This window comes from Leopardus geoffroyi, chromosome C1 (assembly GCF_018350155.1).
Source record: "Leopardus geoffroyi isolate Oge1 chromosome C1, O.geoffroyi_Oge1_pat1.0, whole genome shotgun sequence".
Taxonomy (NCBI): domain Eukaryota; kingdom Metazoa; phylum Chordata; class Mammalia; order Carnivora; family Felidae; genus Leopardus; species Leopardus geoffroyi.
The window spans coordinates 84,022,922-84,079,989 of NC_059328.1; the positions used below are offsets into that span (position 1 = coordinate 84,022,922).

A 57,068-nucleotide genomic window follows, 5' to 3' on the forward strand; every position below is an offset into this window, starting at 1 on the left:
ATAAGTAAAGATTTAAAAACAATTTTTTTTAAAGGAAGGAAATTGATTATGGATTTGCTAACTTGGTTAGAACTGGCCTGGTTAAGATTGAATCTAAAGAGTAAATATATCAGCTAAATACCAAGAAAAACTTCAAAAATAAAGGATGAGAATTTTTGTGGTACAGAGTTTTATACACATTATTTAATTTAATCCTTGTGACAGTACCATAGGAATTATTATGTCTGTTTTGCAAGTGTGAAAATTTAAGCTCAGAGAAAATAAGTAGTTGAATGTAGGTTGTAAAACTGCTAAGTTGTGAAGCTGGCTATAAAATCCAGGGTTTCAATTATAAGATGACTAAGTTCTGGAGATCTGATGTACAACACGGTGGTTACAGTTAATAATTGTATACAAGAAAGCAGCTAAGAATATAGATATTAAGGGGCACCTGGGTGGCGCAGTCGGTTAAGCGTCCGACTTCAGCCAGGTCACGATCTTGTGGTCCGTGAGTTTGAGCCCCGCGTCAGGCTCTGGGCTGGTGGCTCAGAGTCTGGAGCCTGTTTCCGATTCTGTGTCTCCCTCTCTCTCTGCCCCTCCCCTGTTCATGCTCTGTCTCTCTCTGTCCCAAAAATAAATAAACGTTGAAAAAAAATTTTTTTAAAGAATATAGATATTAAGTGCTTTCAGCACACACAAAAGATAACCATTATGGATGTGTTAATTAACTTGATTATGGTAATCATTTAACAGCATATACATGTATCAAATCATTACATTATGAATCAAATATATATACATTTTCTGTCAATTATAATTTAATAAAGCCCGAAAAAAAATCATATAGAAAGGAAATAGTGTTCTCCTGTTGAGTCCTGTTCTATAGTATACCTAAGAGGAAACAAGGAGAAGAGGAATAAAATCTATGGTTATTGAGTTCAATAAAGTTTAGTTATTTAGATGAGGGAGTTGAGGATGTATAATATCAAGATGATTGAGAGCAGTCATTACCATCAAAGTGACCAGTTTGGTGTCTGGGGCACCTGGGTGGCTCAGTTGGTCAAGCGTCCGACTCTCGGTTTCAGCTCAAGTCATGATCTCATGGTTCATGAGATTGAGCCCTGCATCAGTCTCTGTGCTGACAGTGCAGGCCTGCTTAGGATTCTCTGTCTCTCTCTCTCTCTCTCTCTCTCTCTCTCTCTGCCCCTCCTTATGGTCCCCTCCCTAAGGAAAGAGAAAAAAAGGGAAAGAAAACTCTGCCCCTCCTCACCTTGTGTGCATGTGCACCACCTCTCTCTTTCTCAAAAATAAAGAAATAAAATAAAGAAACAAAAAAAGTGGGGTTCTGAATATATCAGTTTAGGGTAGGGGATTCAAATTGTCATATGTCTGATTTGACCAATGGATGGCTTTTGTTTGGCCCACAGTGACTTATTTGATTTTTATTAAAATGTCTTTAGGCAGAGTATACATTCGACAGCTCACCACAGTTTCTGTAATTTTCTATTGCCTTGCTCTGACTACTTAGTTCATTATTTATTACCCATGGACCTGTTCATAAAAGCATTTAAGATTGCACTTCTGGAATGGAGACTCAGTAGGAAAATGATTATAGGAACGATAAAGAGATGGAGAGGATATTCACTTGTACCTCTAGTCCCATTTAATCCCTTTAAGTAAATTTATAAGGGTGTGTGTGACTACCATTTTACAGAGGAGAAAACTGAGGATCGAAGAAATAAAATCATTCTTTTTGAGCACACAGGCCAGAAAGAATTGGACAGAAGTCCAACTCAAGTCTAATACATCTGAAATCAATATTTTCGGTGATACTGTGCTGCCTGCCTGCCTGCCTCCCTTTCATACCTGATCACCTGGGCATAGCTCTTTAAAATCAAAACATATGGTCTCTGAGAGATACAGTAGTTGGCCTTTTATTTTTTCTTTTACAACATTTGCTCAGCAATTTCAAACCTTAGCAGTGGTTCTCAACTTATATGCTACATAAATATTACCTGGATAATTTATGAAAAATACAGATTCATCATCTGACCACACTTGGAGAAACCACAATATAGAAGTTGAAGCATATAGTAGAGTGAAGCATTGTCATAGACATAACAAAGCAATGAGACCATCTACTCTGAATATTAATGGCAGCCCCTTTTCTATGTGGGTAGTTAATGTTTCCAAACATCTAATGATATATACAGGCTGTGTTGAGTTCAGTGAACCCAGAATTCTTTCTTTAGCAGTACATTATCGAATTCTAGGACTTTCTCTATTCAGCTAAATTCTTTTGTTAGTATACATAATTGCAAATTAAGTCAGTGAGAGTCATGCCCAAATGCTTCAGAATTGATATAAATACATTTGCTGGAAGAATTAAATATTTGAGCTAAGTATTTCCTTTAACTGATTTTAGTGAGAGAATATGTGGTCATACCAAGTTAGTATATACTGTTATAAAATCAAGTTTATTATCAATTTATCAGAACATGTCTGTTGAGCCCCAGATTACTCTCTAGGTTAATGCCTGACATACAGCAAAATTTCTATACACTTTTGTAAAATGAATACATACAAGTATTGGATCAAAAGGTCATGCACTTATTACAGTATTTTTTAATCAACAAACATTTGGGTACTCCCTTTTTGGAATTTATTTTCATTTCAGTTAATAAGTGTACTTAAGAAAACACTGTTTTATACCAAAGGATTATCTATCATCTTGCCTTTTTCATCATATGGCACAAAATAATTTTTCTCAGTTTCTAAACATCATAACCTATATTTACAAGAAAACTTAAATGTGTGTGTGCATTTGTGTGTGGTAAATCCACCTGTCTCTGAGGATGAACTCAAGAGAGGGACATTCCTAAGACATTTGAAGCAACTAAGCCAAATCGTAATGATTTTATAACTATCTGATGAGACAACTTTGAAAAAGGCAATACTTAACTTTATGTACAAGTTCTGATTTCTTTCTTTCTTCTGATGTCAGAGGCTCGTGTGATCCTAGTCAAAGCTAGTCACTCTTTATGTGTTTTTATCTATGCTACAATACGATGCTCCTTCTTCAGCACTTCTTTCTCAATTTTTAGCTGGCTACTTGCATATTATCTCCCTCTCTATCCCCCTTTTTTCTTGTCTTAGCCAAGATTCTTGATAAAAGTGTCTATAGACACTGTGTCCACTTGCTTACTTCCCATTCACACTTCAAGCAGCTGCAGTCTGGGTTTATTTACAGAGTCTATTGACAAAGTCGGTGGACTTTGGCAGTCCTCATCCTGCTTGATTGCCCCATTGCATTTGACCCTTCTGACAGTTCCTGTTTTCTTTAACATTTCACTCCTTTGGCTTCAGTGACGCTGCTTGTAACTGGCTCTCCTCCCACTTTTTTGATCCCTCTTTTCTGTTTCCTTCTTGCTCCTTTTACTCTCATCTCCACTAAACCATGGTGTTTCCCAAAATGATATCCTTCACTTTTTCTCTTTTCACTCTACACACTTCCCCTAGGTTACTTCATCTTAGTGAGTCCCAAGTTTATATCTTAAGACTCAGCTCCTCACTTGAGCTCTCTATACACACTGGATATATCCACAAGTGTTCATGACGGGCATCTCAGAACAGCTTCTTCGAAATGGGCTCTTCTTTTCCTTAACAATCTGCTTTGGCTCACATAATTTTTATCTTGGGGAACAGTATTACCAGGGAAGGATAGATAATGCCCACCAAGAAACCCCTTTGATACTTTCTTGCTCATATATTAATATGAACATTATATAAGCATATATTAATGTGTGGAATATAATCATAATCTGAACCGTATTAGCTTTCTGTCCTTGTTATATCCCATACTGAAACCCTCTTCTGTACCTCCCCTAACACTTCTAGGAGGTAAAAGATAATGAGAATTTAAAGTCAAGTACTGGCAGGCCTTTTCTTCCTCTCTACGCTCAACACTCTGCAGTCCTATTCTCTCTGCCATGAAATCTCAGACTCCCAGTTCCCTATAATTCCTGTGGTAGAATTTATTATTTTCTGAATTCTGTTTCCTCAAATTCTTTACAAACTACTATGTTTGTAGCTCTTACACATCTGTTTCTTTGGTTTTAGTTAAGGGATTATGTTTTATTCTTCTCTTTACACCAACCACAGAGCACTTTGTAGAGTCTCTATAAAGACATTTAATACATGTCTTAATTTTGTTGAGGATTAAACACTAGAATTTGAATGAAGTACAGGTGTATAATCAATGATAATATTATAAAATTAAGACCATATAAAATATGATCCCTGGCCACAATGGAATTGAACTAGATATCAAAAAAACAAAACAAAATACTAAGACAATTTCTATATATTTGGAAAATAGACAACACACTTCAAAATAATCCATGGGTCGGGGCGCCTGGGTGGCTCAGTCGGTTAATTATCCAAATCTTGATTTCGGCTCAGGCTGTGATCTCATGTTTGTGAGTTGAGCCCCGTGCTTGGGATTCTCTCTCTCCCTCTCTCTCTGCCCATCCCCTGATCTCTCTGTCTCTCAAAATAAATAAACAAACATTTTAAAAAAATAATCCATGGCTCAAAAAGGAAGTTTCAAGTGAAATTTCAAACTATGTTGAAATAAGCATATGACAAGATAGATGCCCAGCATCATATGTCATTAGGGAATTATAAGTTAAAACAATAATGAAATACCACTACACACCTATTACAATGGCCAAAATACAAAACATGAAACTAAATGCCCGTGAGGATGTAGAACAACAGGAACTCTAATCATTGGTTGTGGGAATACAAGTGAATACAAATTCATTTCCACTTTGAAAGTAAGTTGACAGTTTCTTACAAAACTTAAGATATTCCTGCCATACAATCCAGCAATCACACTATTTGATATTTACCCAAAGGAACTGAAAACTTATGTCCACATCTACACACAGATACTTATAGCAGTTTTATTCATAATTGCCACAGCTCGGAAGTAACCAAGATGTCCTTCAACAGGTGAATGGATAAACTGTGGAGGGAGGGAGGGATGAATCAGCTGAGCACAGAGGATCTTTAGATCTCTGAAACTACTCTGTATATATGTATGTATGTATGTATGTATGTATGATACTATACCAATGGTTATGTATCATTATACCTTTTTTCAAATCCCATAGAATGAACCCTAGTGTAAACTGTAGACTTTGGGTAATAATGATTTGTCAATGTAGGCTCATTGATTGTAACAAATATACCACTCTGACACAGGATGTTGATAGTGGAGGAGAGTACACATATTTGGGGGAATATGGGAAATCTCTGTATTTCTGCTCAATTTTGCTGTGATCCTAAAACTACTCTAAAAAACATGTTTTAAATAAATAAAATAACTTGATTTCTAAAGGTAATTTTCTAAGAAATTAGAAAAAGAATCAAAATAACCCCAAAGTGGAAGATACAAGAAATTAAAATAAAAGCTAAACTTAATAAAAGAAAAAAATCACTAGACGGAATAAGTAAATCCAAAATTTGGTCCCCTAATAAAAACTAAGATTTTAAATGGAGTTTTCTCAAAAAATTAAACATAGAACTATAATATAATCCAGCAATTTCACTTCTAGGTATTTATCAGAAAACAAAAACACTTATTTTTAAAAGGTAAGTGCACCCTCATGTTCACTGAAGAATTATTTAAATAGCCAAGACATGGAAATAATCTAAATGTCCATCAATGAATAAATGGATAAAAAAAATGTGGCGCACACACACACAAGAGTATTATTTATTAGGAAAAAACAACTGATATCTTACCATTTGCAACAACATGGATGGACCTTGAAGGTATTATGCTAAGTGAAATATATGAGAGAGAGAAAGACAAATACTCCATGATTTCACTCATATATAGAATCTAAAACAAAACAGAAAAAAAAAAACAAGAAAACAGAAAACAAAAAAAGCAAGTTCATAGACATAGAGGAAAGATTGACGGAGGTGGGGCTGGGGCATGGGAGAAATGGGTAAAGGGGGTCAAAAGGTACAAACTTCTTGTTGTAAAATGAATTAGTCATGGAGATATAATGTATAGCATGGAGACTATAGTTAATAATGCTCTACTACATATTTGAAAGTTGCTAAGAGACTAGATCTTGAAAGTTCTCATCAAAAGAAAAATAATCTGTTACTATGTAAGGTGGATGTTGGCTTATTTTGTGATCATCTTGCAGTATACACAGATATAAAATCATTATGTTGTCCACCTGAAACCAATATAATTGTATATGAATTACACCTCAATTAAAAAATATTTTAAGTAACGTCCTTATGCATTTGGTGTTTTCTAAAGTGATAATATGCACAATCAAGGAGAAAGGAAATGTAATTACGGATTACAAGAAGTAAAAGAATTACAAAAAGTATTATGTTCCTTTATAACAATAAATTTTAAAATCCAGATGAAATAGATGTTTCCTTAGTAACATGTAAATTCCTAAAATTTAATGAAGGAAAAACATAAAAAACTGAATCAGTTATTTACTATTAACTATTGAAGAGATTGGAAAGGTAATTAAAAGTCAGTCATTATATAAGATAGTAGGATCAGATAGGCTCACAGCTAAATTCTACATCACCTTTAAAGAATAAAGAATTCTTTTTTTTTTTTTAACGTTTATTTATTTTTGGGACAGAGAGAGACAGAGCATGAACAGGGGAGGGGCAGAGAGAGAGGGAGACACAGAATCGGAAGTAGGCTCCAGGCTCTGAGCCATCAGCCCAGAGCCTGACGCGGGGCTCGAACTCACGGACCGCGAGATCGTGACCTGAGCCGAAGTCGGACGCCTAACCGACTGAGCCACCCAGGCGCTCCAAAAGAATTCTAATATTACTCAAAACACCTGCACAAAAGAAGGAAAGTTCCTAATTTCATTTTTTAAAATGGTTATTTGTTTATTTTGGAAGAGTGAGAGCAGGGGAGAGGCAGAGAGAGCTTGAGAGAGAGAATCCTGAACAGGCTCCATGCTGTCAGCAAAGAGCCCAAAATGGGGCTCGACCTTATGATAGCAAGATTATGACGCAAGCCCCTATCAAGAGAACCATGCTTAACCGACTGAGCCACCCAGGTGCCCCACTCCTAATTTCATTTTATGAAGCTACCATAACCTTAATAAAAACTGAATAAAAAAGAAAATTATATTTAAAAAAAAAATCAGTGGTTTCCAGAAGTTAAGAGAAGAGGAAGGATGAGTAGGTAGAGCACAGAGGATTCTTAGGACAGTAAACTATTCTGAATGACATGATCATGGTGGGTACATGTCATTAAAAAAAAAAAAAAAAAAACAAAAACAGTCCAAAAGGATTGATGTAAAGAAAAATGAAAACACAACATATCAAAATCTGTAGGAGATAGTTAAAGCAGTGCTTGGAAAGAAATTTTTGTACCAAATGCTTCTATTAAAGAAGAAAGGTTTAAATCAGTCATCTAAGCTTCCACCTCAATAAAACTAAACAAACCTACAGCAAACAAAAGAAAGACAAAATTAAAATAAGATCAGAAATCAATAAAATTTAAAACAAAAACAATAGAGAAAAATCAATGAAAACACTTATTTGTTTAAAAGATCAGTGAAACAATAAACTTGTAGAGTTTATACTTCAAAAACAATGAGAGAAGATCTAAATCATCAATATCAAGAATGAAAGAGGAGGTGTCATTATAGATCCCACAGATATTGAAAGAATAATCAGAGGGTACAACGAACAACTCTGCACACATTAGTTCAACAACTTAGATGAAATGGACCAGTTCACGGAAAGACACAAACTACCAGCTCAGTTTCACAGAATTTTAGTCCAGATGGCAAATATATTCAGGAAAAGCATGGCTTGTAATGCTTGTTTATCTATCTAGGTTCAACTTTTTCTCAGATCTAGAATTTTTAATAATAATTTCTCATTCTTAAATATATGTATTATAAAAATATATGCTACATATATATATATTTAAAGTACCATGTGCAAGTATGTAGCAATAAATTTTAAAATCTATCTTCTTTATATGTGTATATATAATTTGTTATATTTATATAATATTATGTCATATTTATATTATTATCTGTGTTTATATTATTTTATTATATATATTTAAATTGTATGTCATCTAGAATTTATAGTTGGGTCTTTGTAGGAGAATTACTCCAATTCTGCCAGCAACAGCTGCCACATCTGCTTGAGCACTTAACTCTGTTCTACTGTGGAATCCTAAACTCAATAAAGGCAGACACTATGTCATGTTTATTTGTAAGCCTTAGAGCTAACACAGTTTCCTGAACACACTGAATGAAGAAGTTTAACAGGATTGAATTCTTTAATACTCTTGTTACAAATTATCTAATTGTGTTCCAGAAATACTACAGAAATTTGCATTTCAACTGGAAGTCTATAAACGTTAACCTGTAATTTGCTTTAGAACTGTGCATTATTATTATTTGGATATCATTTCTGCTCTTTAATATTTCATTTAAAAATTTTCTTTCCTTAGCAATCATGTTGAACCTTTTTCCCTTGTGTTATTTATACATTTACATTTCTTCTTTGATAGAGGACCTATTTATATTTTTTATCAGAATATTTTTTAAAATAATGCCACAATATTAACAAAATTAAAGGAAGAATGGAGAAATGGTATTTACAATATACTTGACAAAAGGTTAATGTCACTAATACAAAATATTCTTATCAATTAATAAGAATATGATGCACAAATTAATGGAGAAAAATCTTCAAGGATAAAAACAGCCTATTTTTGGAAGAATAAATACAATTTACAAATGAACATACTTAAAGTGTTTAACAGAGAAATACGATTGAGACAAAATTTTTTCCTTCATTCTTTCTCACGTTATCTATGCATCCTTAATTCTTTTCTGTTTTCTTCTTTTACTTTCAGGCTTCACCATCCTGAAGTTATATAGTATATCTACATTTCATCCTAATATTTTATGCTTTAATTTTTGTCACTAACCCTTTAATCTAAATGGAATTAAGTTTTTCTAGCATATAAATTATGGGGTGGGATTTTATAAATATATGGTGGAAGCTTTTCTTTTTCTTAATTACAGTGACCTTATTATCAATGTGCTTTGCTATCAAATACACAGTATTTAAATTTAGAGCAGGTGCATGAAAGTCAATGCTCTTTGAATTTATTTTAGTATCTGCATTATAATCCTAGACCTTAAGCATTCCATTTAAATCTTATTGTAAAAATTGGATAAGGCAGCACTCACATAGTAATAAATTAAATCACTTAGATCCCTTAAATAATCAGTACATTGTTGAGAGTCAGTAGACTGCAATAGTAACATTAAGATCTAGGTGTGGGAATATCCCAGCTATCCCAATATATCGCTTAATGTTGGATAACTTACTTTCCCTGGGCCTCTATTTGTTCATGTGCTATATGTGATTTGTATAGGTTTTTCTTTTTAATCACAGGAACGTTGATCTGCTGTGATCTAATACATCCTCCACAGACAGAAACATTTTATTTTCCCTCTTTTTAATTTTTGCCTAAATAATAAGTAAATATAAGTATTTTCTTACTCTTTTATTTGTATTTTATGACTAACAGTAAGATGAAGAATGCTTTCTTAAATTTATTGTCCTTTTAACTTCCTTTCATGTCAATTATCGCTTGCTCGATTTTCTATTGGGTTGTGTCCTCTATTTTTTTTTTCCTTTGAAAATTAGATTTAGAAGGTATGAAGAAAACAAATAGTTCTCACCTCACTCTTGGGTCATATGGATATGAAATCCTTTCTCTAATCCAAGGTTTAAATGTATTCCTTTTAAATGACATCATTCCAAACAATTTCTGTGAATAAAAATATGACAGTTGTCCTCAAATTTTTGTTTGAAATTAGTTAGGTTATTTATGTAGTTACATGAACTGGGCAAAGTCTAGATCAGTGCTACTCAAAGTGTGATGTGTAAACCAGCAGCATCAGCATCATATGGTGCTTCTTTGAAATGCAAAATCTTGGGACCAAACCCTGCTGAAATACAATCTTCATTTTAACAAGATCCCAACTGACCTCTACGTAAGTTGAGAAATGATAATATAGATAATGCATTAAGATAAAATCCCAATGTAATAAGTAACTTATATCTGCTAATATATATTAGCCCTTTCTGTGACATATGGGTGGCAAATGTTTTTCCAGTCCATAATCTGGGTGTATTTTTTTTTAATTTTTATTGACTTCTTGAGAGAGAGAGAGAGAGAGAGAGAGAGAGAGAATGAGTGGAGGAGGGGCAGAGAGAGTGGGAGACACAGAATCCGAAGCAGGCTCCAGGCTCTGAGCTGTCAGCACAGAGCCCGACGCCGGGCTCGAACTCACTGACGGTGAGATCATGACCTGAGCTGAAGTCGGACTCTCAACCCACTGAGCCATGCAGGTGCCCTTGGGTGTATTTTTAATCATAGTATCTTTGTCATACATTTAAAACCTGCTAGGTATTCAAGAATACTTATCCTGTTCTTTATGAATTCTGAGTTTTGGCTCCCTTAGAAGAAGCTTACCCAACTCAAAATCATACAAATATTTTGCTGTATTTTCTTTCGATGTTTTCATTTTTAAAAACCCCACTACTTCTGCATGTAATTAACTCTTTTACAAGAAGCAAAACATAAGAAATTTTAAGATATCTGAATGTGGATTTAATTTATTATACTTGAGGGGCACGTGGGTGGCTCAGTTGGTTAAACATCCTACTTTGGCTCGGGTCACGATCCAGCAGTCCGTGAGTTCAAGCCCTGCCTGGGGCTCTGCACTGACAGCTCAGAACCCAGAGCCTGCTTCAGATTGTGTGTCTCTCTCTCTCTTTGCCCCTCCCCCACTTGCACTCTGCCTCTCTGTCAAAAATAATAAACATCAAAAAATTTTAATTTATTATACATGGTAGGCTATTTATAATGAGGCAACTTTTTTATACCTCGTGTTCACTGGATTATTTGGGGGTATTTTTCCAGATGCTTTCCAGCCAAGAATCTGAAGAAGAGCTATTAGAATGAAGCAAAGTATTTTAAATTAATAGATCCACAAACTAAATCTCGTAGTATGATATTAGCAGGATGAGCTCTGTCTTTTTTTGTTGACTAGGTCTAAGGTAAATGTGACAATTTTATATGCTTACCAATAGTAACCACCATGATATTGTAGAATCATGATTTGCATGTTCCAAATATGGATGCATGATTCATTGCTATTGAATCATTCTTGAGCAAACTGAGACCTGATACTTTATGTACCATAATGCTGTGCAATATGTGTATCCTCAAAGGCAATATATTTTAATATGTAAGAGCTCAGATTCTGGACTCCAACTGCCTGGGTTCAAATCTCAGCTTACCGTTTAATAAAGCTGTGGCACTGGCCAGTTATGTAAGTCTTCTGGTTTGTTTTCTTCATCTGCAAAATGGAGATAATAGTACCTACACCACAGTGTTGTTAGGAAGATTAAATCAGTTAATATTCACAAAGTCCTTACTTCAGGAACTGGCATGAGTATATGCTAAGGACTATTATTTTGTCTAAACAGAAATGCAAAACCATATGGAGACAAAGATAGTTATTTAATATGAAGAAGAGGGGTGTTTTCTAGAAATTTCCTGTGTTAGAAATTAATAGGTAACAGTTTATTTTCTTTTGGGGTAAATTCATATAGAAATAAAAAGATGTGAGGAATTTCTTTAAGTATCAGTTACTAGTGTCTTTATCCATCTCCCCAGTCCAGATGCAATTTGTATTAGGTATTTTCTCCCTCTGTTCAGTGTCCCTCCTTAAGAAAAACAGGGACATTCAAAAACATAACCTCCAATTAAATCTCCTGAACTTTGTTTGTTACATAACAAATAGGTTTGGGTATTCAGAACATATTCACTTATTATATTGTACAGTCACCAATATAGCTCCGATAATAAAAACAAATGAGGGTTTTACTGTTAAAGTGAACATTACTTTTTATAATGAGGAGACATAGTCTTCCTTTGACTTTAACATTTTGTCTTGTTAACATCTCTGTTTCCCCTCCTTCCACTCTATCATAATAAAGCTTTTACTGGAAAGGGGGAAAAAACTAACAACAACAAAGAATCACTGCTCTTAAGGGAAATAGGAGACAATGACTGTTAAGGATATCAAACTGGATAGCATGTTTTATGTCCAGCTTCTTCCTGCTGCATTTTATTGTTGCCGAAATAAATATTGGCTACTGAAGCCTTATGAAAGTGTATAAGTAGCCACATAAATCTGGCTATGACTATGTAATCCATCTCTTTATAGAGAAAAAGAATAGTTCTCCAAGAGTTGTACAAATATTCTGCTTTAATATCTTCAGATTTTTGTAGAATACTTTAGCAACAAATTTGAAAATAGTTTTGTGGCTATATTTAAAGTTTGAAATTGCACCCACTTTTGTTTCATTTCACAGTAGTTACTGTGCAGATTGTTCCATTATTTCTCAAGTTATAAAGTAATTTTACTGAAAATTCTCAAAAACACTTCATTGGCGCAAGCTAAAACTGCATTTTGCTTACAACCAAACGAAGCAACATTTTTGCCATCAAAACCCATTATTACTCTCTTTCCTAAAACTGTGAGAAAGAAATCAGAATATATATTTTCCTTTTTGAATAGGAAACTTTTCCCTTAGGTATATATCTAATGTTTGTGTCTGATTTTTCAAGCAGAACACTCCAATTGCAATCCCCAAACCAAGTGGAGAGATAGATTATGTAATTTCTTATCTCTGTGGCATAGGCACTATACACCCAAACCAAGCATAAAATAACAAGATGAAAATATTATCTGGGTGGCTCATTTAGTGAATAGAAAACCCATCTTCTAGCACCATATATGTTTTCATGGAAATAAAATTGAAAAGGAAGACTAGATTTCTCACAATGTGACTAATATGGAAATACAACATTGATAAAGCTAGAGAGAAGAATGTCATTGTTTCCAATACCTCATATTGGCTAGCTGTTTGTTATGTGCTTTTTAACACCATGAGTGTAGAAGACATGGGAAAATGTATTTTTTAAAATAACATGGTTAGATTTAGATAGTTTTGCAGTGTGAACTCTGGAGATCCTTCTAGGTACAGACAGCTTCTCTAAGAACAATGATTTTATAGAGCCTCTTGTGCTTTCCATTTTTTTTCTTTGTCCGGATTATTTATTTTTTTTAACTATTTCCTTTTTTTTTATGATTAGCTTATAGCTCTGTAGTTCCAGCTGTTTCATTCTGTAACTCTAAAACCCTATCGCTGGGGAGTTCTGTGTAATTGCCCATAATATGTACCACATTATCCATTTCAGGAACTGTGCTGAAAGACAGCAGCAATAAGGGGGTTTCTAAAGGCAGTCTGGTTTACACTAATGGACCTAACAGGAAGGAAATGCAATTTGAAAGAAGCTGATGCATATGTTCTATTGCTGAATATAATGTTTGATTTAATTATTAACTGTCAGTGATGGAGAGGCAGATCCTGTTCAGGCTTACTTAGAGGGCAATGCTTTGCATTCAAAGAAAATAAATGACAAAAGTTTTGTCTTTCAGTCCGTGACTTAACAAAAGAATATGATATTTCTCTCCACTGATAATCATAGTTTTCAAAATTACCTTTACTTTAAGGTATAAATTGGACAATGAAAATTTCTCGTTAGCATTTGTTTTTAGTTTCTTTTTCCTTGTTTACTTGTTTCTTTCCTTCTTTTTCTTTCTTTCTTCTTGACTAATATTGTACATGAAAACTTCCTCTGTTAAGTGGTTTTGAATTAAATACTGAGTGCTGGACTGAGTAACTTTCTAAATCTCCTTCTAGTTGAGGGTTCTATCATGTGTTGACTGGCAGAAGACATTTCAGTGAAGAGGGCTAAAATGCATAGCTCTCTTTGTCTTCCTCTTTTTCCCAGAATGAGTGATTTGGCACTCAGCTTCTGTCCATTTCTTTTAATTGGCATTTTGTGACTTCCACTAAGGCTCTCCCTTGCTTTAAAAGCCCATAATTGTGTGTGAAAGGCAGAGAGCAAGATGTAAAGAACAGATTCATTAGAGAGCAAACATATTCATGCCTCTTCTTAGTTACTTTATTCCTACATTGGTACAAAATGACCTAATATAGACAAAGAAATGGGCATCAGCCCACCAAATTTGCAAGGGAACTCAATGGACAAATGCTCTGTTGGGTCAGTCAGCTGGAAAAGAGTGGTTTAGTACTATGTGTAAACAGAATAATGGAGCCATGTAATTTTAGTTGTGCATTTTATATCTATCTGGTGAGATTATTATCTTTGACACTAGCCTAGGCAGATGCATAACTGGAGCTGAAATTAAACAATAGTGATGATATTTGGAACTCTTCCAAAATGCTCTCTATTGTTTGTGTAAGTGGCTCCAACATCATTATTTGATCCATAATTTCTCATTTTTTATTACACATATGTTCTTGCATATAACAGCACACAGCATCAACTCAGTGGGAGGCATTTTTTCTCTATGATTTCAAAAGGAATTGTTTATTTTTGTCATGAGGATAATAGAAAGCAATGACGCTTCCTGGAAATACAATACCACAATTCAAATGTCTAATTGATTTAGACAGATTAAGAAAAAAATAATATAGGGCCAATCTATATTTTTGTTCTTTGTAGCAGCCCAAATGTCTTATTTGAGTGTTTCCATTCTTATTCTGGGCTGATAGAGTCACTACTTTAGTTATGAATGACTGGGATCTGGCTTGTGTAGAGTTATTACTCAACTGATAGAGTTCAATTCCACTGTTCTGAATTCTAAGGAATTTAGAAGACTATAATTTATCTATGCATTGCCTATGAGCACAGTGTTTGATGAACTTGAAAAGGTTCAAAAGCTCAGTTCCTAGAAGCTTATCAATCACAAATACTAAATTATGCTACCCAATTCTATCATTTAAATCAAACTGCAGGATAGTCAGGGTTTCGTTTCCCCCATAACTGTATTGTTAAATAGATTTGATGCATTCCCAAAGATGATTTTAATAGGACCTCAAATCGTCCACACTTTACTCTTGTGGAAAATAATTTTCCGGTAGGCACTGTTGTGCTTAAAGAGCTACCTAATCCATGTACATAAAACACATCCTATGTGCACTTATAAATTTATATATAACGCTTTAAAATAAAGTCATTGTGAATAATGGTTTTAAAAAGTATAGTTGTCATTGTATTTTGAATAGTCACTTGTAATTTTAAGCAATTACCCTCTTTTTTTTACTTTTCTCTTAGAGATGATTATTTCATATTCATAGTTATAAGTTTAAGCTTAATTTTCAGAGATCTGTATTTAAAATATTTTTAAATGCTCAAAGAAAAGTGTATATTTTGACAATGGCCTGCCTGTCCTTTTCAACATTCAAAACTATCATGTGTGGAATCTGTCTTATCCTATTGCCAAAGTGGGGTATTTGCCCCTCGATTTGGATAGTCACCCCTTCTACACACACACACACACACACACACACACACACACACACACAGTAATCTCCATGGAAAGCGCCAACACTTCAAATCTGCTTACAAATGCAGTTTTTAAAAAATGGCCCATCAACAAAATGGGACTGAGGTCATTTCAGAGGGCAGAGTCCCACACCTTTGGACTGATGGGAGCATATTCACCCCAATACTAAGAGCTCTGTTTATAAACGCAATGAAAATATTTGAGTGTGCAGGTGTATCTTCATTTTGAATATGATTCCTCCAGGCAGCAAAACAGGTGTTCTGGCTGCATGCTAATCAGGAAAAGGAACGTTTGAAATATGCATCTGCACGCTGGCATCTGGGCAGAGATTGTCCGAACACATTCTCAAGTGCAGAGTCTTAGAAAACAGGCCTCTTTTGCTTTACTCAGTACAATGAGGCATATTTTGCAGGAAGAAAAACTCACATTCTCCAGCCATTAGGGACTGCTTCTGTGTATGGCAGATGAGGCAGCCAGAACGCAGACACGGACTAACAAGCTGGCTGAGTTTAAGACAAGTTGGTAAAAGTTTCTAGGTTTTCTGGAAGAGTAAAGTGTTCCTTGACAATGGGATTGGATCTCCAGGAGGGTAGAGGTCAAGGGTTGTTGGAAGGAAAGCAGGGAGATGAATGATGTTTATGCAAAAATCTCCTGTTCAGGTTCCTTCATTTAGTTCTATTCACTTTTTTTTAATTTTAATTCCTCCTTTTTTCCTCCTCAGGGACACCTCTGCTCTTTTCCTCCTTCTTAAGACGAGAACTGAATTTTAGTTGATGGGATTTTCAGAATACAAAAATATGGTGAGTCGGATTAATTATAATATTTCACAGAAACCTCACTGCCTTCAGTTATCCTCTTGACAAAGATAAATGCAAATTCTTACAGGATTTATAAACTCAAGCCACATTTTCTAGATACATTCCTATAGGTGTTAGACAACTAAAGTAGCATAATAAAGAGGGAAACAGCTGAAAAAATGAACAAATAGAAGACATGCTATAAAATGTATTCACAGCTCCTGTAATTTGTTCAGTTCTGAATTTATATTTGGTCCATCTGCCCTACCATATATTAACACCATAACTTGTCTCAAAGATAGGCATTCCTATATCTAAATATTGAACATCAAAGTGGATTACCTTGGATTATTATGTTTTGAGTGGGTGTTTGTACTTGTTTAAGTTTCAAATTAAAATTATCCTGAGAAAGAAATAGCCGAACCCTTTAATTTATAAAAATAAACTACAAATTTTACCATATATTAAATTCTTTGACTTTCACTCATTAACGAAGTAAGAAGGTGTGTAGGAAACAGCCACAACCGAAACAGTCTCTCCCTACCAGAGGCCACCTTCATCCCAAAGTCAACTCCAACTGGGCCTCTGTTAGATTTGTGTTCTGTCACATCAGTGGCTGAGAAAAAAGATCCAGTGGGCAGTAAAGTCCACATTTTAGCAACATTTGTTGGATTTATCCAAATTCAGTGCTGTTTTTTTAAGAATTCTAAGCACTGTGTGCTCTAGCTAAAGTCAGTGTTTCCTCTATAATAAGCTGCCCATTTTTAATTATCAGAGAAGATGAGATCTTAAAGAAACATCTCCTAAGATTCTACAGTTTTCCAGAAGTCCACCTAACAGCATCAGCAGTAGTAAATTGTAGATGTTGTAATGATGTGAGGTTTGACAGAAGATAAAAAGAAGCCTTTCATCACTACCTTTCCCAACACCCCCCTGCCTGCACCTCTTGCCATCTGCTTCTACTTCAAGGCCACTTCAAATGACACCAGCTCCATAATTCTTCTCATCATAACTCTATCTAGGAATCAAATCAGTTCCTTCTTATTTGAAAACTATGGTATTCAATTTATATTCTGAGAGAGAGACAGAGACAGAGACAGAGACAGGGGAGAGATTAAGAGATTGAGCGAGAATAAGAATCATTGCTTAAATGACCCTAGAGCATCCAAGAGACAGACTTTAAATGTACAGATTAAAAAGAAGAAGAAGAAGAAATTCACGTTACAGTAAATTAGAATTACAGTTAAGCTTATTCAAGCTTCAAATCTTCTTCTTAGAACAAGGTGAACAAAAAATAATGAAAAGTTTTATTTTACTAATTTCATCCTGAAAATGTCCTATCTCATTATTGATTACAATTTGTAAAGAGACTTGAAATGAATGGGCTTTAATGGGGTGTAAACAAATCCTCCCCATAGATGGTTTCCTGTGACCTGTCTTGACTCTCCTTTGCATACAACTTCTAGATTCCTTTACAGAGAACCAAATATCCTGGGTATGACCCATGTAAATATCTTGAGATAGGTTTGTAGAAAGGAAATCCTTTTCTGGGTCATTTCTTATAAGGACTATAGTCACTTGTATTATTTGGCAGCAGATGGAATTGGCATATAGTAAGAAAAGTTATTATCTGCAAGTAGAATAATATTGATTGGGGCTGTTTTATTGGTAAAAGACACAACTGACATGATTGGAGCTCAGATTTAACAAAATACAATTTTTAGCTTTTGTATGAGGAGCCGAAGTTATAGTGGTAAAGAAATATTAAGCTTCTTTGGGGTTTGTCATAGGGTTTCTGAAATACATTTCGTAAATGAACAAATTGTGTAAAAGCAGACATCACAAGTATATCTATGCCTACTTATTTTAGCCATGTCTATTCATATAAATTAATTTGAGTAGAGAGAAATTGAAACCAAATAATAATTTCGTTTAAAATAGCCAATTCGTTTTTGGCTGAATAACTTAGCCTCCTCCCCCCCACCTACCCCCAAACTGCTTTGCCTACTTTCTATCAGCCAATTTAAGTTAAAAAAAAAAAAAGAGTGAAGTGCAAGAAAAAGAGGAAAACGGTAATCATTCCAGAAATTCTGTAAGTCTACGTGGTACAAGAAAATTTGTGTTGTTTGGAGCTTCAAAGAAGGAAAAAAGAATAAATTAAGAGTCTCAGAGAAAGGGGAAAATATCCGAGTAGTCCTGAACACTTCTTGCCGTGAGCACTGCTTATTGAGCAAGTGACCTTTATGAAATTATTGTTTATGATCACTTGGTGTGTGCCAAGAGTATCCGGAAAGAATATTCCAATTTATTTCAAAGGTTACATATCAAAATTGAATATGCAGTACAACTGCATTATCATATGGTATAAGTTTACATAAGAAGTTGGAGTCGAATCGTATCATTGTTTCCCTTCAACCCAGTGTGTTTTGATTTATGTCTGCAAGACATATTCCCCCTAATTCCTAAAAGAGAATATAGTACAGTGATGCAAATAAAGGACAAAATGTTGTTTTGTTGTTGTTGTTTCTCCAACTGAGAAACTTAGTTCAAGTGTGAAAGATCTATAGGATTATTTCCTCAAGTGTATTCCATCCAAAAGTAATAAAATTTAATACCAATTTCATTTTTTAACCCAGTGATCACTGTCTTCTAGCAAAGTGCATATGATGATTGAAATAACAACATGAAAAAGTCACATGGGGTGCAACAGGAGGGAATTCTGCATCTAGGAGGGAAGGGAAACTGACCAACAGGGACATTTTTTTTTTCCTGCCCATAAAAGGCTTTTAGAGAGAGGCAACTGCACATTTCGCTTTCTTCAATTTTCCTGTGCATACAACTTAACGTTTTAGTTCAATAAGCCTCAGCCTCAACTTTATCACTTTGCACAGAGTGAAACATAAACCAGGAGATTCACCTCTCCTCTTCCTTTTCTTTCTCAGTTGTCAAACTCAGTTGTCAGAGAAACTCTCGTACAGCTTTGCCCATAGCTAACCTTATTTCTTTCTTTAAATTTGTAATGTGGAAAAAAGAATATCACTGCCTCACAGGGTAAGGAAGCATTTCTTTAAATCAGCAGATCAATCTGCAAATATTTACTTAATGTCTGCCAGACCTTCAGCACATGTTGGTGTCAAAGTTCAACAATGAGACAATGACTTTATCTTGGGAGCAAGAAAAATACATAGAGCAAACGTCTTCTCCTTTTCCTTTTATCTCCTGCCTCCTAAATCCTCCCCAGGAATTGCAGACCTGGTGGAACAGTATGGCATATGGCCCCTCAGGAAGGGCTGCTATCTAAGAGCCCTAACACAGAAAACATTTGCCCCTCCCCACCCCAAAACTGGGAATTTTAAATCAGGATTCTCTATGATTAAACTACAAATACATTTCAAACCAGTAGCACAGAAGAGTCCCTCAACCATCTTCTGGCATCAGAGCCCCTTTAAAGAAGAGAATCTGAATAGCTCCTGCAGCTTTTGAAATGCCCTCTGATCTCCACCACCTCTAATGCCTGCTTTCACGTGTACTTCCGTGGGTTCTGGCGGTAACTGACAACGTGGCTTCCTGCGACTTCAAAGCCAAACTTTTCTCTTTGTCTGGTGAGAGGGAATTTAAAGAAGGACAACAATGAAGCAGACATAATGCTGGAAACTGGATCTTGAGGTAAACAAACCTGAAAGACTTTATACAGAAATAGAAAGTTGCATCATCACAGGAGAGAGAGGACAGGGACACTCAAACCATGTGGCTCCTCCTATGTGCAACTTCTAAGTTTCACAGGCCTGTCATTCAACTTGCAGACTGGCACTGATCTTGTAAGAGACACCTTGTTAGAATGTTTTCTCCTTCTGTCTCTGAAAAGCAAGAATGAAGGATTCCATTTTTCCCAGAAAACAGTCAGAATGCTGTATCATTACAGAATCCATCAATTTACTTTCTTTCTTCATTCATTCACCTACTCAGTAAGTGCTCGTCGAGTATCTCCTCTGTGCCAGGGACAGTACTGAGGGCTTTTACATACTTTATTTCATTTAAAAGTATTTTATTTCCATATACAGTTTAAGAAATTGAGACTCAAAGAAATTAACTTACTTGTCCCAAGTCACAATAGATGAGGGCTAATCATGAACTCAGGACTTTGGACCCCAAAGTGAGTGTCCCAAATGAAAATATAGTGACAGACTGCTATGGAAGCAGTATGGTGGGGGAGGTTAAAGGAGAAGAGGGTCAGGAAGTCTGAGAAGAATCTCTAGAAAGCCAGCTGTATTAGGGTTTGAAAGATAATCACTGGTTCCTTATACATCCAAAATGAAAGGGCAATTTACATTGGTAGGTGAGAAGGCATTGAAATAGAAGAATGTGGATTGAATTCTGAAAGTACCGAGAAACAGGTGTTCAGAGTGAGGAGCGATGTGGTAAATTCGGGGCTGGATGCAAGTTGGGTTCAGATAATGAAGGGCCTTGAAAACCACACAAAAAGGCTGACATGCATGTTGAAGCATGATGAAATGCTTCTGAGCATAGGTAGGTGGGGTCAGATTTGCTTTAGGATGATTTTCCAGCACCAGTTTGAAGCTGAAGAAAGGAAGACATGGGAGGCAAAGGCTGCAGTGCTTAGAACACCACCGAAATATTTCAGGCTGGAAGTAAAGGAAACCCAACCTCGAGGCTGGGATGTGGAACGAAGAGGGTGCATCATCAGGGACTGCCACAATGGTGTTGTCCTCTTCTGAAAACAATCTTGTCTGTGCATACTGATGAAGGTCAGTGTAGGTGAGATAGCTAAAGCTCAGGATACGCAAGCACCTGGGTCAGAGAGCCTCCCTGGCTAGTTTCAACGTCTGTGAAATGGGATCAGGATGCCTTCCTTCCCTCACAGCACCCTGGGTGGGACCACTGCCATTCTTCCAGAGCCTGTTGGTATATTGTGACCAGCTCCTTCTTGGTATACACATACGTCAATGGCTCTGCTTCCCAGCAGTGCTCAGATAGCTCCTGCTAGTGTTTTTTTTTTTTTTTTCCTCTGCCCTCCCCACTTCACCTCTTCCACCTCATCTCACTAGTTCCCAGATGCCTAGACATGCCTCCTAACTTCATTGCTCTCATCTCTGCAGCTTCTTTTAGCACATCCAGGCACAGGGAAGCAGTAGTATATATCCCTGGTTGGTGTTAATAGCACCACCTCAGTCCAAGCAAAGAAGTAAATTGGAACTGACACTATCCACTTAGAGTTTTAGGTATTTGTTTCTGGACTCTCTCAGAGCATTTACTGGATAAGATCGAATAAAATATATTGTGGGTTTTTTTTTGTCTTATCTACAGCCTTTCTTCAAAGGATCTTTTAAAGACTTTAGTAACAACCACCTCATTAATCTTCACAGCATCTCTGTGATGAAGGAGGGACGTGGTCACCATTAACAACCCCATTTTACAGAAAAGAATTCTAAAGCAGGAAGAGGTTTAGTGACTTGCCCAGAGTCACCTTGTGAATCAGTCCTCTGGGGGCTAGGGGGGCAGGGAAGTCAATACAAACATTTCTGTTGCCCTCAAGAAGTGTCCCTGCTTTCCCAGAGGGAAATTTAACTCAAAACTGAGATTTGAACCCTGGATGTCATATCACTTCTTGTAATTACATATTCTTTGTATTCCTTTGAAAAATTTTGTTGTTGAACTCTAGTTGATGCACAATGTTACATTAGATTTGGGTGTACAGCATGGTGAGTCAACAACTCTCTGTGTTGTGCTATGTTCACAACTATAGCTACCATCTGCTACCTTACAATGCTCTCACATTACCATTGACTATATTCCATATGCTTTAACTTTCATCTCCTTGGTTTATTCAGTCCATAATTGGAAGCTTGTACCCTCCACTCCCCTGAATCCATTTTGCCCATCCCCCCATCCCCACCCCTCTGGCAACCATCCGTTCGTCCTCTGTATATAATTTTCTAAACTTGAGGTCAGTGATTCTAAAATATTGCTCTAGGAAACTCAAGGGTCCACGATAGTGCTACAGGATTTGGGACAAGTAATAAAATATTTTCTGCTGAACAATGAAGATTTAAACTGCTAGGGAACTCTAACTCTTACCTCATTTATATATTGAAGTTCTGTGTAAGAATTCATTTTTTTAAAGTTTGAAAATCACTGTGTTGCCCAAAGTAAGCTAGGGTACGATATTCACAAATCCACTCTTTATGGTAATGCTACATGCATAAGAATCAGAACTAAAAGAACCAAGCTAATTGTATAATGAAGAAACAGTTTCTCAGTCAAGAGAGGTACAATCCACCATATTCTGAAATAATTTGAGATGGAAGCCTTTTGTGTGTTTGTTTTTTTGACCATCTATTGTTGACTTCTGTTGACCATCCAGGTACTGAGAGAGTTTCAATCTATAGCACGTGTCTAAGTGTCCATCCATCACTTCATGATTTCATATCATACAATAAAAATAACATTATTTCCAGCTATCAGCCCCACCCTAGATCTGACTAAAGGTATTCAACTAGTCTCCTAAAATCTCAAGATCAGAGAAGTGCTTCTGCTGGTATTTAGTTTTAGTTAGAGGTTTTAGTTCCAAAATTTTGAAGACCCTCTTTGACTCTGTTAAGTTTCTTTGCTATAGCTCATGGCAGTAAAAAGTATATTCAAGGAATATCCTCCCCAAATAACACAAAGTTTGCATTTTCCAATCTTCATAGACCCCCGCCCCCACACCACCACCAGTAAGACACTCTTCAAATATCATTCCTTCTCCAGAGTGACCCAGTTAATCTAGCTAATGAACTCCTCGTCAGCCTTCAAGCCCCAGCTCAAGTGTGTCCTATGATCCAAACCTTCTCCACTGGCTATTTTTTGTTCACCCTACATTGACTCATGGTTCTTCTCCTTTTTGATCTCTGGCTCAGAAAACTAACCTGTATCGACATCATCAATGGACTCATTTGCTCTTTGCCTTCTGCTTGGGATCAGCCAGTATGAGTACCAGCAGAAGATCAGAGGAAAGGAGGAGAGTGAGGTGAGGGTTTAATCTCCTCAGCTTCCTTGCTGGGGTTGGCGAGGGCTGGCTTCATCCCTGAACTGAAGACCACAACTCCTGTTAAGCAGATTTTTTCCAATCAACTCTTTCAATTCCAGGACACAGGAATTTCTATCTCCCCCTACCCCATGAAGGCTGGGAGTATAATGACCTCTTGCATATTGCCCTATCTTGTTTCCCTACCGTTACTCACCTTTCAGTAAATAGTTACTTTAAAAGCCTTTTCTATAATTATTCAATCTGAGGGTGCCTGTGGTTTCTTGTTAGGATGCTGACTGGGATGCTGTCCCTGACCCCACTCTCTGAATCAGAGTGGACCTCTGTTTCCATTCCACTTCCAGTGCAACTTGTGGATAGGTGCCCGTACACTGTTACAATGATCTGTTTACAAGTCTGCATCCTTTCCCAGAGTTTGAAGATACCCTTAAATCTTTGCAGTGTTTGGCATATTATAGGTACTCAGTTAAAGTCTGTGAAGATATTTCAGCCACCGCTTATTTCATCAGCCTACCAACATGCTAGCAAGCCTTTTGAAGGAGCAGAGCTTTGTAACACAACTACATCTAAATGCACATGTCATTTCCATTCTGAGCTCTGAGAAAAGAACATATAAAGAGGCTTAATAGCATCTGTATCTCTCATGTATAACTGAATTCTTCCAGGACAGATTTTCCTCCCAGTGCTTACCAAGTGCCTGACAGAGAGTGAGTGCTCAGTAAATGTTTGTGGAGTAGACAAAAGGGTCTCCATTTTCTTTTTACGCAAAATCCGAATAGTCAGGAAAGAAACAAAGTAAATGCTCTTTTGTTTTCTTTTCTTTTCTTCTTTTTTTTTTTTTTTTTTTTTTTTTTTTAGCAATTGATATTTTTCTTTATACCTTAAATCTGGGAACTAGAGTGCAATGGCACTGTTGATGCCCAAATGCTCAAAAGTTAAATCAAAGAAGTCCAGCAAGAATAGTTAAAGATTCCTTTTCTGTGTAAGATTTGCATGTTATTTAATAAAATCAGTAACCTTTTTATTAATGTATAGGATTACTACATTTTTTTATAGTTCTGAGAACTTGGAAATAGAAAACAATCTTAGCATCTCATCCAGTCTTTCGTATTAAAAATATTTATCGTACACCTACTATGTACCTGGCACATTTTTACAGGAAATAACACTGATGAACAACATAAACTAAAATCTCTGTACCCATGGAGGTTACATGTTAATGAGAGAGACAAACAATAAATCAGAAAAATAAGTAAAATATATAATGGATTAATTAGAAATAATTATTAAGGGAAGGACTAGGAAATATCAAGGGGTTACTTCTTTTGGACCAGGGGGTCTACCACCAGGATTGCCTGTGTGGCTCAGTTGGTTGAGCATCTGACTCTTGCTCTCAACTTGTGTCTTGGTCTCTGGGTTGTGAGTTCAAGCTGCCAACACTTGACCTTGTCTTGCTAGTTTAATAAGAGCAATTTATAGTCATATACATCTTCTGATAATTGATAAAAAGCTCCTTAATCATTTCCTGCGTGTTCAAATTAGACACATTACCAAGAAATTAGCAATATGTGTATGAAAGAGCAAGATAAAGCTTTAGTTTCTAAAATGTTTTAACTTTTTAAAAAAGCATGTCACCATGTGTTTTGGAGACAAAGACCGGTCCATGCTCATCTCTCTGAATTTTTTTTTTCCAACGTTTATTTTTTTGTGGGGGGACAGAGAGAGAGAGACAGAGCATGAACGGGGTAGGGTCAGAGAGAGAGGGAGACACAGAATCGGAAACAGGCTCCAGGGTCTGAGCCATCAGCCCAGAGCCTGACGCGGGGCTCGAACTCACGGACCGCGAGATCGTGACCTGGCTGAAGTCGGACGCTTAACCGACTGCGCCACCCAGGCGCCCCTTATCTCTGTGTATTTAAGTAGGATTACTTACTCATTTGGACACTTGTGCTGCTTTAAAATCATTAGCATTTTGCTGAAAATAATTTCTCTTTCACGTAAAATCTGAATTCTCTGACTGCAAAGATCATGGAATAATGTCATTCTGAACAAAGAGATGGAAGAACCTATTTAATGTCCTAGGATATAATTGGCCCTAGAAAAGTCTCTCTGTAAACACAGAGCATTGTTTCTTAACCAAAGGCAAAAGCATGGAATCCAGTCCTAGGAAGTGCCTTGTTCAATACAGAAGGTAGCTAAAAGCCGACATTTACAATGGAGCAACTGTAGTTAAACCCTTTCTATGTCCTGGACAACATCTCACCTCTAGGTTCAGCAGCCCAGAGATCCTGTCACATATACTAAATTATAATTTGTAAGTCTTTAGGTAACCTGGTCAGAAAATAATAGGCAAGTGAGAACAGAGCCACATCTTTTAGGATTACGTAGCTATCCTTATTATTTTAAATTCCCAACATTTTGTTGGGCCTTGTGGCATTCTAGATAGGGAGAGAAGTGAAAATTTTAATCAGAAAAATAAATGATCATAGACTATAGGTAATGTCAAAAGGAAGGATACAGCAGAATGAATGGAAAATGTTAGTGGAGGCTGGAAACTGGAGGAACGAGATGCATTACCAAAGATATTTGGCTGGAGATAGAAAAAAATTTAAGTAGCAAATATCAGTTAGCTTTCCTCTCATGTTCAATGATAGTGAACAGTGGAGTGAGAATAAATGATGAACCCAAACCACTGGTGCAGTCATCACCATTGCACAGGTCTATCATAAGAGGAAGAGTATGGCAGGGCATCGCTGTAAGAGCCACAGAATGGAGTAAGTCTTAATGAAAATACCTGTCCTGTCTCCCAGCCTGTACACTAAGCTGGTGGACACATTTAAGATCTAAAATTTGGCACCAAGGTATATGTGTGGGGAAGAAGAGGACAATATGTTCAGTTTTATAAACAACTACTGAATTCATGTTGCCTTTTGCTAAATGTGTTACAGTAATTCAATGGTAAGAAATCCAGAGTTCGTATTTCAGACATGTTCATGCAGGCTAGGAAAGAGGGAAAGGCCAAGCCGGGACATCTCAGATCTCAGAAGGGACATTGCATTATTATGGGAACTAAATTTATTGTATCTGTGTATTTAATTGAATTTCTGAGTCTCATGGAATATATGTCTGCCAAAACATGCCTTCATTTTCCATCACAAGGTCACCCACCTAACAAATGGCTTGCAATTAGCCGTGTGTGGTGATGGGTACTGCAGCATCCCCTACATATTTTGAGAAGTCCATCCCTCACCTTCACTTTCACATATCTTAAATCTATCCATGGGGTGAGGATTAGAGACATAGATTCTCTCCATTGTGGTTAAAGTGGTAGAAAGTAGTAAAAGTGTTAAAGAGTGGTATACTTTTAAATTTCTCATTTTAATTAATAAAGGATAATTTTTTATAGACTGTCTTGTGCTACTACAGAATACAGGTTCTGAACATGTAGATCAGCTACATTTGAAAATAAATAAGCTTTTGATTTAAAAGGTTGAATAACTACCCAGCATCACAAGCCTTATTCCTGGAGGAAAATGCATTATGAATGTTCATATAAAATTTCCAAACGCCACATTTATCAGTATGGGATTGCAGGAAGGTGGAAATTGGAGTCCCGTCTGCTCTCTCTGTAAAGTGTTGGTAGAGAGGGGTGGTCTGATGGCAGTGTAAGGTACTTTGGAAATTTCACAGGCTTTACCATTTAGGAGCCAAGAGTACCTTAGACTTGACACTTGAAGTCTATGAGCCTCTGTTGCCACCACTAGAAAAAAAACTAGGTGCTAATAAAAACTCCTGATAAGAGTTTTGTGAGAATTAAATGAGAAATGTGTCTTAGTATCCAACATGTACTCAAAAAATGGTAATGCCTTTTGTCATAGTGTTACCCCTTCTTCGTTCTGTTTTCCTGTAACACCATTTCCAGATCCTCTTCTCCCCAGCTTGATGATACTTTCTAGTTTCTTCCACACCTGTCTCTACATCTTGCTTTCTATCTAGACTTGAAGCAACATTACTTTATAGTCTACCACTGAATTGGATTCTTTCCTTAACATCCACTTCCCCTGAAAGCACTTTGTTTTTTAAGGAAGCTTTCTGTAGGTCAGCACACCTCCTCTCTGTCAAAATTTGCCATGTAGTTCACAAATATTATAATCTCATTTGGTCTTCTCAATAACCTATGCAGAATTTTGTGGGGGCAAATCTGAGGCTGGCTGTGATTATATAATGTGCCTATGGTGGAAGAGCTGGTTTTATAAAAGTCCCTCTATCTGTAATATTGTAGTTTTCAGTTAAGGTTAGAGGGAACAGTTTTCCTTTTGGAGTAAGCAGAAGGAGAAAAAAAGCAGGAAAGAAATCATAGAAGAGAAGTGAATCGGAGAAGTGAAAAAAGAGGAAGAAAAGGAAATGAAGTATGTGTGAGGTTCACCTGATCGAAATTCCCACCGTCCACACATTGAGAGGATGTTCAGGCGTTTAAGCATGATGGCCGTGTCTTTGCAAACAAATTTTAGTGTGCGGGTCCCTTTTCTATACCTTGTCAGAGATGTAATGGCATACTCTGGTATTTTTGTTCACAGATCATGTTGGCAAAACATAGTCTAGTGAAAACTCAGAACTCAAGGTATGTAGCCTGTTTTGCTGAGTGCAGGTACTACAGCAGGTTGTGGCCTTTTCACAGAAGGGCAGGGCAGCTCTCACTCTGCTTTCCTAGCTCCAGCATTCCTGGCTTAAAACAAGGGAAAACAAACAAACAAACAAACAAACAACGTGACATGTCTGTTGCTTCCCTCTGAGACATACCATAAAACACTTCTATCACCACTCACACTTGGAGTAATTTCCTTTTAGGCCTGGCCCCTCCTCTGAGATTTTCAGGTAAAGAGCATGAGATTAGTATATATGATGTATAGTAAAGAGCATGAATGCTTTTTACTTCAACATTCTTACTAAATTAAAGCCACAGAAAATAAACTTAATGTGACACTGATTTTGAGCATCAGTATAAGTTATTACAAAGGAATCCTAGTATCAGGGAAAATCTCGATCATCTACATTTTATCTTCAAAGAGAGGATTTTACAGGAAAACCTCTATGTCCTGAAATACGTGTACAATTCCAGGCAGTTTCCTTCAATGGCTCTGTGCACACAAGAGCATCAAGATTGTGGTTCGTGTTTTTTTTTGTTTTTTGTTTTTTTTCTTTTTTCTTTTTTTTTTCTGAGGCTGAAGTTTCCTGGCTTGGCAACAATGTGGCATAGTGGCTGTTAGCTTAAGACTATTGATTCTTCCCCTGACTTTGGCACCGCACTGGAATGGCTCCCAGTCCAGAATCAAGAAGGGAAGAAAAAGAGAACTGAAAAGACACGAAGGAAGGGAGAGAGAGAAAGAGAGATTACTGACAAAACACTACTTGAAAACCAACGTTGTCAGTCCAATCATTGTCACTCGATTTAAAATGGCACAATTTACAATTCATAATATAGTCTATTTTAACTGTGAAATATACAGGTTTTGAAAGATTTTATTGCAAAAATGCATGCTATGAAATAGATGTTTCTTTTTTCCCTACGTTTTAACCTTTGAAGATAGCTTTACTCTAAATTATATGAAGTTGTAATTATCAGCCACATCCAATTAAAAATGCTAAGCCAGCTTCATCTTGAAAAAGAGACACTGACAATATCTAAATATATATATGTATATATATATATATATATGTATATATATATATGATAAATTAGTTATTGTCAAAGCTATGGCCTCTCATTGTGCTTATACAACAGTGTCATCTAGTGGACATTGGTCAGGCAAGTTGTAGCCAAGATTCCTAAAGGAGCTTGTTTAAAATGAGATAGTATTAAATGAAAATATGCTTTGTCTTTTTCAATTTCCTGAAACTGAGGCAATTTAAATAATTATTTCTAATCTAGGCTATCATTTTGATTCATTTTTTTCCAGAATAGTACAGGAACTGAAAACTTTTTATGCCTACAGAAAGAAAAATAATTTTAAGATAATTTTTCTTTTTTAAGATAGCAAAGAACAAAAGAAAATAGCTAAATTACAGTAAAAGGTAGATGTCAGTATATGTGTAGCAATTAGGAGGAGGAATCTGAAGCTGAAAGATTATTGGGCAGTATTTCAGCCTTTAAATCTAAATGAATAGTGGCTTACAAACAAAATGACAAAACAAAGGCAATATATGGGGATTCTGTTGTCTTATTTCCAAAGCTTTGCCATTTTCCTAGTATTTTTTTTTTTGCACATTTAAAAAGAAAATATATCTCTTTTAAAACAGAGCTTTTCAAAAGCTCATCATTAAAAAAAAAAAGCATAAAATGGCCATTCATTCTGAGTTAAATTTCTGTTTCATCAAAGCCACTTGGCTTTAATTTTTCTCTAAATCAAATCCTGGAAGTACGTAATGGGCACTGTAATACACTCCATAATTTTGCTGATTCCCCGTATTTTTTATTTAAAAATATGGAAAAACTGCATAGTCTAACAAACATCCAAAAGTTAGGCCTATCAGCATTTCATCAACATAAATATGGACAGTCGTTTTTTTAAATCACAATACAGTATCGTGAATTTTTTTATTGCTTAAGCAACTATTAGCACCCCCTTGCCCATCCCCTTGCCCTCTGTTTTGATACCACTAAGGTAGGATGCTGTTGTAAAGCTTTTTTGTTGCAGAGAAAGAGAAGGAAAAGGCATATTTAAGGCTGTTAAGTATAAAGTTTCTGTTTTTCAAGTCTCTAATTCTAGTTTCCTATTTCAGTTCCTGTAAATGAATGGTTTACGCCAATTTGATATCTTTGATTGCATAATATTATTTGGCTTGAAAATGTTAAAGTGATACTGTAAGAACAAATTTATCACTCTTTGATTGGACACAATATATTTTTTTCCTGTCTGCTGGGATTAAATGCCTCACCTGATACAGTATGGCAGCTGCCTTACAGAACTATGGCACAATGCTATATTGGTATGTTGTACTTGAAAGTTCTTGCCTGAATGCTCCTCTACATTAGTAAGAAAATACCTAATTGTTAAGGTAATTTGCCAGTTGGACATAAAGTAAGCATTTAGCAAATTGACTATTTATTTGAAACAGATTATTTTTTCTTCAGTAAACGGAAAAGACTCAGCCCTGCCCTAATACTATTTGGTTTTACCTTTAGCTTTTACCCATATAATGCAAATAAACTAATTAAAAAATTTCATCTGTCTTCTGGATGTAATTTTTATTGAATATTAATTCAAATTGGGAGGCTGTTGGTACTTAACACTGATGGGTTCATAATTCTCATGTAAAATTCACTAATTCCCTGTAGTGTAAAACCTGTCCTAAGCAGAGATGTCCTATTTTAAAACATATTTGCAGGGTATGTGTATTTGAAATGTTGCTTTAAAATTACAGTTCTTGTAAATTAATGTAGTAGAAATGTGCAAATTATTTGGGCCTTTCAGAGAGAAAGAAAATCTAGAATTTTGATGTCACCAGCAGAAGATAGATTCTTTTCAAATATGCACAGTTTTTTATTTTGCAGAGTAAGTGAGTACTTTGTACTCACTCAAAATTAAATTTGCAAGTCATAGAACTGAACCGAGAGCTGACAGGCAAGGCCCAGGTTTGGTATTTTCAGCTGAATCTTATCCTATCCATCAATATTTATTGAGTACCTACCAAAGACTATGAAAGACACGTGGGCAGAATAGAAAATAGGATATATGTTCTATGACCTTCCCAAACCTTACAATTCAGTTGCAGAGATAAAACATACATAAATGAGAAATTAAATGGCAATGCAAGATTTAAATAACAGTTCAATTCGATAATAGACATGTCACGGAGAGGTTCATGCTCATTTATCACATAAATAGTCCAGGAATTGAGAAAATCCCCTACCTACAGAAGCAGGAGATTTTGTGATAAATCCTGAAGAACAGATTACTAATAAAGGTCTTTGTAGGGCAAATGTACAATTAAGAGAAAGTAAAAGGTACCTGTGACTTCACCATCCATTCCTCCTTTTGTTTTCCATGGGAATTTTAGTAATGAGTAGAAACCAACTTTACACTGTAGATGAATGGAATTTATTCAATTTCTATGAAAGTATCAACTTTCTCAGGGAAATCAGTCTCAAAATCTACCCCTCTTGTAAGTACTACTCAGCAGATAAGGAACACAATCAGTTGGTTTGCATTCATAAGTGGTAAGTGACGTCCCTGACACCTTAACAGGACCTTGATGACTGAGCAACCAGAAATCTGATGAACTTGAAAGCAGGCATCCTGATCTAGTTTTGAGTCATAGATTCCTTGGAAAATCAGATCAGTACCAGGAACACTTTCTGAAAAAAAGGAGACATCCTCATAAAATATTGTTCTGCTGCTCAAATTACTTCTTCCTGGTGTTGTTTTATTCCTGAAATACTAATACATACCTGATGATGCTTTCTTCTACTACAATTGGATAATGGATAAATAAATTTTAAAAAGTGAACAACTCTGAAAAAGAAAGTGAATGACTCTATGTATTATTCTATCTCCATTACCTAATATTATGTAGATTTTTATATTATTTTTAGTAATTCACCTATTCCTTGAAGATCTCATAATTTAATTGTATATGTAAAACACTAATACAGTATCTTATTAAAAAGCTGACTAATTTTTATATCATTACAGCATTGGCTCTTGGTCCAAGATATATGATACAATTTCTTTTTCCATCTACACTAACCATGACTATTTTGATTCATAAGACAGAGTGATTTGATTTTATAAATAAATTTTCCCAAGTGTAATTGCTGTCATCTAATCTATACTCTCAGTCAAATAGTGCACATTTTCCTACAGTGAAAGTTACTGCATACTTTACCAGAAACTTCTGTTTTAGGTAGATGTAATAGAAACTAAGAACAGATAATGTGTACTTCTGAGAAGGAATTAAAGAAATCAAAGAAATCAAGAAACACCAACTCTGCATTTTTCTAAATCAAATTGTGAATTTAGAATCTGCAGTTGTTGGAGGACAGAGTGTAGAACATTTAGAAAACCTCACCTGTGGTTGTTGGGAAATTCAGTCATTCATTTATGCTTTCAATTCATCCATTCCTTCAATCGTTTATTAATGAATATGCATTGACCAGTACTAGATCTCTACTAGGGCTACAAGGTTATCTCAAGGAGATGAAAGACAAATAAGAAACACATGAGTCAATATCTAGATTTAAGTTAACTCAGTTGCTACATTTTGTACAGCAGAGGAAGGGTACAGAGCAAGGATTCTCTCACCTCTCCCTGCCTTTCTGGAACACCCCAATCTTGACCTATTTTAATAATGTTGCTGTGAGCCTAGACAGGTCCACAACTACTGATCATTCCCCAGAGTTCAAATTAAAATCTCTAATAACTCATTGGTTCATATTTTTTTATTTTTTATTTATTTTTAAATGTTTATTTTTGAGACAGAGAGAGACAGAGCATGAACGGGGAGGGTCAGAGAGAGAGGGAGACACAGAATCCGAAACAGGCTCCAGGCTCTGAGCAGTCAGCACAGAGCCCGACGTGGGGCTCAAACTCACGGACCGCGAGATCGTGACCTGAGCCGAAGTCGGATGCTTAACCGACTGAGCCACCCAGGCGCCCCTGGTTCATATTTTTTTAATAACAGTTTTGGTTTCACTTCTGTTTGTAGAAGTAATATTGATGTATAAAATTGGAAAATTATAGATGGATTTAAGAAAAAACTTCATGTTGGGACACCTGGGTGCTCAATTGTTAAGCTTCCAACTTTGTCCCAGGTCATGATCTCATGGTTCATGAGTGCAGTCCCTGCATCAGGCTCTCTGCTGTCAGTGCAGAGCCCACTTCGGATCCTCTGTCCCCCTCTCTCTCTGCACCTGCCCTTGGCCTTGCACTCATCTCTCTCAAAAATAAACATTTAAAAAAAAAGAATAAAATTCATGTTGATACACTCAAACAAGAAAGAAGAATCCCTGGGTGTATTTTATTTCTTTCTTTAGTGTGTGTGTGTGTGTGTGTGTGTGTTCCTTTCTCTAAAACTATATAAATATATAGTTTTTGTTTTTCCATAATTGAGACTATACCACAAAGTAAGTTTATTTTTAACACATCCTTCAAATGAACCTAAGAACTAGTGTTTATATGATTTGGGGCTTAGAGAAAGCAATCCTCCCTAAGGCAGTCCTGGGACAGACTATCCAAAAAGGCACAGAGGAAGCACTTTCTCTTATATGCTGAGGGAACATCCATTTCCAAGACTCAAGGGAGAAGAGGTTTGTTCACTTTGTGCCATTAAGTTAATGTCGTCATATTATGTTACTTGAGTGCTTGAGCTCAACTGCATATGGTTCTTTTCTTATTATGCCCTGGGGACGCTCATCCTAAGGCCCTGTTCCCATCCTGACCAGACTTCTTCTCTACCATGACTCTGGGAACCTGAGTCCTTTGGAGTTTTGACGGGATTCAGCCTGTTGATTTTTTGAAACCAAAATAAATGCACAGTTATGGCCAAATTCTACTGTTCTTGGAACATTATGCAATAATAGTATGGCCTCTGAACATTCTACTTTATATGAGAGAGCAGTTTTTCTCCAATACTAGTTAGAGTTTCTTGAGAAGAGGATTTTTGTTAAGGGAATTGTTTTGGTTACAGTGAGAGGAAAGATAAACAAATGGCTTCCTGAGCTGATACCAGAGTAAAGACAGGAATGGCAGACTATTGAAGCAAGTAACCCGTAAAGGAAAACATTGCCTAATGAGACCCAGGCCGAAGTACTGTGTAAGGCTCTGGGTGATCAGATCCTTTAATTTAGGAGATTAAACTGATTCTAGGGCAGACAACTGTTTAATAGAGTGGGGACCCCTCTGTTTCCAAGAAAGAGGATTTGACAAAGGGCATTACTTTTTCATCGAAGCATAAAGAAGGCATTTCTGAAAAATAGTGTATCATATTCATGAGTTTACACTCCTAGTCCCCAATGGCTATTCTGCCTCTCAGAGACTATTGACCCACCTTGCTTATTATCTCTGTAACCTAGAAGACTTTTTACGTGCAAGCTCAACACCAGGCAATCCCACAGAAAATTACTCCCTAGCAGCATTCTTCTAGCAATGTATAACTTCTCATCCATATGAAAGGGTAGTTTTAAAACTCAGCCATGATGCACTTTTCTGGTCACCAATTACCATGGTAGTTCCTCCAAAGAAGAACCCGAGGGTGTTTTGCCATCCTGCCCATTGCCAGCTTTTCTCCTTGAACCCATCTTTAATATGATCTAAGAGGCTTCTGTCAGAGAGAAGATTACAGAGATCTACATCTATCCATGAGATAAACTTATCACAATAATGGAGATGTAAATAGCTTTCTTTCCACCAACCTGAAAGAAATGTATTGTTAAAATCATGCATTTTTCAGAACCTCAGTAGTGATTCCACACTTTGTATGAAGCCAGATGAGAGATTCCTTTTTTAAGACTCTGCTATCACTCAGAGCTCATTTACCATCTACTGTGTCCATAGGTATTTGGTTATGTGTTACCTCCTCCACGAGATAAGCTTCTGGAATCTCAAGATTATGTCTTCTCCACCTTTGTAACTCTGCGGAATTAAGAATAGATGCTTTTTTTTGTGTAGTCATAATGCATGCATTGTGTAAGCAGTAAGTTTTAAATGTAGCAAACATTCCAATTATTAAAAACAGACAAAAGCTGGGGCACCTGGGTGGCTTAGTCAGTTAAGCGTCCGACTTCAGCTCAGGTTGTGATCTCACGGCTTGTGGGTTCAAGCCCCGCACTGAGTTCTGTGCTGACAGCTCAGAGCCTAGAGCCTGCTTTAGATTCTGTGTCTACTTCCCTCTCTGCCACTCCCCCACTTGTGCTCTGTCTCTCTCTCTCTCAAAAATAAAATAAACATTAAAAAAAACTTTAAAAATACAGGCAAAAGCTTATCTATGCTTTGAGAAGTCTGGAATGTGGTTAATTTCACAAGAGGTCTATGGACAAAAGAAGAAATAAGGGGCTTTGGAGAGCTGGTGGTAATGTATTTTTGACCGGGGAGCTACTTATACAACTAGTGTGTTCAGTTGAGCTGTAAACTTATGTGCATTTTTTTATTGTATTTCAATAAAGTCAAAAAATATATATGCCAAGTGCTATAGATAGGACTTAACAATTGTTTTTCCTTTTTTTAGTTAATATTTTAATGATGATATCTTTCAAAAGAACATGGTAACTTTGGTGGGTGACTGGATAGAGGAGGTGTATTTGGTAAATTTTATAATGAAATTAAATGCTTATTTAGTTATGTAAATAAGTTTCACTCAGATGCTCTCCAGAGTGTCTACTTTAGTACCCCTGATGAAGAACACATTCAACTAATTATAGATACATATATATAGATATGGGTGTATACACAAACCACATACACACGACTTCAGAATGTTATCACAATTTTTATCAATTGGATTAATAATTACATATGTAAACTAGTCATTTTGAGTGAAATGTTGGCTTCTTAAGATTATGTGATTAGTCAGTAGGTCAAGAAAATTGTAATGAAATATTTTAATCTGGCTCCCTTTTGAGAATGTATTTATTTACTTATTCAACAAATATTTATTATACCATGCTGGGAGATAGAGATACAAAGATAAGTAAAACATGGCACCTTCCCAAAAATTCAAAGTCTGCTAGGGAAGACAGGCATATAAATACATAATTTCAATGGGATGTAGTTAAGTCTAATAAATGAATCATATACAAGGTATTTGTAGTGTAAAGGAATACATTATTTTTCTCTAAAGGGCAACAAAAATGCTTAGTAGAATATGAGCCTCTTGAACCAGGTGTTAAAATGTAAGAGTAAGAGAATATCAGATGGATTAAAGATTTGCAGAGAAAGAAGTCATTCCAAGCAGAGATAAAAGCAAGAGAAAAAAAAACCTCATAGTCCATTTTATCAGAAGCTACTGGATGAATGGTGGAAAGGGCCAAGGCTTTAGGCAATGCTTAAGGACTTGAGGAGCTATAATCTCACAACTTTTAAAATCTCTCCCCCCATCCATACCTCTCTCTCTCTCTCTCTCTCTCTCTCTCTCTCTCTCTCATTTACTCATTCTAACTCTCTATTCCATCTTATTTCATCTACTTAATCTGACTCTCCAACTGGAATCTTCTTTGCACATAAATTGTGCCTGCTTATCTGAAATGTTTATACATCACACCCACACCTGGGCATCTTTTTTTTTTTTTAAGTTTTATTTATTTTATTTTGAGAGAGAGAGAGAGAGAGAGAGAGAGAGAGAGAGAGAGAATGAGCAAGGGAGGGGCAGAGAGAGAGAGGGAGAGAGAGAATCTCAAACAGGCTCCGAACTGTGAGCACAGAGCTCACAGGGCTCGAACCCCGAAACCGCACAACAGTGACCTGAGCCCAAATCAAGAGTTGGATGCTCAACCAACTCAGCCACCCAGGCACCCCCATACCTGGGCACCTTAATGACCTACATCCTCTCCAGATTAGATACACCAAAATAGTTTTGCAATAAATCATACCTCTGAAAAAAAACTCAGTAGTAGTGGCAACTTCATATCCCAGTTCTCATCTCTAGCTATTCAAGTACATCCATAGAATATCACAAAAGCACATAAAAAAGACCACCTGAATGGTGTTCTTTTTGTTATTAACTATTACTCATATGTGTTTCAAATACCTTTTGGTGTCCTTACAGCAAAAGTCACCACCTCAAAAGTTTATACAGGCCAGGTAAGCAGCATATATAAACAGACATAAGAAAGACAAGGTACAAGCTTTATGATGAATGACAGTTGTCACTGAACTTCAGTGTCAGGGAGAGAGTAGGGGTGGGGAATATTGAAAACTAGAGACTGCAGACCACTCTTAAAGCAGACACTTTCTATGAGCTCCAGCCAATTATTGCCAACTAGGAATATGAATTCTGTGTTCACAGATATTTGGATTTTTTAAAGAGAAAATTCAAATTTTGTGTGAAATCTCTCAATTTTTAAATGTGGTCATTGAATAAAAATGTTCAAAACCACATTGGGTGGGTCAAATTAAACATGTCTGAGGGTCTTACCAGCCATCGTGCCACTAATTCATATCCTCTGTCTTACAGGTAAATACACTACATTCACTTCTAATTGGTTCACTTCTAAACCCCTACTTTATTTGTTGACTGTGTTCTCCCAGTAACTGATAAATTCTTCAGAGGCAGGAACTGGTGTCTTAGAAGTCTTTTGGTGCTAACAGCATATGGTAAAATCTCCATAAATTATTACTGGTGAATTAAAATTGCAAAGTGAATTTTTAAGGCACAAGATACATCACATGACACATCACCTCCTTAGCCTTACTTGATTGGTTGTATTTTCTACCTTGGAAAAGGATGTTTTCACAGTAATGTAAAAATTCAGTTTTTCCTACTCATTAGTAAGTTGCCTAGGAATCCCCTCCCCCATCAGATTGTGGCACAGTTCGTTCAGTTTAATACCACATAAGATCTTGGTTCTGCATTCAAATTCTTGATGTCCTTTTTTCTAGATGGTTGACCTGAGCCATTACATTTTCGCTCTAAATCTCCTTTTCTTCATGTGCAAAATGGAGTTGATAATAAATCTACCTCAGAGGGTTGTTTGTGAAGAGTTTAAGTGATAATTAATCAGAAAAAAAGTGCTGGAGACAATGCCTGTAATGAGATTCTGAGGTTGTTGTTATAAACAGTTGGATTGATTATAACCCCTGAAAATAAGGTCTATCTGGAAAGAAATGACATCAGGTGAATTAATAAATCTCCCTCTCCATCAGAGATATCGCACGGATTCATTCACTGTCGATGCTTGGATTTAAATGACATTTTAACATATCAAACCTCTGCTAAAGGGGCACCTGGGTGGTGCAGTCGGTTAAGCGTCCGACTCAGCCAGGTCACGATCTCGCGGCCCGTGAGTTCGAGCCCCGCGTCAGGCTCTGGGCTGATGGCTCAGAGCCTGGAGCCTGTTTCCGATTCTGTGTCTCCCTCTCTCTCTGCCCCTCCCCCATTCGTGCTCTGTCTCTCTCTGTCCCAAAAATAAATAAACGTTGAAAAAAAAAAATTAAAAAAAAAAAAACCTCTGCTAAAAACTAAAAATAATAATAATAAAAAAATAATACAACCACCATGACCTAACAACAAAACAGATCTTCATTCTTTCAGAAGCCAAGGCTTCTGTTTCCTCTTTCAGTTTAATCTGAGCATCCTTCACCTTGTAATTTTGCTCATAACCTTGGCCTTGCCAATGTGACACCTAAGTGAAAAAGAAATACACCCCAGGGTTTCAGTGAAATCTCAGAATGACACCTCCTAAGCCAGCCCTCTGACTACATTAGGGTGGCATTACAATGTGACGATATTGTCTCTTTTGGGGAAGGACAGATGAGAAAGCTCCATCTTCTCGGCCTCACGTTTGTCTTCACAGCCACCACACCTTTTCATACGATTCTTTTTAGAATGTAATGACAGAGTGAAGCCAACAGAGAAAAGTTCCAACGAATGGAATTGCCATAGCAACACCCTACATTTTCTCATCAGGTTTGGTCTTGTGTGGATCATCACATTAAAGCTTGTTTTTCAGCTTGGTGAAAGCCATGGCTGTAATCTTCCGTGTGAAAATCTCTTCGGCCCATCCAGAAGTTAAAAATAGAAGACAATAATTTGAATTATTTTGTGAACATAAAAATCTGGAATTGCAACTCTCCCACAAATGGAATTAACTCCTAGAACGCAGACATTTGGGGCCACTTAAATATCCCCCTACAGTTTCAAATTGGATTCAGTACTTGTCATCATGACTTATTATTTGTTGAGTGCTGACCAAATACATGGTTCCTCCTTTCTGAGCAAAACAAAGGGTACGGTACTCATCTCATTCAAGGGACAAAATACAGAAGCATAACACTGAAGAAGAATCTGTAGGAAGGCTGTGTGTGAGAGAGAAGGGGGATGGAGAAAGAGAGATTGAGATTTGTTTTCCTAATAGCTAGAAAATTAGTGTATCTTAGGTCTTCTGTAGCCAATAAAGCATTATGTTTAAAAAGCTTTGCATTTGAGAGTTCTGCTCCGTGATGACTTCACAGACTTAGAACAACAACGACAACAAATTAAGAATTCTCAGAAAAGTAACTACATTAAGTGGTTTTTAAAACAATGTTCTTCCAGGATTGCAAACTAGTCTTTGTTGGGAAGCCTGATTTTTCACTTCAACTGTGAAGATCAGGACATCTGAAATGTAGGGAATATGAAAAGTAGCAATACTTTTTCAAAGTGTCATCTGTAGTAGTTCTAAAAATCAGATGAACTCTCAGAGAAACGAATCACACATTCTTAATTTACCCCAATAAGTTGTCTGTCATATGAACATTTTACATGTTGCAATTTAAGGATATATACAGTTATTACTTACAAAAACCTAACCCATAATAAAAAATATTGAAAATATACTGTGCCATTTTTTGTAGCAATGTGATATTATAAAGTCATCATCATTGTCAAGGAGTATAAACTTGAACTACAAATATTAATTCAAGGACTAATTAAATTATAATTTTAGAATTGCTATCTAGAATTTACAGTATTAGTAAGAAAAAAAAAGATGAACCTGTAGGTATGCAACATTAGGTTGTTTTTTAAAATAAAAAAGAGATTGAAAAACCAAACTACTTACCAGTACATAAAAATATATGTACTATTAAAGTTGATCATTTTCAAAAACAGATATCCATGAAATTCATTTAGTATCAGTAAGACTCTGGAGTAAAGACTTTCCTTTGTTTTATGCAAGGAAACAGAGCAATTATTATTACATTTTAAACATTCCTTCTCCGGAACTGAAACAGACATAGTCATGCAATTGACATATTTTCACAGCCATTGGCAATGATACATGCAATTTTAATCACGGATATTAATTCTCTTCTTTAAACCTCTAGCCCATTCCTCTAACTACTCTATTACTTCACCCTGGTATTTATTTCACTGCCACAAGCAGTGATGCATGGAAATTAAACTATAGATATTCATTATTTTCCGCTTTTGCCTCAGTGCATAAAATTTTCACTTGTATGTTGTTAAGAGGTAAAAATTTCATCATAGGTTTACCATCATGTGATCTCGGCCTGTGGTGATTAAATGTTATGAGAGTTTGGCATAAAGATATCAACCAGTAAGGATGAGCTACAGTAACTGGTGACAGGGAAGATGACAGCTGTGAAATAACCTATGATCTTAAGGAAAAGTCAGCATTATACACTATAACCCTAACTATCACTTTCCAAGCTAAAGTTCCCCAATGAAAAGACCAGAAATTCAATTGTTTTCAAATGACATATTGGGTTACAATATTTTTGTCAGCAATTACTTTGTCACAAAATCGTTTCTTCTTTTTTTTCTCCTGTAGAGTTAGTGATGGGGACGCTGGCTTTTCCCAAAATAACCTTTAATTATAGTTTTTGATCTTGACATTCTTGAAAAATGCCCTACTGGCTAGTCTTCTGTAAGTACCATCTGTAAGTTTTGATCATAAACTAACTGGTCCTAGAATCTGCCTGGCAAAAAGCATTACGAGACAATTTGGAAAAAGTCAGGCATAGTCAATTTTCACAGTCTTGAAACTTGAAATGATTTCTTCCAGCTTCAGGAGAAAAAAATTTTTTTCTGGCATGAAATTCTGTGTTAGAATTTTTAAACAGAAATAGAGAGGAAAGCTGGAATATAGGAAAAACAACAAAAAAAGATACAGTAGAAATCTGAATATACTAGAAATCGTATTTGACAAGAAAATAAGAATTTGCAAGTTTATTTTCACAGTTAAACCTAATTATGTACACCTAAAATGTGATGAATTTATATTTCTGAAGCATGCATCTAAAATGGAAACAATTTTTTAAAATATAAAATCAGTAATTATTAAGGGAAAGTACATAACATCTTTGAATCAATTAGTGCCTTAATAAACATCTAAAAGATGGTTTCAACCAAGAAGAAAACCAAAGGAGGGTTGAAAAATCATGTGCATGCTTCTCTATGCTAGATGGTGCTAACTTGCCTTTACCTGGTCGTTGGTTAGTGTTGTTAGAAATAATAGCATTGCACATACACTGTAATAGTTAGACATTTAAGACATTTAATTTTTTGAATAATTGCATGACTAATTGAGAATTTGACAAAAAGTTCTTCTTGCAAAGATGGGCTGGCCTCTGTCATAAGTGGTATTTATAGGTAAGGTGCTATTTGTGTTAAACTGTGTCATTTGCCTTTATTGTTTATTCTGTCAACTATAGATTCCTTGAAGTATGGGGTCTGTTATGAAGTATTCTTTAAATACCAAAACTTCTTTATGAAATAAAAACACATCCCCGGGGCACTTGGGTGGCTCGATCAGTTGAGTGTCTGACTTTGGCTCAGGTCATGATCTCATGGTTCATGGGTTCGAACCCCACATCTGGCTCTCTGCTGTCAGTGAAGAGCCTGCTCCTCCCCTGCTTGTTCTGTCTCCCTTTCTCTCTCTCAAAAAATAAATAAACATTAAGAAAATTTCAAAAAAAAAAAAACACCCCCCCAAAGAATCCTGGGGTTTATATCTGTACCAATCCAGAGAACAATTCACATTTACATTTTTCTACAGGGTCAAAAGTCTTGTGGAAAGTTTACCTTTCACATCCTAGCTAGTCATGGAATTAGCAAGGCTTGATATTTGATAATAGCTCACACTTGTATTTACCAGAAAACCATGTCCATGTTCATTACAAATAATTTTAGGAGAAGTAGTTTATGGGTCACATTATCTTCTGACCTCAGTTTCCTAATGACTCCAGTATATCTTTCTGGAAATGGACAGAGTGCTGTGATTATAGCCCCTCTTTCAATTGTGAGTTTTATCTCTAGTTGCCATTAAGCTTGCTAATTTAAAGAGATGGAAAAAAAAATGTACCTTTGTTCTCTCATACTTTTTTCCCCAGTTTTATTGGGAAGTGATTGACAAACATCACCATATAAGTTTAAGGCATACAGCATGCTAGTTTGATTTACATATATTGTGGAATGATTACCACAATAGGTTTGCTAACATCCATATTCTTGTATAGATACAGTAAAAAGAAAAAGGGGGGAAAAATTCCTCCTTATGATGGAAACCCATAGGATTTACCCCCTTAACAACTCGCCTACACATACTCACTTTATCTTTTTCTTTGTGTGAACATATGTCAGCATAAAAACCTTTGCTTTATATTGAAATAATATTATGCTATACTAACATTAATAATGATTGTGCTTGTGTGTGCTAACTTGAGAGCCTACAACCTGTCAGCTACAGGACGGGGTGGCTGCTGCTGCTGCTGCTTCTCCTCTTCCTTCTCCTTCTCCTTTGCTCTTTTTTCTTCATCGTTGTCCTTACAGGTGTTGTTTATTGAATGCTTACCTGGGAATGTACTCCACATGTGCTATCTATTCAAAATCCTGCAAATAGAAGCTCAAAAAAGCCTGTAACTGGTAAGAAGTGGAGTCTGGATTCAAATCCAGGTCTGTCTACTGCAGGATAGTAGCCCCCGTTCTCCCAGAGTTGGGAGAGCAGCACAGTGTTGCCTGGGGAATTTAATTCATGATGAATAGATTTGAATGTCTGCTCATGATCACCATATCAAAGGCAAGGCATTCAATAAAACTCTAACTCCCATGAGCTTGTTGAAAGTGGATTCTTTGTGGAAACAAGTGAAGAGACTTAATTGTGTCCTAGTACTGGAGGCAAAAAAGAGCCGGTCCACGTGAATGCAGGGTAAGCGTGAATGTGGTTTCCTACACCACTGAGAAAAGTAGTACTTTGGAAAAATGTAGGAGCAGATCTCATTATTGCTTTCTTTGTTTCAATTATTGAAGAAGAAAAGTTCAGTCTCTCCTTGATTAGACTCATTCTGCCATTTTTTCTCTGAATCCCATTCATTGTAACTACCTTAGTAATGATTTCTTTTCCCTGCATCTTAATTCTCCTGTTCTCAGCTGGTTTTACCTCCTTTACCTACATAGGTGATCTGGAAAATTTTTCTTCAGTCATCCTACTTTATCAAGCTACTGTCTTGTCTTCCCATTCCTGTCTCTCTCCTTCTCATTTTCACCTGACTTTTCAAATGAGTATTTGGTGTTTCTACTACTATCTTCTTCATTTATCCCTTTGCAGTTTTGTGACTCTGTATACCCATGACATCCCTCTTTTGAAGGGTAACACTACCTTGCTATTCACCACGTCCACTGGCCTTTGAAAACAAAATAGCTTAATCAAGGTATCATCTATAAGCAATAACATTTTTCAATTACACGTGTATATTTTGATGCATTTTAACATATGTGTATAGTTGTGTCATTACAACCACAATCACTATGTTGAACATTCCTAACACCCCCAAAGGTTTCCCTGTGCTCCTCTGCATGAGGAATTCTACTTTTTATTTTTAATTATCGAAATTCTTAAGACTACTTTGAACAACAGCAACAGTAACTCTTAACATTTAGTAGTGCACAAGATTCACTTGGCATGCTTAGTAAAACTGCAGATCTCCAAACCCCATTCCCAGAAATCTGATGTGTTATAAACTTGCAGAAATCAGAATCTGATCACAGCCCTTCACTGCTTAAAACAATACAGCGATTCTCCATGGCCTCTGAAAAAACTACCAGCTACACAGTGTGGCTTCAAAATTGTCTCCTGCCTATATTCTCAGGTTTATCTCAGCATTCTCCTTCTCCCCTACCCTCAACCTAAGCTCCTGAAACATCAGTCTGTCTCATGTATCCTTGACTTTGCTACTGCTGCTCCCTCTACCCAGAATGTTCCTGTTCCACCACTTCCTAAGCACAAAATATACTCACACATTTCCCAACACTCAACAGCTCATTCCTTTAACCAATGGAGTGATGTAGCTATCTTTCCAACGCAGCTACATCACACATGACCTGGGGCTGCCCCTATTCATTACAAATATTCCCCCTAAACCACAATAAGCAACTTGAAGCAGAATTTTAGGCTCAATTCCCTTCTCTTCATTCTTTAAACCCACCAGGCCCAGTACTACCTTGGAGCCTTGTCTCCCTAGACACTTCCCTTGGGCAAGTTCAGCTTATTATTCAGGTATCATTGTATTTGTCACTTCTTTTAAGAGGTCTTGCCTGCTCCTCTATCTAAATGAGTACCACTGTCCATTGTCCACAGGACCGTTAATCGAAGTCTGTTTATGTATTTGTTTATATATTTATGTATTTATTTATATATGTATTTAATTATTTATATTTATTTATTTATTCTTATTTGCTAAAAGTCTGTCTCTAACACTACTTGGTGTTCCCCTTCCAGGAGGGGAAGAATTCTTACCAGTTTTGTCCACGTCTGAACAGAAGTATCTGGTCCATTGTAGCTACTTAAGGATGTGCCGATTGAATGAATTAATGTGTTTTGATACGATATGCTCAGTGGCAAAAGTGAAAACTGGATTCTGATGCTGATAAATATAAAATGTATTGTCTATAGTGCTTATTATCTATACTACATTATCTTATATTTGACAACATGTCATTTCCTGCTTTTTTTCTTAATGTTTTCTCCCACCGTTTAGAGGTAATTTCCTAACATAGCAAACACCATGTTTTCTGTATCATTTATACCCTCCACAACATTGACCAGTGCTGGTCACAAAACTAAAATAACAATTATAATGACAACAACAATATATTAATAATGTCTAATTTTTTTTGAGGATTGTTATCACTAGGCAATGTGCTAACTGTTTTAAATTTGTCAAAAAATCTTAACCATTGGAACAACTGCACCAGGTAGCTGTATTATTCTCATCTTACAGATGAGAAATCTAAAGTTCACAGGGTTGCTACATGGTTACTAAATGGCTGTGACAGGAGAGAGATCCAAGCAATCCAACTCTGAATATTAAAGCTACACTTTGTGTAATTTATTTCTCAATCATCATTTTAATAAAAACAAATGTGTGCACTTATATTTATTTCTATCCATGTCCATATCTACAAGTTTCATAATGATATTTTCATCTTTGAAATGTACTTTAAAAGTTGTGAAAAAAGGCTTCATTAAAGGGTCAGGAAGAAGTCAGAGAAAGTTCTTTATGAGCTTTTACCCCTAGAACTTCACTTTGTAAAAAAAGTGAATTTCCATCACTTCTCCCTAGTTCATAGCTGCCTTTTGATACCAGTTAAAATACTGGAGTAAAAGATTCATAATTTAACAGAAAATAAAAGTGCTTTATAAATGTGATAATGTTAATATCACCTAGTAAGTCCACCAGAAATAATTACTACTAGAATATGTACTCAATAATTTATACTTATTAGATTCAAAGACACTTTAACCATTTTTACTATATAAAAAAGGTACATCCATTTTGTTTAAATAACCTCAATAATATCTGATTCTTTAAAAGAAAACCCTTCTCAGAAATTCATTAATTTAATTTTGTTAATTTAATTTAACTGACTATAGAACAGAGTTTGAGAAATAATTAGATAATGCTGAACAAAATGGCATTTTGGCCTTCTCTATTAAAAAAAAAAATTAGTTCAAAATCCAATAATGCCTCCAGCCTATTTAAATGTTATGTTGTATCAGTGAATATATAATCCATTAAATGAAGAAAATATATTTCCAGAGAAAATAGCAACTTTTACTTACCTGATATGGCAACAGTCTGATTTGTCTGAGACACTGTAATCGGCCCAATAACTTGGCATGTTTCAGAAGTGACCATGAGATAGCTGACTGTAAATGAATGCAAAAAGAAGTTACTGTATTTCATATTTTAATGGTAACTCCCAACCCTTTTCCCCCCTTCTTTTGGCCACTGAGGGAAATGTAATAACTCTGCTGATAATGAAAGTCTTACCCATGGTGAGAAGTCCTATCTTTACTATACATCAGGGACTAGTTTTTATATTGCTTCGATAACTCTAAAGCTTTAAACTGCTCTTTCTAGGGCAAATTCTGCCCTCCAAAACTTAATTGGGCAGAATCCTATGTTGACTCAGAGGGAATAAATGCTCTCAAAGTAAACCACTCACCCATTAATTTTTCCAAGGCATCAAGGTATCATTTAGTACCTGGAAGGAGGTAATTTACCACATGATACTTCGTAGGAGCTACTGACTGAGCAGTTTACTCCTAGGGAGAATGCAACTCACCCTGGGTCACTATAGAAACAGCTTCCTATTATAATCAGGATTATTATCCTCCGTTTACTCCCGTTTTCTGCCTGAGTCTCTCAGTAACAGCTGGGGGCCTCATTTATAAACAACCTGTGCTGTAAAATGCCCGTGATGCTCACAGTATGAAAACAGAGGAACACAGTTTATCCTTGGGCATATTATTATTTTATTATTATTTTATACGTATTTGGTGCGTGTTCTCCAGGGAGCTGAAGGCATTTCATGAACTTTAAATAACAAGTTGGGTATAAATCTAGGCCACTGTCTGTAAGTTATAGTTACTTTAATAATAATAAAAACAATTTGAGAATGGAAAATTGGTATTATTTATTTATAGTTAATGCATGAGAAGGAACAACCATTTCAATAATCACAGAAAAAATGCCATTGTGAATTTCCCTATTTTATTTTATATGACAGAACTAGCTAAGTTTGTGAGTATTCGTTGCATAGAGTATAACAGTTCTGTTTGGAATTGACTTACTTAATAAATGTTACTGACTGATCACTAAAATTATATTTTAATTGTATAAAATTGTGTAAAATGTATCTCACCTAGATTTCCACAACCTAGTTATTTCTAGGTTTCCAGGCATGGGAGAACAGCCTTTTCTTGAATATTTTGGTAGATCTGCCAGAACCCTAATTGTGTGTGTAGAAACCCATACCCACCCCTGTACCCACAGATAGCTCCTAAATTCACAAGGGGCTTATTTTTTCAGGTTGTATCTTTCTCTGAGGTCTTGCTTCTGGTGGATTTTCAATTTCCACTAAGTCTTAGTTCTTAGGTTTCATGAGTGATTTTCATGCTGCATTGGCTTCACCCTTATTGCAGACAGTTCCTATGCCTTCATTCCCTCCCTCACATCCACCAAACCAGTAATGGAAGGACATTCCAGATTTTCCAGAGGCTTGGAATGCTGGATATGGATAGATATAGTAGCATAGCAAAGTTCAGATGAAATTTAAAATCCATATCAGCTATAAGTATCCTTGCAATGTCAGTTTCTGGCCAGCTGTGTCCCTCCCCACTCAAATCTAGTTTCTAGTTGCTAAATTACTATTTTCTCAAGTATCTCTTTCCATTAGAGAACTCTTCTTTTGTCCACTTTTTAGCCAACTTACATCCACTGAATTTATGTTTATTTCTTAGAACAGTTTAATTCTTATTTTTATAAACTGTCTTAGCTAAGGAAATACCAGTTTAAAAACATATATATATATGTTTATTCATTTTTGAGAGAGAGAGACAGAGTGCAAGCAGGAGAGGGGCAGAGAGAGAGGGAGACACAAAATCCAAAGCAGCCTCCAGGCTCTGAGCTGTCAGCACAGAGCCCAACATGGGGCTCAAACTCACGAACTGTGAGATCATGACCTGAGTGGAGGTCAGATGCTCAACGGACTGCGCCACCCAGGCGCCCCCTTTTTAATTTTTTTAAAACAAATGTATATATTAAAGTAAAAGTTTTCTCTCTCTTCTCTCCCCAGCACCCCCAAAATTTTTCATCTTCAACAGAATTCAGCTCCTTTTATAGGATGTGTCCCAGATGGCATGGGATAGTTTGGTTTTTGCTTGCTATGTTGGAGTAATTATTAATAGTACCCTTTCTCTCAAAGGTCCTCCAGTTTTGATGACTGTGCTTTACCCACCCACTTGGCAAATATTTTCTTATAACCTTTTAAGAGAAAAGTCTTAAAAATGCATGTAACAACATGTGTTCATCTATACTGACTCACACAAGTGTAATGGGACAACAAATGATGAGGGAGCCAAAGGTAAGCTGAGGACAAAGCACAGGCTAGCAAGGCCACCATCTCCACCACAGGTAGGATATGTGTGACAACGCTCAGGCTCTCCTGGCTGCCCAAGAACAAAGGAAAGGAAAAAACAAATGGTAAACTAATAGAGATCACAGTCACTCAGGACATGAGTCCCCATCAGTTTACAAATGTCATAGTAAATTACAAGAAAAAGGCAATCTTATCAATAGCCTAATCTCCAGAAAGCCATAGACTCAGCTTCGTGGAGCCCTAACATCACCCTCCCCTCTGTGGTGATGTGGGGAACAAAGCAAGACAAAAATATAAATAAAATTAAATTTCTTTATAACCTGCAGCCCACTGACAAGTGCTTGAGATAGGCAGAGTAAAACATTCCTCCAGGAACTCCCTACTGTCTTAGTGTTAATACCTTACTAGAGGAAAAATAGCTCAGAAATAACAAGGCCTCCAGTATCTTGTGAGTCCGCTTTAGCATATGCAGGCCCTTTTGGAAACTTCCCTTTTGCCTTTACCTCCCCCAACTCCCAAGTATATAATCAGCCCCTCCTCACACTTCTAGTGCAACTCCTTCTGCCCACAGGTCCTGTCCCCATGCTTTAAGAAAATCACCTTTTTTGCACCAAAGATGTCTCAAGAATTCTTTCTTGGCTTTTGGCTCTGGACCCCCCACCACCACGCCAAAACCCCATCACAGATGTGAGTGATTCTACAATGCAGAACATATATAGCACCTCAAACTTAGCCTCGTCTTATAATGTAAAATGTTCCTTTGGTTGCATATTACTTGGTATTTCTTACCTCCTAAACACTCTACCCCTAACCCAAGAGTTCTTCAAGATGGCGTTTAAGTGTTCGCAATCTCATGGGACAGGTGAAAAGGTTCTCGCAAGGCATGTTTGCAGGCTCCTCTAGACCCACAGAGGCATCCTTCCCTGTCTGTGCACTGCTTAGCAACCAGCACTTGTGTCTGTGTTGGCTGAAGTAATCTAAGGTAGGAGCCTCTCTCAGATTGGTTGAAGCTGCTCTCACTGGCTGGCTTGGCCTGATCTTACCTCATCTCAGGGACTCTGTGGTCTGACAATACATAATACAGTCTCTTCCTGGATTGATCGCCCTGTAGTCTCTCTAAAGAGGCATTTCATCTCTTTCACGTGTCTCCCCTTCCCTGCCCCCACCACCGCCACAAGCACTCCAGGTAGATTCTCTTATATTGGGCTCCTTTTATACACACAGGAAACAGAGGCACCTCATGAAAGCTAAAAACCATATTCATATCAGGTCAACTCCACGCCTACCACTTCCCAGAGTCCCAAATGAAGAGTTAGGACAAGAGCTTTCCATTATCCTCTCCCACTGAGTTATTATCACCTTTTTGTTCCCCTTTTGCTCTCCTCCCAGAGCCCCCCACCCCCCAACCCCTTGCGCGCGCACGCGCACACACACACACACACACACACATACATACACACAATTACTCAGAGCTGAAGCTCTCCGAGGCAATTATCAGTCACAAGTCTGACCACTCCCTTCTCCTATCACCACAAACTTTTGCCACACAATAGGATGCCTCTTGGCCTTGCTGTCCCAGATGATATTAGTATCTTCCCCTATACTTTGGGAGAAACCCTCCAGGCTTAAACTGGGATTGCTTGAAGATAAAGACATTTAGAAAATGTTCCCTCAGGGGAGTAGGCTGGATTGTAAGAAAATTGATTTATTACATAATCTATTTTGAATCCTAGAGATGAGTTCCTTCCTTCTGTTTGCATTCCTTAAGTAGCATTTTTTTAAATGTTTATTTATTTTTGAGACAGAGAAAGACAGCATGAACTGCGGAGGGTCAGAGAGAGAGGGAGACACAGAATCTGACACAGGCTCCAGGCCCTGAGCACAGAGCCTGACGCAGGGCTGGAATTCATGGACCACATGATCATGACCTGAGCCGGAGTCGGGCGCTTAACCGACTGAGCCACCCAGTCGCTCCTTAAGTAGCATTTTTAATTTCCCCGCCCTCTACACACTCCCACCCCTACCTTCATCTTCACTAAAAGCAAATGATCCTTTTGGAAAACGATAGCAGGTGCATTGAAGATGAGGTGTTGATATAATCCTAGTCTTAAATTCTCATCTGTCTCTCTCCTAGACTTGAGGAAACAAAAGGCACAAGATCCTGGCCTGGATTGCCATCAGAACTTCTGGTGTGTTGCTTCCAAAATTTAAGAAATGCTTATGAACAGACTGCTGACAAAATGTGGCTGCTTTCTAGACCCAGCAGCCAATTACAGAGTTTTTGACCATTAAGGACAGTATCAGCTCCTAAAACCATGGCAGTCATGATGTTTAATTGCCCAGAGAAAGAGTGAACAAGTTAGTAAGTTTTGTTTTCTGCCAGGTCAGCAATTACTCATGATATAAAAGTTTCATGATGGTACCCATGGTACTCATCTTTAACTGTAGAATTACTATTCTATATACTATTATAAAAAGTTGCTGTGGAGTTTTATACCAAATCTTCATATATCTACTATTCTTATCATTATCATTATTATTATTATTTTGCTCAAAACTGTATTCAAAAAACATTCTTCAGTGGGCTAGAATAAATTCTCAGGGTGTCCGGTGGCTGAGTCAGTTAAATGTCCGACTTCAGCTCAGGTCATCACCTCTTGGTTCATGAGTTTGAGCCCACTTTGGGCAAATTGCTGTCAGCAGGGAGCAGGCTTCAGATGCTCTGTCCCCCTCTCTCTCTGCCCCTCCCCCACTTGCACGCATGTGCTCTCTCTCAAAAATAAATAAACATTTAAAAAAAGAAAAGAACAAATTCTCATAAACTTTCTGATTCCATTTATGACTTTCCCATATGGAAAGCCCAAGAAAGAGAATGTCTGCTCTACTCAGAATTCTCTGGCCCATCCTTTCAGTACACTGAGAAGGATGGATGAATAATAATTTTTTTAATGTTTATTTATTTTGAGAGAGAGAGAGAGAGTGGGGAAGGGACAGAGAGAGATAATCCCAAGATAATGGGAATTATCTATCAGACAATTCCAATCTGATAGCACAGAGCCTAATGCGAGTCTCTGTACCATGAGCTGTGAGCTTGTGACCTGAGCCAAAATCTAGAGTCAGAAACTTAACCAACTGAGCCCTCCAGGCGCCCCGGATGAACAATAATTGTAAGCAAATGGTAGTGTATTTCAGAGGAAATATTTGAAATAAGCAGTAGGGAAAGGAGAGATTGCTAAACAAATTTTTACAAAAAAGATGGAGAGGGCAAACCTGCAACCCAATACAATAATTTTCATACAAGAAAACTAATAAATTAAGCATTCTTTTTTTAACACAAGAAGAGGGAGTAGCAGTAGTAACCTGTATGATAGATTTTTATGCCAGTGAGGTTGAAAGTATCTTTAATTGAAAAAAAAAAAAAGCAATTGAGATAAGTTATTAATTAAAGGTATAAAATGATATTCTGACAAATTGCAGTAGGGAGTGTTGTTAAAACTCACAAATCCATGAGATGACCCTTGGCATGAATTTGGTTTCTTTCAAGTTCAAATCAAAATCACCACCTTTATCATTAAATTAAGGTTCTCTTTTTCTTTTGTTATCCGTGGTACCTAACACAAGAGTCAGCCTAAATTGAGTTCTTAAGCCATGCATACTTATTTAATTACAGTAGGAGAATCTGAAACAAATTTTAAATTACAAATAGGGAGGCTGCCTTGTTTTTTATTTATTTTCTCTCCTGCTGTTCCCTGAAATCAAATGCAAACTGCCTATTAATATGAACAAAGCATATTTGAAGATGGTTATGCCTTTCTTTTCTCACTCATTTCTCATGTATTCACTCATTTATTCAAAACTATGTGCCTATTCTCATTTAGAGAATGTAAAAAATGATGCATTTTCCCCAGTGATATTCCCGAGGGCCTCCAAGTTCTGAGAGTTAAGCATACACAGGGGAAATTTCCCTGAGAACCAAAAATCAGGCTCTAAATACAGTGCGTCATCACTCATTCACCATAAGGCTGACCTCATACTAGGGGATGGAAATAGAATGACAAGCAGGGAGATAGTTCCTGCCATGAAAAGGCTTGGTCTAGGAAGGTCAGGAATGACTTCTCAAACGTGGCAACAGCCAAGCTCACCAGTTATGGAGAGTACATTACTAAATAGTCCATTTCAACTACATGATGGTGTAATAGTTTCAAAAACATTTTGAAAGATGAAGCCAGAACTGTTCAGGGGTGGAGTGTGATTTACACTCAAAGCTTGAAAGTTCACCCTTTATCCTTCTGACTCTAAAAGGCTGGCTATTCAAAGTTTTAGTCAAGCAAGAAAAATGACCACAGATGTACTGCCTCCAGGAAAGCAGTTTAGTCAAGTGGTGGAACAAAAGACATCACCAAGGGGTGAGCAAGTCAAGGGTGGTAGGCATAATGAGAAAGAATATAGAGGTTTTAAGGCACTATATGGATTTCATGGAGAGGATTTCCCCACCCCAACCCCCACCATGAATGTTACCCAAGCATATATGTTAGGCAGCCCAGAAAGTGGGAATAAAGAAATTGAGCAAATATAAAAAGATAATTGATGAGACATGCTCCAGAAGGCAATGGCAAAAGTATCAGACCAAGAACATTGGTGGATGACTTTCTCTTGGAAATAAATAATTCTTTTTCCTGAGAAGGAGAAGAAGGTCTCAAGTGAAGAAACAGTGCAACACTTCAGTTGCATATAATTTCTCACTGTTCCTACACAGGTCATGCTTTTCATGCCTCTATGCATTTACACAGAATGTTTCTCCTGCCTAGAATTTTCTTCACTGTCTTTTCCACTTAGCTCATACAAATCTGTACTGAACTCTATCCCTGCTTCTGTTTTAAGGAGATTTTTTTTCACTACTTCACATACTCCCACATACTTTATATATGCTAAAATTATAGCCATCATTTGCTCACTCAATAATTCAAAAATATTTATAAATGTCTACTATAGAACAGACACTGTTTAAGTCTGTGGAATCACAAGGATTTACAGGATTTGCATAATCTCTGCCTTCATTAAGCTTATATTCTGTTGGGGGAGACACTATAATCAAGAAAGCAGACAAATACGTGAAATACTTCCAGTTTTGGTAAGTGTTGTAAAGGAAATAGCAAACAGAAGGGAGAGATAGACAGTATAAGGGGTCAAAATGTGAAGAGATTTCTGCTTTAGATGAGAAGTTCAGGAAGAAGAGGAGAGCACCCTTAAGCCAAGTTCTCACGGAAGAGAATGAGTACCATGTGAACAGTTTTATAAGAGTGCAGGGGCAAACACGAGGCACTCCAGGTAGAGAAAATGGCATGTGCAAAAATCTTGAGAACGAAAACAACTTGCTATGTGAAAGAAACTAATAGAGCTGATAAAACAGCAGAGTGGCTAGAAACATCCTAATAGATTAGTAATCCACATGTGTATTTAAATTTAAATCTAAACTTAAATTAATATTAAATAAAATTTAAAATCCAGTTCTCGGTGTCACTAACCATGCTTCAAGTTCTGTATGGTCAAGTAAAGGTGGTGGCTATTGTTTTAGATAGCGCAAAAAGAAAAGATTTTCATCCTCTTAGAAAGCTCTCGTGGGCAGTGCATGGATACTACATGGACTAGGCCATAGGAGAAAAAAGTTGCATACAGAGAAAAGACAATAGGCAGACTATGCAGGGCCTTGAACATGCAGTTACTACAGAACATGACCTTTCTATGAGCTTCTTAATGGTAGGAATAATCCCTGTTGTCATAGACAAAGGAGCATCAAAACATTTTTGATAAATGAGCAAATAAGTGAAATGAGTGAAAGTTGAGGTTATTATATCAAATTGGCTTCCACTTTCCTGCTCATTTAAAGAGAATAGCTCAAACAGACAAGACTGATGGTGGAAAAATGAAGAAAGCAAAACTGGAAGGAATTTGAAGGAGCTCATTTGGATCTTAGCAAATTAGAAGTCATTTGGTGGAAGGGAGAGTGGCATGAATATTTCTAGGAACAAATGATGTAGGAGAGGCAAAGGAGACTTAGTAGGTAGACTTAAAAAGAAAACTGAGTTACCTGGCTGAGAGGAGATGACTTACATTTATGGTACTCTCAACCTTCAACCTTCTCCACTTTCTCTGTGAAAGAATTAAGGAAAGAACATTCATTCATTCATTCATTCATTCATTCATCCATTCATTCACTTGCTTAACAAGTATTTAGTGATTACATACTGAATGCCAGGAAGTATTCTAGATGCTCTTGAATCCATATTAAATAGGATAAACAGATTTAAAGAAAAGGTATTTTTAAACTGTGACTTACTGTGAGGAAATAGGCTGGCATAATAAAGAGTAATTGGGGGGCAGGGTGGGTATATTAGATAGGTTGAGGAATTTGGAGATTGGCAGGGAGTTCATCCCGTTGGGACAGTCTTTCATGTAATATGACATTGTTAACAATAGAGGCCAATTTTAGATGGTGAAGCAAATGGGAGGTATATAAGGAAAGCATAGAGAAGTTTAGGGTCTGGAGTCTGAAATAAAAACAAAGATTTGGTAATTAAAAAACAGTGCCATTAGAAGGTAATATATGACTGTAGTCAAATGGCAACTCACATTTGAGATAATGGAATTGGAACAACAGTAAATAATAGCAAGGTGTAATTTTTCTTCCCATTTTTCTTCTAATGTTAGTTTAACCATGCTTTCACTGGGAAACCCTCCTTTGACCTCCCTAACTAGGTCAATTCCTTTATTATACACAATTACAGCAGAATACATTTATCTTTCATAGCAGAGTTGTAACTTTAAGTGGCTTTGTTGGTACTTTGACAGGAGGCTTGATGGTTTGGTCTCTGGAATTGAACAAAGATAAAAGTAAATAAGTTAAATTTGAAGAAGATGGAGATTTGCAAGGAGCTATAAAGTCTTGATACTAGTAGAAATGATAACATTGATGTGAGAAAGAATGATACCTGAGCTGATTTGGACAGGAAAACTGTATCAGGTGCTAAAGTCAATAAATGCCTAAAGTACATCAGCTAGGAATATTGTACCAAGTCAAGATTATTGAGAAATTTACTTACAATAAAAGGTTGCATTTTAGAGAATCATTTCAGGCCTAGTAGAAACGACTAACACCTAGAGCATAGTGGGAAAAGAACATGGAAAGAAGTAATTTGCACTGGGTAGTATTCAAGGAATCACCAAAGACTTATGGAAACAGACATTCCAGGGAGTAGTGTTTGTTTTCTGGAAGGGTTAAGAATTAATTTACCCCATCTAAGGAAGAGTTAACACTTATACTCTTGAAGCTGTTCCAAAAAATAGAAATGGAAAGAAAACTTCCAGACTCTTTCTATGAAGCCAGCATTACCTTGATTCCAAAACCAGACAGAGAACTATAGTCCTCTGTTCTCTGTTGGAGAACTACAGTCCAATTTCCCTGATGAACATGGATGCAAAAATCCTCAAGATATTAGTCAACCGGATCCAACAATACATTAAAAAAATTATTCACACTACCAAGTGGTATTTATACCTGGGATGCAGGGCTGCTTCAATATCCACAGAACAATCAATGTGATTCACCACATCAAAAGAAAGGACAAGAACCATATATTCCTCTCAATAGATGCAAAGAAAGCATTTGACAAAATACAGCATCCTTTCTTGATAAAAACCCTCAAGAAAGTAGGGATAGAAGGATCATACCTCGAGATCATAAAAGCCATATACAAAAGACCCAACACTTAATACCATCCTCAATGGGGAAAAACTGAGCTTTCCCCCTAAGGTCAGGAACAAGACAAGGATGTCCATCCGCTCTTGCCACCGTTATTCAACATAGTATTGGAAGTCCTCGCCTCTGCAGTCAGACAACACAAAGAAATAAAAGGCATCCAAATCGGCCAGGAGGATGTCAAACTTTCACTCTTCACAGATGACATGATACTCTATATGGAAAACCCAAAAGATTCCATCAAAAAAACTGCTAGAACTGATTCATGAATTCAGCAAAGTTGCAGGATATAAAATCAATGCACAGAAATCGGTTGCATTCCTATATACCAACAATGAAGCAACAGAAAGAGAAATCAAGGAATCGATCCCATTTATAATTGCACTGAAAACCATAAAATAACTAGGAATAAATCTAACCCAAGAGGTGAAAAATCTATACACTGAAAACTATAGAAAGCTTATGAAAGAAATTGAAGAAGACATACAAAAATGGAAGAAGATTCCATGCTTCTAGATAGGAAGAACAAATATTGTTAAAATGCCAATACTACCCAAAGCAACCTACATATTCAATGCAATCCCTATCAAAATAACACCAGCATTCTTCACAGAGCTAGAACAAATAATCCTAAAATTTGTGTGGAACCAGAAAAGACCCCAAATAGCCAAAGCGATTTTAAAAAAGAAAACCAAAGCAGGAGGCATCACAATTCCAGACTTCGAGCTATACTACAAAGTTGTAATCATCAAGACAGAATGGTACTGGCACAAGAACAAATGCTCAGATCAGTGGAACAGGTAGAGAACCCAGAAATGGACTCAAAATGTATGGCCAAC

The 57,068-nt window shown here is 36.6% G+C and overlaps 1 long non-coding RNA gene across 1 annotated transcript; it reads right to left on the bottom strand.

Annotated features, from left to right (window-relative positions):
- Positions 1 to 31,253: 31,253 nt before the first annotated feature.
- On the bottom strand, positions 31,254 to 39,383 carry LOC123598302. Its single transcript, XR_006712530.1, has 3 exons — positions 38,809 to 39,383; positions 34,792 to 35,011; positions 31,254 to 31,737 (listed from the first exon to the last, which is right to left on the bottom strand). It is a non-coding gene; the product is annotated as an uncharacterized LOC123598302 (long non-coding RNA).
- Between the last annotated feature and the right edge of the window lie 17,685 nt (positions 39,384 to 57,068).